General features: G+C 39.3%; 1 protein-coding gene across 3 annotated transcripts; it reads left to right on the top strand.

Annotated features, from left to right (window-relative positions):
* Positions 1–2,234: 2,234 nt before the first annotated feature.
* ITGB8 (integrin subunit beta 8) lies at positions 2,235–50,051 on the top strand. 3 transcript variants are annotated; one of them, XM_035562518.1, is made up of 15 exons: positions 2,235–2,433; positions 15,971–16,056; positions 18,739–18,913; positions 21,572–21,818; positions 23,625–23,790; positions 26,534–26,692; positions 31,630–31,725; positions 31,819–31,908; positions 34,538–34,672; positions 37,596–38,001; positions 39,607–39,832; positions 40,846–40,949; positions 42,005–42,168; positions 49,536–49,661; positions 49,931–50,051. In XM_035562518.1, the coding sequence occupies exons 1-15, from the start codon at positions 2,307–2,309 to the stop codon at positions 49,982–49,984; spliced, it is 2,361 nt and encodes a 786-aa protein (XP_035418411.1). In that variant the 5' UTR covers positions 2,235–2,306; the 3' UTR covers positions 49,985–50,051. The 3 variants fall into 3 exon arrangements, with proteins under 3 accessions (XP_035418411.1, XP_035418414.1, XP_035418413.1); XM_035562521.2 differs by lacking the exon at positions 34,538–34,672 and having other exon boundaries at positions 2,293–2,433; XM_035562520.2 differs by lacking the exons at positions 49,536–49,661; positions 49,931–50,051 and adding an exon at positions 42,261–43,814 and having other exon boundaries at positions 2,293–2,433.
* Positions 50,052–72,089: the final 22,038 nt, after the last annotated feature.

A 72,089-nucleotide genomic window follows, 5' to 3' on the forward strand; every position in this document is an offset into this window, starting at 1 on the left:
TACATCATATGGAGTATTAGGTGTATTCTTCCTCCCTTCAACACTATTTAGACTCCGCAGGCAAAAATCCCAAAGTTTTCTTTCTGCAACTTTTGCTTCTGCTTGGATTTTTGTTTATTAAGACATTTCCTTGAACTTATTTGTCTTATTCTGGACCCTTTTCAAGATAAATTTGAATCATCATGAATCTGCAACATCATGAGATGGGATTTAGACATCATGGTGAACATGAACAGGAGTCAGTTGAGGTTAGCTTGCCTGCCACAAATGTGTCTCATTTCAAAGAACTACACCAATCTGAGTCCTCATGGGACAAATTGCTCATCATTGCATAGTGTTAAATTGTGATCTCTGAAACCATAGAGCGATTAGATCAAGAATGCCACCACATCTAAAGTCATGTGGATGCTACCCTTTTATATGACCATCCCTGTGTATGGTTTTGTCACACACCATATCCCCATTCGAGCTGTGGCAGCTTTAAGAATGACACTCAAGGTCTGAAACAGGGGATTTTTTCCAAAATGAAGCAGAACAATGATACAGCATTTAAAAATCCCGGGAGTGGGAGTATAGGACTGCTCCTTTGCCATCTCCTCCTCAGTGACCTTGCACAAACCCAGTGAATCTTCAATTTCTGACCTTTGACATGCAGTCGATAAGCCATCCTGATTTCAGTGCCGCAAGGCTTGGCACAGGGTCCGAAAACGCTTTGACAGCCTTTTATTTGTAAGGACTGTAAGAGAGCACAGCGTTAGAATCATAGAATCATTAAGGTTGGAAGAGACCTTCGAGATTATCTGGTCCAACCATCACACTACTGCCAATGTCACCCACTAAACCATGTCCCTAAGCACCACGTCCAACCTTTCCTGAACACCCTCTGGGACAGTGATGCCACCACATCCCTGGGCAACCTATTCAGTGCGTGACTACTCTTTCTGAGAAGAAATGTCTCCTAAAAACCTCCCCTGGCACAACTTGAGGCCATTCCCTCTAGTCCTATTGCTAGTTATCTGTGAGAAGAGGACGACCCCCAGCTCCCCACACCTTCCTTTCAGGTAGCTGTAGAGAGCAATAAGGTCTCCCCTGAGCCTCCTCTTCCCCAGACTAAACAACCACAGTTCCCTCAGCCGCTCCTCACAGGACTTGTGTTCCAGGCCCTTCACCAGCTTCGTAGCCCTTCTCTGGACACGCTCCAGTGCCTTGATGTCCTTCTTGTAGTGAGGGGCCCAAAACTGGACACAGTTCATTTAACACCGTTTGCACGTGAACGACTTACTAATGTTGTGCCCTGTGCTGACAGACTGGCACATTGCGTTGACGCATTATTTGGGGATACGGCTTGCCGTGCCACCTGCTCGGTAGTACCACAAACGAGGCGGTGACACGGTGATGGCCACAGGCCCCGGGCCCGTCAGGCAGGCACAGGTGCGTGTCACCTGCCTGGGGGACACCACGGCAGCTCCGGGAGTAGCGCCCTGGGGGGAGGCGGTGACAGGAGCCTGCGAGGCCGCGCACCTAGCCCGGGCCGGGGGTTTCCGTGCCCGCACGGCGAGGTACTTTCCGCGCCGCGCAGGGCACGGCTATAACCTTTGCGTTACTCCCACTTCGCCCGGAGGGGCGGAAACTCCGGGCACACACAGATCGCGAGGGGAGGGCGGCGGGGTGATTGCGGTCTGTGTATGATGGGGGGGGGGTCCCGAGGCGGCGGCGAGGGGCGCCCCCCATGGTCTCCGCCATCCGCCGCCGAACAAAGCGGGGCGGGCGGGCGCCGTGACTTCACCGCCCGCCGCCGCCCCGCCTCCGCCCGCCCCCGCCCGCCGGCCCTGCCCCGCTGCCGCCTCCCGGCAACCGTAGGGGGGGGACACCCGCGGGCCCGAGGCGCACCGGCGGCGGGGCGGGGGCGCGCGGGGGTAGCGGCGGCGGTCGTTTCGTTGAGGGAGCCGCGGGGCCGGGCAGGGCAGGGCAGGGCAGGGCAGGGCAGGGCGGCCGGGCTGGAGGCGGATGGAGGCAGCCGCCCTCCGCGCCCGCCCGGGGCCGCCCCGCCGCCGCTGCCGCCGCCGCCGGGGGGGGCAGCCCCTCGCGGGGAGCGGCGGGCGCTGCCCTTGAGGTGCCGCCGCCCCGCGCCCTACCTGTGCCGGGCCCGCCGCCGCCGCCGCCGCCGCTCCTCCCCCGGCCCCGCCGCCGCCGCCGCCGCCCCCGCGGGGGCCGGGACTGAGCGCGCCGCGCCGCCGAGCCGCGGCCCCGAGGAGAGGCAGCGGCAGCGGGAACGGGAGCGGGAGCGGGGCCGGCCGCGCCGCACGATGTGGGTGCCGCTACTGGCGTGCCTCACCGCGGGGATCGTCTCCGTGCCCAAGTGCCAGCGCGGCCCCGGGGCCCTCCTCGGGGCGGCCCGGCTGCTGGCGGCCGTGCCGGGACTCTGCCAGCGCCGTAAGTCGCCGAACGGCTCGGCTCACCTAGCGGGGTGCCTCCCGGGGATCGCCGCGGCCCGGGGGGCGACGGCGGGCGGCCGGGCGGCGGCGGTGTCGGGGGGACACTGCCGGGGCTCCCGGCGGACGGGGTGGAGGTGCGGGCAGAGCTCCTGCCCCTGCCCGGGGTGCTGCTGAGGGCGGAGAGGGCGCTGGCCGAGGCGGGCAGCACCTCGGGTTGCGGCAGGGTTTCCCAAAAATAACCCTGGTATCAGGTTCGTCGCGGGCAGGGCGAGGAGGCTGTGCAAGTGTCCCTCAGGTCATGCCGTTTGTCAGACGGAGCCATCAGGTTAGTCCGGTAGTCCACAAAGGGTCTCTCCCATTCAGCTGGTCGTGATCAGAAACGCAGAGCAAGTTGTCAGTCACTTTCCTTTCCTTCCCTCTTTCCTTCCCTCTTTCCTTCCCTCTTTCTTTCTTTCTTTTTTTTTTTTTCCTTTTCCCCTTCTGGAATAAATGCTTATTCCATGTTTAAGCCTGGAGCAAGTTTAGAATATTAACTTCTAACCTCTAAAAATAAGATTTGCAATGGGAACAATGTATTAGTCTTAAGTTTCTTGCTGCATATGTGACAAATTCATGCCTAATTCAGTGGGATTTGCCCAGTGCTGTTAAAAACAATGGAATAATTTGTTAACTTTCACAGGATAATTTATTTTGCTCTTTTGGCTTCATATTTTGAGTTCAAAACCAAACTATATGTCAATAGGAAAAAATAAAATATAATATTATTAAATGGCTTATGAAACATGACAGCTTGCATCCAGCATTCCAGATTCTTTTCTCTGCAGTGTAATTGAGTTTAAAGGCTAATTGAAACTTTATGGAGAGGAGAGTGCTGTGCCTTAGTGCAGTGGTGTGCCTGCTTATGAGTGTAGCTCCTGGGTGCAATAGTGCAAAGAATACTTGAGAACAGCAGGACATAGGTGAAGATTGTACTTGGGGCTTTGGCTGCAAAGGTGCTTGCTTTCTTTGTTGTGCTTGGTAGTGAAAATATACATGGATGGTAAGTCATGGGTTACGTGTTTATTGTGACAACAGCTACCAGATCGGGCAGTCTGTAACTCAGATAGATCTTGTTTTTTTTTCCTCTTTATTTGAAACCTCTGCTAATTCATGAAAGCTGAAAGTCACACTGAATTCTTTCCTTCATACATAATCACTTCACAGGCTAGAGCCACAGTGGAAGCAAGAAGAGTGTTTTGGTTTGTTTTTCCTTGAGTGAGCACATAAATGGTAGGGGTTTGGATGCTGATTATGATTGTAATTATTTACTTCTCATTGCTTTTTACCTTTGGTTGTGTTAGCTCTCTCAGCCAGCACAGCACCACCTGAGTTCCTTGAACTTCTGCAGGCTGCTGCTGGAGAAATGCAGAGCAGCAGCTCCATGTACAGCTACTTGGCAGCGCAGCAGCTTTGTTGAAGCAGCCACTCCTCTTTGCTTCTGCCTTGACAGTGCTGGGCATGGAGAAGAGCATCATGCTGTTCCCGTGCCATCAGCAAGTTGAGTTTATTTATGTGTGGATTTGGCAGAAACCACGCATCTGTTGCAGTGAGTCTCCAGTTCTGAAAGAAGCTGGAATGAATATAAAATGTACATGGGACTGAAGTTTATTCATTCTTGTTGGAGCATTTGCTGCTCTTCTAACTGAAAAACGTGCAGTTTGATGCTACCTGACGTGTTTGTTCCGCAAACTACAATTTGGGATGTGAGTTTATTGCCTGGGTGTAAGTAAAGGTAGAACTTGACCCCGAGTTTGCAGTTAAGAGGAGTGCAGAAGGAAATCTCACAACACTGTAAAGCCACAAGTCCCAAATTAAAGGTTCTATAAGCTCAGATAAAAGGTTAGTGTTGCTCTCTTCTACAAAGGGTCCCTTGTTCAGTAAGTCTTACCAAGGGAAGTTTGCAGTTCACTAAGCCAACTAAAACAAATACCTGATGTAAGAATGGAACTAATTCAAAATGAAATTCGTGTTGTAGTGATTTACACAGATCCTGAATTTATTATGGAACACTGAAAACTGACAAACTCCTAAAGACGTAAAGCAGTGAAGTGAATAAAAGCTGAATTCTACAGCAAGAGAACACGCGTGCATTGTGTTAATCAGTTGTGTAACTTCTGCACGTAGGTGCAGAGAGAGTCAGTTCACTTGGCTCACTCAGAAACTAAACTCATAAAAGTCTTTAGTTTGTATCTGCTGTATAAGCACATGGAATACACAGGGATAAAATACTGTAGGATGACTGACTGGTCAGGGTTAACAGAGAACATTGGTTCAAATCCCAGCATTATCTCAAAAATCAGTTTTTAAGTATATTAAAATTTGAATGCTGAGGTGTTGGTGCTTTCAAAATACCTACAGAGTATGTATGAAACTTGTATGAAACTCAAGTAAGCAGAGCTTACATGTGATGCGCATACAGGGGTTGGATGGCATGAAAGTCTTTATCCCCAGTTTCAGAATTAAAGAACAGTCATATGACAATTCTAGTATATAGCCATGGTTGACAAATCTCTTGACATTTTTAAAGTTGGTATTTCCAGTCTTCTTTAGAGCACCATTTGGGAATACCAGCTAGGGGGTTGGGGAAAGGAGAGGATCTGTGATGATAGCAGGGACAACTGCTCATTGATTTATCCCAACAGCAGGACTTCTGATGCCAAACATAATTCACTAATGTTCTCTCATCTGGTTTGTTGGTGGTTTGCCAGTTTTGTCACATTATATTCTCATGTGTGTTCCCTCTAGTTAGAAAGTTTCATAAATCACTACTGTGTCACTTCTCAAAGGACTAGGAAAAGCTATTCAAACCACCCATGCGAAGTGGTCAGAAAATGTCCCTGCATAAACAAAACAAAACAAAACCAACAAAAACCTGAAATAAATGGTACATCTTCATAGCTTTAACCATGAGTATGTCTCTTGATTTCTCTTCTGTGCCAGCCCATTTCTGTCTAGGGTGCAGTGGAAGTATCATGGGATACTGAGCATTGAGGCTGTTCTGCCTTTCCTAAGTCTTGAAGCAATCCAAGGAGAAGAGAAAGCCCATTTATAATTTCCTGAGCCTGTGTGGGTGATCTGCTCCCTAAGGGTGTTAGATCATCCTTGGGAAAGCCAACCTGAGTGTTTGAGAGGGAATATAGCAGTGGGTTGCACTTCTGAGGAATGGCCGTGGGGAGGTTTGTTTATCTGTCTGTTGCCTGTGGAGCTATTATGCCAAAGGTATGCATACATTTACTTTGCAGATCGCACACTTCTCATAATCTGTTGCAATTTCATACGTTTCTTTGGGGGGGGTTGTTCAGTAGTTCTTTATTTTATGGTTTTTTGCAAGTTGAATGAAATAGGTGGTTGCAGGTATAGCATTTGCAATGTTTCCATACTACAGATGTTTAAGGTGGGGTGCTTGTGGGAAAAGAGATGGTCAATTCACAAACCAGAGGAGCAATAAACATACTCTTGGTGCACCAGGAAGGTTGGCTGTATGTCATTATGGACATGTCGCTGCAGCTTGAAGACTACATGCAGCAGGAATGCTCTTCAGAGCAGTTTGAAGAGGCAGTAGCTTCTTCTCTGGTCCTTTAGCTTTCAAGGGCTGGAGCTGCAATAACAACTGAGCAAGCAGGAATTATACTCCACTAGTCAAGATGCCTGAATGAATAAATTTGATTTTCCTTTAAGGTACAGTCTAAGTTTGATTTACCTTCCCAGAGCTTCAGTAAGATGTTAGAATGTGAGCTTTATGGAAGCTTAAGGAAATCTTCATCAAATAAACCCTCATCTGGTTGTATGTTCAACATACATAAACAGGACATTAAAACATCAGTGAGTCTTATAACCTCCCATATGCTTCACAAAGTGCCAGCAATATTTTTCAAGTTCCTAAAAAGAACTCAGTCACAAAATAAGATCAAGGAACTTTTCACATGAATGACTCCTGAAGACAAAACCACATCAGTTCCAGGTATTAGTGTAGTACAACAGAGAGCTACCAAACTAAGACAGTTTTAAAATGGAAATAATAAAAACAAAGAGATGTGCGTGTTAATTCGGTCTTGGATTTGGATCCGTTGGTATTGCTAATCTACAGTAGGAGCTGTGAGAAGAGAAACATGTCATTTACAAATTGCGTAAGTTGACATTGGCTGCTGCTGTTTATCAAGACTCTTTCAGAAAGTAAGATTTATCATTAGTATACTTGAGAGTAAGTTCTTAGTATAAGAGATCTCACACCTTTGAAACAGATGTGAGGTAAGAAACATTAATCTCATTTTACAAATAAAATCTATGCTATATACATGAGTTATTTTGTTTATGACCAATATGCATCTAAAAACTACCTGTGGCAAAAACGTGCTTTTTTCAGTATTGGGACAGGTGTTTCTTAGGCACTGGTTTAATGAGGTCTGCCAAGAAGGACAAGCAGAATGGCTTTGTCTTGAGATTGAAAAGTTGCTTAGTGATCTTAAAATACATTCATGATACTAAAATCATATATTTTCAAGAAGTGTATACATGAACTCTCCTCTGCTTTTACGGTAGCTGGTAGTGCAGACATTTTGGTGTAAAAAATAGCTTCTCAAATTGAATGTATTGAAAACAAAAATCTGGAAAAGAACATCAATTCCTTTCTGTTAATAATCTCTTTAAAGTCAAATTCTTAAGGCCTCAGTGTTTCTACTTACGTCTCCTTTCCAACAAAATCTGTCTTCAACTGTATGTGTCCATTACTAATTGTTGACTTCTGTCTAACCAGTGAAATAGATGTAGTACTTCTTTTTAATCTGCTTAAATAGGCATAATTTTTGATGGACAAAATAGATTATGGTCTGTTATTCTTCTCTAGGCACTTGAACTTTATTAACAAATAAAAACATTTTTTTCTTTGGCAGCTTGCATAAATGGATTTGGGCTATTTAGTTTTTGGGAAGGATGTAGGGCTCTAATGAATTAGTTCACTGTCCACTGTAATGGAACCTTTCTTCAAGAAGAGGAGTAAGCCTCTTGCCAGCCATTCAGGATTCCCTGTTGTTCTGGTGGCAGAACAAGCATAACCCCTTAAGCGAAATGTAAGTGCTTCAGGATGATAGGAATTTACAGCATTAGAAAGCTGCCAAAAAGGCAACTTCTAGCTGAGTCTATGTTTGCCTAAATTCAGAAATTCACAAAGTTCATAATTGTCTTTTTTCTTCATATGTTTCTATGCTTCCCATGGCATCGTTCTCATATGTCTGCAGTAATTTCTGCCTGCTGTTACCCGTGGTGACAGTAATGAGTCTGAAGTATTTGTAATTATCAAAAGACATATGAGAGAGATTTTAACTGTAATTATTGGAGGAGGGAAATTCTTTAGCTTCAGGCAGGTGGGATAATGCTCCTGGATGCTGGATTTCTATTTTTCTTAGGGCCCCTTCTTTGGCCACTGGCTTGGGAATTGTTAGCGACACAGTGTTTTTGAGTTCAAATCTTAAAAACTTCAGTATTTTTGGTATTTTGCTGTTGTTGTAGCTGTGTTATGAATAGAGCCGCATGATGTATGGTGGCATCACAAAAGTCGTCCAAATCTGATTAAACCAGTACCTCCCCTCTCCAAAATAAATTCTCTTCCTTTTTGGTGTTCAAGTGAGTTGGGCTAAGTGAATTCCACTTGCTGTACTGTAATTAAGTATGATTTATTTCCACTTCACCTCCGCAGGGTGACAGGAGTTAGTACTGTGCTGAGGACAACTTATTTCTTTGAGATGGGAGCTTCTTGCTGGAAAGCAAGAGATTAAACATGGCAAGATCCCATCTTCTTGTACAAACAGGACTCCCAGGAAATAAGAAAACTTGAGACAACTTACACTTTGGCATGAATGATGCCAAATGACCTAAATAAAACTAATGACATAAGCAAGCATGCTCTTCCAATCTAAGCAAAGCTGTTGAACTGCATTTTTCTGTCAAAAATGCTGTGGCATGACTTCAGAATGTTATATAAATCACTACCTGTTTAAAGTCTTGAAGCTGCATATTTGAAGGCTGTCCCCTACAGAGCATTTAAACTGCACCTGCAAAACATGCACATATGTGAGTACTTACTTGCAGAAGCACAAGCAGAAGTTTGCATTCAAATAGCGTATGTGCACCAGTAGTTGGAGTTAGTATATGAGTCTGCATATTTTACAGTCTGCAGTCATGCTTTATGTAGTCTTCGCCCCCATGTTACAAAAACCTGACAGGCTTATATGGAGCTTAGGCAGTGCCTGTTCCTAGGCAGCTATGATTGCTATTTTTTTTCAATTTTTCTGAATGTTTTTGATGAACGCATATGTCTCCTATGTTAGAAACTCCATGTCTCATTATTCTTGTAGAAGATCTTTGTGTTCATCCAGTTTTGATGTGTATATTCAGAAAAGCACTGCAGTTGAACTCAAATTTGAAGCATGCTTCAGCTGTTAATGGTCAAATTTTATCTTAAAAGTCTTGTGCTATCACACATTTATTAAAATACAACATCTTATAACTGTTTCTGCATTCAAATAGAATAAAAGTAACAACAACAATAAAATAAAAGAAAATCCCAGAAAGTTTTTACCACATTCTGTTGTTCTCGTGGCCAATGACTGTGTTGGAATACGCAAAACTCTATTGAAAAGCAAATTACTGAAATAACAAATAGCTAACATTTGGTAGTCCAGAAGGCATTAACATTTTTAAAATAGCCCTGCTGAATATATCTCCCTCCAGAACTTGTGCACTCCACACTACAAGTCCATAAAGAGTGGTGGTTACCCTCTTTGATATCAGTCTTACTTTTAACTTGGTACTCTTGAGGTTTTCTAATTGTGAATATAATTTCTGTATTATGAGTTCAGCGTTTTCTTTTAACCCTAACATTTCATCCTTTTGTACCCATACACACAGCTTTTCATGTTTATATGTAAGCATGCAGTGGTTTGGGGCTTTTGTTTTGCGTCAGGAAAAACTTCCGTAAAGCAAAATTTAGTTATATTGTGTTCAGAATTGAGGGACTGGTTCCTCTAGATATTCAGCTTTAAGAATTGCAGTCTGGAACAGAGAATAAACTTGATCCAATCCACAATGTATACAGATAAAAGTAAGTCAAGCGAGTTGTTTGCATTGCTATGGAGGAAGAACCTGTGGAGCAGGTAGTCCGTGATGATTCCCCTTGTGAAGAAACAGCTCTGGGCTGTTGCCAGTCCTCTGCACTGTTCTTAGGTTTGTGAATGCAAGTGCAGAAGCAGGAAGAGGTAGTGTTTTTATGGGGTGGAAAGCAAGAATTTGGTGAATACTAGATATACAATAGAAAGGCATATTAGGGAGGTGATTTGGGGTCGAAGGATCTGAAGATCTAGAAGACGCTTGGGAAAAAAAACAAAAAACAAAAAAAAACAGTAGGTTGGGTCTACTTTTATATTCCTGTATAGTATACACAGGAATGTACTAAGCGTTCTGGGTTGCACTTGTGTTACTTGCTGGTCGTGCTTACTAACAAAAGAAATGAAATCAGCCATGAGGTATGGCAGTAGCCTTTCAGGGCTTCACTATAGCAGCGTGACTGTAGCCAAGCTGGCCAACTCCTAGGGAGATCCTAGCAGCTGGAAATGACTGGAGTATAATGATTCCCATGCCCATGTTCCCGCTTAGGAAACAAGGGAATTAACACAGCTCCATGCATCCGAAGTTCCCTTTAAATCAAGAGATTTAATAAAACAAGATTTAAACCCTTTGGTTCCATATGCTTTGCATTTTTACTGGTGCAAGGCTGTGCAAACAGGGCCATCAAACCTGTGCCATAAAAGCTAATGGCTGTGGGAAATGAGTCCCTTCTAATGATATAATCAGAGTAAATTGTCCTGTGTGTTTTTATTTGCAAGAGACAGAATAGGTTGGCTTCAGAAACCAAATAATCTTTGACTCATTGTTTGCAGGCAATGGATTGCGGCAACAAAATTTAACCATCTCCTGTAGAAGCAGGAAGCTTCGTGGAAAGGAGAGGCTACAAGTAGAGTTGGACAAGAAACAAAAATTGCGTGTTGTGAAAACTTCCAAGGTCACATTGCTTGTTTTCATTCTATATTGTGACTTGGGAACAAAGTCAGTCTGGAGTAGTCAATAGCTATGTCTCCCACATTCAAGGTCATGTTTGAAGCTGCAGTGTGAATGTTGTGTTTGTGAGTCCTAACTGCTGCACCAGCAGCTAGTTTGGGCAGTACCTTCTCCAAAATGCTATGTGCAACTTTCTGATAGAAGAAAAAGAAATCTCATAATTGATACTTTACCCTTAAAAACTGGAGTTATTTGAATCTGAGGCTTCTGATCTCCAGTTTTTCCTTTAGAATGAAGTGCAATATTCATATAATTGAACTTTCCAGAGAGATGAAGCTAAGAAAGATATACACGTGGGTTCAGGGAGGTGTCAGGAGTGCCTCCCTGAAGCCTTGCATCATTCCTTGGTTATGGAAGTGTGCACACTCCTAACACTGCTGGGGATCTCCATTCCATGTGCCATTGCACTGCATCCAGCATCAGCGTTACAAATCCCAGCATCAGCAATAACGTACTTTTCTGTCCAAACTGTCCTAATGCTGTGTGGCCCAAGGTCTCCTCCTTTTCCTCTTCCCTCTTTGCCTTGTTCAGCAGACATCCAGCATCAGTTCTCTCAAGTGTTGTAGCTCAGAGCTCACACAATGTGCAAAAAAAAAAAAAAAATGTCACTGCATAGTCAAAGACATGAACTCTGCTGTACTGAGGCAGACTGCTGCATCACTTGACATTTTGATGACTTTTAAAATCATTTGTGTGGTTTTCAGTAATGCCCTTCAGGCTCATAGAGCAATGTGATCATATGGCAATGCAGAGTGATTGAGGAAACCAAGAACTATCAGTAGGATACTGGCGGAGTTAGGAATGGGAGCCCATACTGGTCATCAGGACTTGGTCATCAGTAGTGCTCTTCAGTGCATTTATCCGGACATATATGTATACATCTTATTTATGTCTCATTTATCTCTCTCCTTTGTAACCACATCATGTATTTATCTTTTAGTATATTCTGCTTTCCTTTTAAGGAATACTGTAACTCTTGGTTATTATTTTTTTTGAATGGCCTGTAGGAAAAGGATGCCTGGGGTGGGGTGTTTTTCTATTTGTCTGATTGATTGACTGACTAATGGAAAGGTGTTTTTACTGACTTGTTTACATGTTTACAGAATTTTTTTCCAGGGCTCAGGATTTAATGGTGCCAATCGTCTTTCTCACCTTTCTTTTAAACACCTTCTTTTTCTTAGAGAATATACATCTCTTACATGCTCAGTTTTCGAATACTGCTGCTTCTCTTGCTTGTAAAAAATATTTTCAAATCAGTGTACAGTTTAGCTCCTATTTGAGTAGTGAACCTAATGTGGACAACCACTAATACAGAAGTGAAATTAACAAGTCTGTACTGTAAGAAATGGGAGAGGGAGGAAAGCAGAGAAGTTGTCTGGTAATTTTGTTCAAGTAATCTTAGGAATTTGTTCTGAGGCATAATAGATGCACAATTTTCAAATTGAAATCTCCTTTTTTGGACAAGGGAGAGGACCTGGAAGAGCTTATTCAGAGGTATACCTTGTAACCCTCTTGGAAAAACAGGTGGTGACAAAGCATGTTTTTGAAGTATGCCGTTGTGCACAAGGGGTAAAGAGACTTTGCTTATTGCTTGCTTGGAAAAAGGGGGGAGAAAGCCCTAATTCCAGGATTAGGTTTTAGGATTGGCAGTGAAAGCACAGGCTCTCATTTTTTCCTTGTAATCTGAGCAAGTAAGTGTCAGACACAATAATCATGGAAAAAATTCCCCTTCTGTAACATTTTTACAATGCTTTTCATTGTATCTGCACATTCAGCCAAAGTGAATGGAGAAGCTGTGCGTTTGCTGGGACAGATTCTGGCTGTCCCCTCTGCAGGGATCGTGTTGTGCAGCCTCTGAAGGAAAGCAGAAAGGTGATGGCAGCTGCAGAATACTGCATGAGAGCTGCAGCTTTCTTCAGAAGCAATGCTACATGCACTTTGTCGAAGGCCACATTATCGGTGGAGATGGACAGCCTGGCTAACTGCTGCTGCAGGACAAGATTGGGTGCAGAATTTATGGGGAAAAAAACAACAAACCACTGTCAAGGCTACGTAATGTTGTATCTTGCCTTAAGTAGTGCACAGCAGTCTGAGGACTGTGATCAGGGAGTATAAGCTTCTAGTTAGGTTTTGGCTTTTTGCTTTAAGATAGCAAAGGATGCACCCTCCAAAAACAGCACAAACATGTACCAACAGTGAAGTCAATGTAAGTCCAAATTCCTGGCTGTACTTGAACAACGTGCTGTCTGTTTAAAAAAAAGCTGTTTAACATCCACTCTCCAACACTAGCATGCATTATTATTATTCCATCTCTCAGATAAATACTCTGATCATGATAAAGTTATTTTCATAATAGGAAGGCAGGATATGATTATAACATACAGGATCTTCATCTAGCCTGGATCCCTCTTGTTACTGAACGTTTAGGCTTGCCACACCTGTGCTCAGTAGTTGGAGCCCAGTTGTATTTTGTGGGGGAGGCTAGAAAAGTGCAGTTTAACCTGCAGCACTCATTTTTTATTACATGCATATGCCTGCGCAGTTCCCAGCACAAAATTTGGCCCTTGTTGAAAATACCTTTTGGCATACATCAGTTATAACGAAGCCAGTAGAAACTTGCCCTTAGCTTTGGCTGAACAGTAATGCAGCCTTGTCTGGACTCTGTTTTTGGTGAAGTGGCAGGAAAAATCTCAGTTCTTTGTTGAGCCAACTCATAAAAAATGTTTCTTGCTCTAACATATGATTTTTAAAAGAAACTGAGAAGTTTATACTAAATCAGTTAAGGTTTTAGAGAACATTTATAACTAAATAATAAATATTTGGTGAATGAAAGCATGTCCGTAAATGTTACTGCTATAAGGGACTGTGTACTTAGGAACTACAGTAGTGATGTAGCCAGAATGTGTCTTGGGCATTAATAAACCTTCTTCAAGTTTCTCTCTATTCCAAAAAAATCAAATTTTTGAGCCAATGGTACCAAGCTTGTCAATTGCCAATGCATGACTTCATGTTGCGAAAATGGAGCTCATGAGACCAGAGAGTTATCAGCAGAGAGATTTGCATCCAGCAATACTGTGTGTCTCGTTTGGTAAAGCATTTTGTCTGCCATGATCACACTGAAAACCCAAACTGGATTTTAAGATCTCTTCTTATGCCGTAGCAGTTTAGAGAGACACAAAGGAAACCTTATATTTTACCAGCATGTATTAATAAACTAAATCAGACCTCAAGTAGATTTGGTACCTAAGCTAACCATACCAAAACAAATCTGGGACAATTATTTTTCAACCAGTTTTCTGATGCATTTGGAAATACCATACTGTTGTTCCAGTCATAGACACTTTTTATTCTTTTTAGCATGTGTACATTATAGTAGGACATGAATGACTTTTACATGTTCAATAGCATTTAAATTTTGGAAATGTGAGAATTTGGGAGAGGACAATGCCTGTGTTATGTGGATGAGACTATATGTTTTAAGCAAGGAGAGGCTCAGAAACTATTGTAGGAAATTAATTAGGCCAAACTCATTATTTGGTTTACTTTGGTTTACCCGTGTTGATGACCAGGAATTAATTTATCTTATTCCATATCTTTTTTAGCTAGATCCAGAAGCCTCTCATTTTGTCCTGCCAACTATTTATTCTTATCAGAATATCTCTGTCTTCTAAGGTGGATCATTGCTTGATTAGTAACCTCAAAGTTCGTGTCATCTCCTCACTGTTTTGTCTCATGGTGGTCTTTAGCCACCACTGTGCTGCAAATCAGCATTTCCAGTCTTTCCTTGTCACTTCTACTGCATCCATCATGTTACTTTCTCCTGTGTTGTTTTTCATCTCTACTGTCTGTGGTATCCAGCTGAAGGTGGAAGGGATGTCTCGAAGCCAAGAACAGTTACATTCCTTTTAGTTGTACTCCGTCAACAGCTTTTCATTCTGCGTATTTGTGCTTTCCCAGTTCTGGCCAGAAGTGGATCTGTGTTAAGCTCTGCAGCCCCATGCCTTCCTGTACCTACCTGGAATCCTCACTGTTCCTCCTCTCCCATGGTTTCTGGTAGCTCTTTCTGTGGCCCCCAGCTCTGCTCTTTCTGACTCCAGCACATCAAGTGCAGTTGTCTTCTTCGTATACATGCAGAGAAGTTTTCCTGTGTCAGTGTCGAATGAGCTTGCTCTCATTTCCCATCCAAGCCAAAGGTGCTGTGTTTGTTTTTATAACAAAGAAACAAAAACCTTTGGGATTTTGCCTTGCTCTTTTCTCTCTCCTCAGCAACTCCTCCTTTATCTGTCCCTGCCCATATCTTCCTTTAATCACTTTTTCCTCTCTTCCACCACCTTCTCGGGCTGCTTTTCAGCTTGTTGTTCTGATCACATCTGTAACAACTTTCCTCCCTTTCATATACATTTCTTTTCTTGCATTGACTACGTTGCAAAAATTGTAAACAGCAGTTTATGTGAAATATAGGTCTGACCTTTGAAATCAATGCTAACCTGTTATCAGTATAATGCTGCAATTGTGCTGTATTAAGCTTTTCTGTCTTGCAAATACTGATAATGGTATATATGCTGCTGACGCTAATAACTTGCAAGCTGTGATTAGTTCCTCGGATCACCTGTTATTCAGAGGGATCTACTAGCACTAGCTGTCCATGTGACAGAGGATCTCATCTTTGAATACATAGCTAAAATCGATCAAAGAAAGATCGAAAGATATTTTGGTAAATATATTCCTAATGATGCTTTTCTCTGTGAGAAGTTGCTCTCATTACTCCAAAAAGAGAGGTGGTTTTCCTGTTAGTAGGCACAGCTTTCTGCAGTTGTTAGTGCAGAATTATTTCTTCAATCTGTGACACACTTAATATTGGATAAATTCGTATTAGCTTCTGAAAAAAAAAAAAATCTGCCTCTTCTGGGAAACTATTCACTCCAGAAAATGCAGAGAGGGAATATTTATAGAAGGTGAGAAAATATTTTGGGTTCCATGCAGAGTGAATAATGAATAACTCAGTCAAGTGTAAATGACTTAAGAGGAAAATGTCTATGAAGAGATAAGCTACCTGGTAAATGTTTTCTGTTAGACAGTAAATCAGCAAGGTACGTGCCAAAGATATACTTTCACTTCAAAATTATTCTAAATTGGGGTTTTAAAAATATGGCCTTGAGAATGGATTTTATTCCATCCATACATATAGTTCTAGACTGTAGATACCAAAAATGATCCAAGTATTCCCTCACCGGGCTGCCTTTGTTCTGTTTTACTTCTGTTTGGATACGTTGTCATCATGCTAATCTGGTGAAGTAATTTTTGAAATCTTGGTTTAAAATTAGGTATTTTACAATTCCCACATACCTTCATAAATCATGAATGTTTGGTTTTGTATTTCATTGCAGCGGAAAACAGATGTGCCACTTCAAATGCAGTAACATGTACAAAGTGTCTTGCTTTGGGTCCAGAGTGTGGATGGTGTGCTCAAGAGGTATGGCATTTTTCTTATTTATTTTTGACTTTAAATTTTTGCTGCCTCTGATCTTTATAAAGATAAAAGACTTTTAAACTGTTAAAATTACAGTGAGAAATAGCAGGAAAATCTTTAAATGACCTCTGGAGACAGCACCTGAGAAATCATGTGAAATATATTTAGTTTCCAAAGGAGAAAATGCAATCTTTTATTTGGAAAATGGCAGTAATTTTAAATAAAGTGAGAACTTTCTAATGTGTTCCATCTGCTTTGTAGATGGGTTTGGCAGATTTATAGTAACTTTGAGAGTTCAACAGTTTTTGGCTTCAAAAGTAAATTACTTATCAGTAATTTGTATTAAGTCCTTATTATATATCAGAGTTAGTCTATATATATGCCTATTGCATTTAGCAATAGCTAGCAATAGTGGAGTTAACTTTGACTTTACCGTATTTTATGTCCCCTGTCACAAATGGAAAAAATGATACTTGTCTGTTTTGACACTTGAAACGATCAGTTCTGAGACTCATCACAGAAGACAGATCTCAGATAGGAAGAGTTGTTCTGAAATTATTATTTCCTTGACAACTGTAAAAATATGTTTTTTTTCTGGATTTGTTTAAGAGAGAAAAACAGATGATTGTGTGATTTCAAGTAAGGATGGACCATTTTAATTACTTCAGAGGAGCAAGGTTTTTAAGAATATCATTGGCACTTGCAAGTTTATATGGTCTTGAAGGTCACATGCAAATTCTGTCAGGTAGCTTTCCAATCAGCATAGAAGGTAGATAAATTCCTAGGGCATACACAGAAGAGATAAGGAGCATAAGGCACTGGCATTAGTTTATCAGAAATACTGTGTCTTGGAATGATTAACTTTGGCTGATGCAAGTGTAAGTAATGTGAGGATGAATGGAGGCAAGGAGAACTTGTTGTCCAAGAGCTGTTTCAGGCATGTGCCATATACATGGCACCATGGATTACAATGTGGAGTGGTCCATTACTGTGACCTGATATCCTCTCTTAGCAGAGGACACAGTTTTACCTTGCAACATCTGTGTTTGTCACAGAACAGTGCTTCTTAGCATTCCAGTGCTATGGAGCTGTAGGAGGGTTCCTTCTAACCAGATGCCCAGATTTGGCGTTGTCTGACTTCTGATGTGCTTCTTTTGCCTTGTTTCCCATGTCAATCCTGAGAGCCGTTTGTCAAAGGCAGGGGTTTGTCAAACCCTCTTGTACCATGCTTTGATAGCCCACTCACCTACACGCTGTCCGTGTTTGTGGAGTGGTAAAACTCATATTATTTCAGATAGAAATTTCCCAGAGTAAAGTTACAGGACCAATTTTCAGCTTAGTGTGGCTGCTTCACCTAACTATGTTTTTAATAATAAAAGCAGCCATGAAAAACACTTGAAATGCTTTGATTTTATACCCCCACATGGTGAACTTCAGAACATATCTGTCAATCGCCAGTGATAACAGTGAGAGTAGATAAATTCCTTGTATATTTAAAAATCTACCTCTCTGAAACCTATATAAATCAAAAAGATTGCATAAATAGCAGTAACCTAAAAAAAAATATATTCTCTGTTGTCTAAATAAGATTATGAAAAAACAGTACCTGAGGTAAACTATAAAAATGAGTAAGAACTTAGAAAACAAGATACATGAGAGAGACTTACAAAGAGACTTACAAGTCTCAGTCTTCAGGGGCTTTCTCTGGTCTTTTCAGGATCTGGATGATGATTTATTCTCTAATACACAGTTGGCTCTGTGCACTTTTTGATTGTTTATTTTCCCCATCTGCCTCTGAAATATCAAAGATTGTCCATTGTTTGGTCTCCAGCTGTGGCTGAGAAAGATCAATGCTTTGAAAGAGTACAAAGGATCTTGTCAAGCCTTTTTTGTCACTTGCATGATCAGGATCATGCTAATCATAGATTTGTTGTCAGGAATTTTGCACTGTATCATGTTGCCACAGTCTTGGCAACTTTGCCCTTTCACTACAAGAAAGGACATGCTGCTTCTGACACCGTTCTACTACTAACCATTTTTCTGTTGTTACTGAGGCTTTTTTCATGTTGGTGGCATCTTAAACTCTCCAGTCCGGTAGAATTTAGCTTTCTTTTTCTGAGGATTGAAATGATGTAGTCCAGCTGGTCTTCGGCTTTTGTGCAGGCTATGGGTTAAAGCTTAAGCATCCGTGACAGACAAATGCAGGTTAGGTAAACCTAAATCTGACTTTTGCTTCTACTTTTTAATACTAGCCTAAGATTACTGTTGGATTACTCTGAAAACCGACATGTCTAGAAATTATGTGAATGACATTTTCTTGGTAGAACTAATTCATAGCATAGCACAGAACATTTTTAGTGACATAGTGACAGTACATAGTTTCCTTTTTCTCCAAAGTCATCTTGTTCTCGTTGTGCAAGATCCTCTTTCTCACACACAGAAGTTTTGTTCTTTGTAGAAAAATAGTCAATGTAGCAATTAGGTTAATATCTAAGTTAAATATTTTGCCATTGCACTTACTTAAAGCATATGGCTTTCATGAACTAGTTCTACAATTTATGCAATTATAGTAGCATATTTTATTGTTTCAAATACTATTATTTTGTTTTTCTCTTTCCTTTGAAGATACTGCTGTTATTTTTTTCAGTTCAGGTTGCTATGTTGTTTTGGTCTTTTATAAAACAGGATTTCATGGCCGATGCAACACAGAAGGGACGCTGTGACACTGTTTCCAACTTAATGAAAAGAGGCTGCCAATCAGATTTTGTAGAAAATCCCACAGTTCGTGTAACAATACCCAGCGATCAAGAAACAAATACACAAGTGACACCAGGAAAAGTTTCAGTCCAACTGCGTCCAGGTTGGGTTATCTCTAACATATGGATATTATAATACAATAATATTTAAGTACAGATATTTTGTTAAGAAACAGCTGGAATCATTATTTTGAAGAATGATGCTGTAACATTGCATTGTAGGACTGTGATGGTGTTGCTCCCATATTCAAGTATGGTCTTAAGCAAGAAGTCTTTCTGTCAAACATAGCTGAAGGTCAGAATAATGCAAGTAGCAAGTGGAAAAGGGGGGTTAGGTAGTCTTTTCTGTTTTCTCTTGTGATTTCTTGATTATTTTTCCTTTCAAAATAATTTTCCCTTATATGTGTATAAAATGTATTCCTTACTGTAAGTATATCGGGCTAAAATTTCTAATTCCTATATTTATCATTTGATCATTTGATAAGCTTCTTAATAATTTGGTTACTTTTAAGTGCAATGACTAGACAACTGTGAAGGCACCACAGCCAATATGAAAGAAAGGGCTGGATTCATAAAGAAGACTTAGGTATTCAGTGCCTAACATGAGACACCTGGCCCTAACAGAATCTACATCTCTTTGTCAATTTGAGGGATTTTTAATATACCTCAATTTGCCCTCTACTGAAGTGATCAATTGCTGGTAGAAAAACATTAAGTGAATAAGAAATGTTTGAAGTACTGTAATATCTCACTGATCTTCACTGTATCTCTCTTTGTATAAAAGTAATTTTCTGTCAATTATGAGGAAGAAGAAAGGAACTGCAGGAGTGTGAAGTGCAAAGGAAATCTGGTTTACCATCTTTACAATAAAACTGAAAAAGCAGCATCACCCTTCCTCTCCTTTCCCTACTCTCCTTTCAAAGAAGTGACTGATGGTCTGCTTTATACTGAGAAATGGTCTCGGGAACTGAGATAGCTTTAGAAAAGTCTGTAATTGCATTTATTTATGAAGGCTTTTACACTTACTGGATTCATAGAAAACACTTCACTTTCTAAACGTTGGCTTAATGAACCATTTTCCCAGTACTGAAATTAAGTTTGGGGTTCCATATTCTTTGCTGAAGCTTTTGCTTGAAGATGGAAGACTGAAATTCCTAGAACTACAGAAGGGTAACTTCTATTATATAGACATTCTGCCTGTATTTTGATCCACAAGGAAATACACAGATATACAGCTATAGTGGGGCAAGCATAAATTTGACACAGTGCCATCATGCAGACTAAAGATGTTTTTGTTTTGATTCCATTTTTTTCATCACTCTACATGAATCCCAGCTGTCATGATTTACTTGGGAGTAAATACAGGTTCCACTCTCTGTATGCAAAATAGATACCTGTAAGGTTATTTACTACTCCTCCTCCTCCTCCTCCTACTACTACTACTACTAATAATAATAAATTTACATTGGCAAAGAGGAAACATAAGTTATAGCATGCTGAAATTCTATTTTCTTAAAGTGAGACCTGATGCAGACAAATCCAGAAAAATTCAGGTGGATTATGTTCAAAGAACATTGGAAGCAAAAATATTTTTAGTTAGCCTATTTGAAAAGTACTTTGCACGTTTAACATTTTTGAGTCAGATCTGTGATATAATTTGACACAGTTCACTTACATGTACTTTCATTACGCTATCTAGCAATGTCATATGCACTAGTTAATGGCATAAACAAGTCACATTTCAGTTGTTTTTTTTTTTAGTAAATCTATTTCAGAATGTGTTAAGATAGCTTTTATTGAACAGCTGCATAATTTTTCTGTAGTGTATCATTTCCTCCTGTCCTTTGCTGTATCTTCATTGCGTCACTCATCATGCAAAGGTCCTACTCTTTTATTTCTTCTTGAAGATAGCTGACACTTCTGTTGTCATTAAATAATGAATATTTTGAAGTCATTGCATTGAAGTCATACCTCCACTGCCTGTACTCCAGTCCCATTACTCTCTGCTGGCATTGCAGAATCACAGAATAGTCACACAAAATCACAGAAAATAGATGAGGAACAATGTAGGAACTATTTTTTAGGGGCTTCCAAGGTCTCAACATTTTTATTACATCTGTGATCAGTTCTGCAGGAAAGACAGACATTTATAATCTTGAGATAAAAAGAGAGGTCAGTTTTTAGTATTTTTTAACATTAAAAACTTTTTGTTTATTTTTATTTTGATTCTACTGAGTATTCTTTTCAAATCCTTGGAACTGAATTGGTATAAGCTTGATGCCTAACTTACCTGAGTTTTTCAGGCTGTGCTCACTTTATGAAACGTGTAGTTTCAGATACACGTGACAGACTGTTTGCAGGATATGCTAATATACTTCCAAGTATCAGCCTTGAAGTGACTGGCCACAATTTGTATGCAAATCTGTGTCCTTTTTGAGTCGTAACTGCTTTTTGGTACCGTGCCAAAGGGATTGCATAACCCAGAGTTTAAAAGAAAATGGGGAGAAGTCACATTTTCATAAAATACTCCTGTGAGAAAAGAAATGCAAGATGTTCTACAAAGAACTCCTTTATGGCTTGTTTTTGAGCTATACTTCAAGGTTTGATTTACTCTTGGGAGGTTTTCTTGTTTGTTTGTTCATTTTTCTGTTTGCTGACACAAAGAACTTTGTGCTGAGGTTGCTGCAAAAATGATACATTTTTAAGAGTGTACATTCAAAAATAAGCAAAGTAAGTAAACTTATTATTTTCCTTTGAATCAGGAAGTGAAGCAAACTTTATATTAAAAGTTCATCCTCTGGAGAAGTATCCTGTGGACCTTTACTATTTAGTTGATGTCTCAGCTTCTATGCACAACAATATAGAGAAACTAAATTCTGTTGGATTTGCTTTATCTAAAAAGATGGCGAATATTTCTCTTGATTTTCGACTTGGATTTGGATCCTATGTGGATAAAACTGTGTCACCCTATATTAGCATTCACCCAGGTAGAATCCATAACCAATGCAGGTATGTAATCTTTCTATATTTACTGTAGAACTGATAAATGATTAAATTACACAAATATGCAGTATGAATATGTATTTTAAAAGCTCTTTAGAATCTGTCTCTATTCCATTTTGCCTTGGTTCTCCAGTAAAGTTCCTAAGAAAATGCTGAGAATCATTATACAATGATTACTTCTGAAATATCTGGTAAGTGATTTTTTAAAAGTTTGTTGTATCAAAAAAAAAAGTGCAATTTTTTTTGTTTGTAAAAAGGAGCCAAACAACATCTTTTTAGTCTATTTGAATATGTTTTGTGTTTAATTTTATAGCCAACTGTTGTTTTCTTGGTGAGTTTGGATGTATGTTGCCTAGATTCATTACAGAGGTTTGTACTTTCTGACCTAGGACTTCTCTTCTCCTGTATGGTCCTTCATTCATTAGCTCTCTTTTGAAAATGTCTACTTTAGTCAATGTGATGCAGTTTCTTTCTTTTAGCTCATTTAATGAACAAAACCAATCCTGTTATCCAATTCCACAGTAGTAATGTGAACTAATTCCCATTATAAATGAGAAAGGTGTTCTGGCTTGAATTTCTTTTCTCAGGCATTCAACCTTTTATACCTGCCATTCAACACTCAACAAAGTGAGGGCTCACTTTGGAGACACTCTAGAGGCCAAGATTATTCACACCAAATTAAAATCTGTATAAACCATAATACTTGGAAAAGTACATATTAACTGCTGACATCTTTTTGCTTGTTTTATCTTTCCCGGGAAGATGTGATTCACGGTTCTATGAAGTCTATGAGCTTCTTCTTTTTTTATTTTGATGATTTTTGTATTGGGCATTAGTAGTGGAAATTCTTGGAGAGATATAAATGTCTGTGTCTTAAAGTAGTCCTCTAGACTGTCTATTATGGTCAGCGGAAATCAATTATTGCTTCTAGGACATGATTCATTTCCCCTAAAAGTAGACATCTGCAGATGTATTACACCTTACAGTGCCAGTTTCTCTTCATTGACTGTAAACTGAATCAGAGTAGGGTATGTTGTAGTCTGGATGACCACATTGTATGCAACAGAACGTAAGTGAGATGAAACCTGCTCAGCATCTCAGAATCAGATAAGCACTTCTGTTTGTGCTGTAAATTCCATTGCCATACATGGGTCCCAGAGCAATGACCTGTAAAAATGCTATGGCATTAGCTTATTGATGTCAAACTTAAACCTTTCTCACCTTATATATCATTTCAAAAAGTATCATTTAGAACTGAGATGATACTGAAAATGGAATTTCCTCATCCAAGCAGTGAGATAACTGTCACAAGCATTAGGTAACTGTCACTCAACATTAGTTTTATGCACATTTACTCACTAATAGTGGATATAGAAACTTAAATTTAATTTCAGTTTTCATCCTCTAGCCTTTGTATCAAGCTGTTAAAGAATCTTAACATTGTGGTGTAGTAGTCCTTTCATCCACAGATGTTCCACGAGATGATACCATCTCTCACATTGTGTTTCTTCTCATTATGTAGAGAAATACCACATAGGTACTATATTAATTACATTGTATTGTATACATTTACATAAAATACTAAAAAAAAACTGTTGTTCATTTTAAATTAGAGCAAGTTTGAACTGAACTTAATCTCATGTGGAGTTATTTTTCTTTAATCATTTCTTTTACCATCCATATATACATTTTCACGAGTAACAAGATTTTATGTGGATTGATAGGGAATATTTACATTTCTTTCAAATGGAAAATGTGGAGGACTGTGTTAGACTTTTTTCTAAATCTTGTTTTGTTTTTGTTTTTGTACAGTGATTATAATTTAGATTGTATGCCACCTCATGGTTATATTCACGTTCTATCCCTGACTGACAATATAGCAGAATTCAGAAATGCAGTGAATAAACAAAAAATTTCTGGGAATATTGATACACCTGAAGGGGGGTTTGATGCGATGCTCCAAGCAGCTGTGTGCCAGGTAAGGAGCGTATCAACAAAAGACCAAATGGCAGTTCAGAGAAGTGTGTGTATATATATATAATATATATATATATATATACAGGTACAACTATGCTCAGTGTTCCTGAATTCAGACTGTCAATTCTAGGCTTGAAAATAGTAAGACTCTTCCTCCTTCTTCATTATTTCCCTTTTTTCCAGTTGAAACTGAAAAAGGATAACATAAGGAAATGTTTTTCAGTATTACCTAATGATGTTCTTTAAGTATGGCTTTAACTAGTCTAGCCAGCATAGGATGGACAGTGAAAGCAACTGCTGCTTGCTTGAACAGATGCATGAATTACTTTCAGTCAATTACAAAATCAGTGTCAAAAATCATTGAAGACCTCCTTTAGTTCCCAGTTAAAGACGTACCATTTGGCATTTCTTCTTAAGAATGTATCTGAAAACTGAAGAACCTGTTATACATCTTGTATAGATACAAAGAACAAATGCACTTCAGTATTATCTCAGCTTTTGATGAGTTAATACTTGACAAAATGCAAATCAACTAAAAATTAATTAAAATTTTCTATATTAACAGAATTGCATCACCATCTCTTACATGCAGAAAGGGATCAAAAAGATCTGCATTAGTGGTTTCCAAGATTTAAGACTATAAATAACAGTAATTTTTTTGCACTTAAAGGCTTTTTTGCTTGTTATCTTCCTTGTATGCCTAGTAATACAATAGAAATTTTGAAAGTTGACTGATTTGGGGGTTTACTAGTGCTCTATAACTCTTTCTGGTCCTCTTACAGAAAGTAATTCAACTCCTGTCCAAATCACAGGCTTTTGGTGTGGTTCTTGTCTCTTCAGGAGATGTCAGAGTAATTCTTTTATTTTATTCATTTTCACATTCTCTTTTGGAACAGTAGAAGGAGTCAAGGCCAAAAAGGAATGCAAACTGTGCTAAAAATGAATAGTTTGGCTCCAATGTTATTTTCAGATTTTGATGAGATGTAACACAGGTAAATAAAAGCCACTCTTCATGGAAACTGTGATCACAGCTGTTAAAAAATTATTCTGAAGCTGTGGAAAAAAATATTTAAAATTCAGTGTTTCTCACTGGATACATTCCACATTTAGGACGTGTGAGTTTTAGAATAATCTATGCTTCCAAAAACAATAGAACAAAAACGTTCATGAGAATGGAGAGGCTTTCGTGCTGATTAAATTGTGAACAAAATGGATGAGAACAATGTACAATTCATAACTACCATAATGAACTGTAATTTATATTAATGCATGCTCCTTTTGCCCAAAAAGGAACTTTATAACTTGCTCCAACTTGCTGTAACCCACACATCCCTGTTGCATGCAGTATCAGGTTAGTACATGGAGCAACTTTGAAATTTTGGTTGCTGTGATATATGAATGTAGGAGTCTTGAACTGACAAAGTGAAGTGATGGAGTCTTAGGAGCAAGGAGGTTCTATGCTGCTGGAGGAAAAATTGGGATTTTTTAAGATATAATTTATTTATAAAAACAATTTAATACCTTTGTTTAGGGGAATTCTGTCTAGGATTGTCTGAGTGAGGCTGGTGCCTGCGTGTAAGCTGTAAGCTTAATAATAGTAAGTGTAATAATAATAAGTGTAAGCTGCACTTATTATCTCTACTGTAATTAGGTACTCATTCCCTGTTCAGAGCTAGCAAGGAAAAAGTGTGAGAAGGGAGCTAAATCACTCCGTGCAAAGCAAAGAAAGGAAAGAGAGAATAAATCTTGAACCCTGGCTGAATGCACGGTCTGTGTTGCAGATAGGTTTCACAGGAGATGGATGATACCTGGCAGTGTTAAGGGAAGTGGCAGAGACAAGAGAGTCGTAGGAAGGAGGAGCAAGGAAGGAGGAAAAAATTGAATTAGTGAAAAAGGAGACGAAATAATAGAGAGGGAGAATGAAGAAGCATATAAAGTGATTCGTGTCTGCCTCTCCAAAATTTGATTTAAAGCAGACATTATTCCTTGCAGAAAAATAAATGTTCTGGAAAAATAAAAACTGGCACCCAACCCAGATACAAGCTTGCCCTGCTACAACCTTCACATCACTGAATTCCTAAAGCACATTAAATTCACCTTTGCAGATGCTGCTTTGCTAGTAATCCCTTGGGATATTGATATTTGTTGTATTTTGGTGCATAGTGAAGATTTTCTCAGTTTGCAGGTGCATGAAGACACACAAGCTATCTGTTTAGTGATTGGATGATCATATGCAAAAGTCCTTTCTGGAAAGCAGTGTAGGAAAAGGAAATTAGAGAATGACTAGAATATCAAGTAAATAAACAGAAAGTAAAAATAGAAGAGTGCACCAAGTAACGATACCAATTAATGCATATTTGTTGGTTGTAATGCTTTTGGGATCCCAGAGAATTATATGGTTGTTATGCATATGCATTTGTATGTAATAACAATTTGGCAGCTGTTACTGAAGCCCACTATATAATGCATAGCTTGTTTATATTTTGAGGAATCTTCTTTCAAAAAGGAAAGCAGGTGGTAAGTGGATCTCTGACTCCCAGAAATAGTTTTCAGACATAGGATGTGAAGAATCTTTCCACACAAAAGCAGAATGAATGCTTTAAATATCCTGGTTTAAACTCAGCGCTGCTAAGTAGTGTAATACCGGGAAGTAGACTTCTACATTCATTTTTCATTTTGTTATTTATTATTTTAGAAAGTAGGTAAGTATCACTTTCTTATGTTCAATTTTGTTCTCTTTTCAGAGCCACATTGGGTGGCGCAAAGAAGCCAAGCGACTACTTCTTGTGATGACAGATCAAACTTCCCACCTGGCCCTCGATAGTAAATTAGCGGGGATCGTAATTCCCCATGATGGAAACTGTCATTTGAAAGATAACGTGTACGTCAAAGCTACGAGTATGGTAAGGTATATGTCATACATTCTACCTTCAGGGAAGTGGTGTAAATGAGGTTTTTGGATCAGTGCAAAGCATTGCTTTTAATTCAACTATTAGAATAATATTTTCCCAGGTAGGCAAGATGTAAAATAAAGAATACATCACATGGAAATATTGACATGCTTTGTATCTGGGATGAAGTATTTTTCAGTCTGAGTCAACAGTACAGAGCAGAGAAGAATATTTTACTGTTGTTTTAATGTTTTTTGTTTGTTTGTTTTTGTTTTTTATTACCATCTCATTAGAATGGCACACATTTTCTATAAAATATAAATAGGAAGTTTCTGTGATATTTTGCAGGAGAAGAAGCAGGTACAAATTGCATGTTTGTGCTAATAAGACAAAGGTAGTGGTCATGCTTTATGGTCAGAAGGTTCATAGTTGCATTGATTGAGCAAGCTTTGTAAGAGTGAAACTGAAGATGTGCAGCACCAATGAACTAGTCCAACCTTGATGGACTAGAAAATATTTTGGTGACACAAAGCTTTGCTGTGTTAATGTAGCATTAAATACATCTGAATCTCACAGTATAAAACCATGTGTGGTAATACATACCTGTGTAAAACGTTGCTTCAAATTCACTGTAACAAAACAATAAGACTTCAGCAGATATTTTTAGCTTTCAAAAAGATTTCTTCAAGTATAAAATAGCTATAGAGATACAAGAATTTTTTCTCTAAGATTTGTACTATTTAATTGCACTGTTTTATGAATGTAATTCATTCATTTAAGAAATGTGAATCATTTGCATCATTGCTTAATTGTTATGTAAGCATCAGAAAATGGAAATATGAACTGTGGTACAGAGCACATCAGGGTTTTCTTCTCGGTGCTCACTGCACTTAGCTGAAGCATCCAGCCTGCATTCCCAGCCGGGAGATCAGTGAGGGCTCGGTGCAGGCCAGGCTAGCCCTGAATTTAGTCCCAGTGCAGGGTGTTTACCGGGAGGCAGCAGGAGGCGGCGGCCGTATGGTATGCAATCGTGAAATGCGGGAGGTTTCCAGGAATAGGTGGGTGTTTGGGACCTCGCTGAATGGAGGAAGCAACTAAGCGTGTGCTGGCAGGAAGGCTGTCTGGATTTCCGATTATCTGATGTTCTTGCATTAATGCACTCCCTCTGTCACCTTTTGGATATTCCCTCACTGATGTCAGGATTATTTATTTCCCTCTTGCTAGTCTGTTCATTTTCATTATTTTTACAGTGTCCCTGGGATAAAAACAACCCCTTCCCTTATTCTGCTCAAAGCAAAGAATCCAGAAACTTTCCGTCCCAAAAGGAGAGCATACTTATTTGTTATGATGTCCCTATCTCTACTTTTTATTCACTTTATTACACAATTGCTATAGATAAAAATCTTTCCGTGGGATTCAGGATTTCTTTGGTAATAAAGATATTTTCAGTTTAAAAAAAAAAAAAAAAAGAAAGAAAAAAAATCTATCCAACTTGGCAAATTAACTTCTTTGTAGTCTGGAAAACCTCACCAATATAAAATACAGACAAAATTAATTAATCTCTTTCAATGACAGATTGATGGCTGACTGAAGAAAGGGTTTTAAATGATTTTCTGAATTCTGGGCTGAAGAATCATGATTTTATTGTCCCATATAGAGTAAGAAATCTCTATGATTTTTGACGCTATTGATGCTTTTTGTGAAATTAGGTTGTCTTTCTTTTGCCACCCATATGAAATGACCTTGAAAGACACCTAGATTGGCACATTTTGACCCATGGCTTCTGGCTTCTGGCCCATATATTTTTTCAACCGCTGGCTAATTCTTGCATGCCCACGTATAAAGTCTAGTGACAGGAGAGGTCTAGAATGGAAATCTTTCTCAGTGTCAGATATTTTCTGGAATAGATTTGAGATGATAACACACAATAGTGTCTATAAGGGCAGGTAGTTTCTTGCCTTTTTTTTCTTCTCACTAGTATAATAATAGTAGCCTATAATAGTATATATTATTTTAGTCATATTCTCATTAGCCAGAGATCCATAAAGAAACAGGAAGAAACTTCAAATGAACAAGTAAAACCAGAAAAAGAAAATCTCTGTAACTAATATTTAAACGAGATGTCATGAAAGGTTGTCAAAAAAAAATGTAAAGGAGAAACACGGTTTTACTTTTTTTTTTTTCCTTCTCAGTGCAATTATGATATGAAATGTTAATTTTAAGAGTCATCTGTAATAACATTGTGCTCCTGCTTTCATTCTTAGTGCCTGGTAGTCTAGAGGAGACTGAATCCTGGCATACTTTATTTTATTCTTGTTGCAGTTAAGAGGACTTTGCTTTATCTATTTGCAAAAAAATAATCTTTCCAGTTATTAATTTTTCTGCCTCTTTCTAACTTTTGTTAAGTAGTCATGCAGAGGTCAGAAAAAGTATAAGACAAGAAAGAAATCTAGTCCATTTTAATTAGATGTGTGCTTGGTTCACTCTCTTTCTGAAATACTTAATGTCTGTATCAGTTATCTTCTAGACTTAATACAGTAGGTTAAAATAATAAAATGAATGATGGAACTGGAACAAGAAAGAAGATCTAAAATGAGAATACATTCTCCTAAGCAGTAGTGGGAGTAGATAAGATAAAAATGCATAGAGTACACCAAGGTTTTTACAGCAAGCAAAATGAGGCTCCTTGAGTGACCAACAGTCCGTTATGTCATCTCCTTATATGCTAAAAATGAAAAAGATAGTATGGTTCTGCTGATGCTTAAAAACAAAACAAAACAAAACACTCCATTCTAATAAGAAAGAAAATTTTCTTTCTAATCTGAAGTGAGAATATAATATACCGTTAACCAAACTGGACACTGTAATGAGTTAGAGCTAAGAAATAGATGGAAGTCCAGTTTTACTTGTAAGCATGCTGTGTGATTTGGAGATCCAGTCCCTACAACCTTCGCATGTCTATGCATATCATCTCTTGACTTCAGTAAACTCCATCTGAATAAGCTTTTGTTTCATCAGGGGTTGGAAACCCATTTCTGATGCCACTGATCTCAAACTTTTGCCATTAGTTGCAGAGACGTTGAAGGTTCACTTTGCTGGCATTTGGACATGTCTAGTGTCATATGGTAACTAGCAGACTGATTCGTTTGAGCACCCTCTCACGATCCCTCACCACTGCCCCATGGCGCAGGAGATGTTTGTAGAACATCTGGCTTTACTAGGACATGTCCTGGGACCACTTGGTGTGTCTGTGATCTGCCAGCCTGGTGCATGTGGCATGTAGGCTTGTGCAGGACAATGGAGGCCCAACCCCTGTGGTCTGTGGTCATGGAGAGAGGGAAGAGGCCTTAATGCTGTGTTGTGAAATTGGCAACGCGGCCACTGCTGCTGCACTTCACATGTAAGTGTGCTGTGTACCAGTATTTATGCTCCCCGGACCCTCATGTATGACATGCTCCACAGCTGCAGCTGTAAGAAGGCCTGTTTATTGCTGTATTACCTAACAATCGTCACTTATCTTAAAGAATATAATCTCTTATCAAGAATAAGTAAGTTGAGATCCTTGCTAAGAGCAAACTGCAGCAAGGAATTCCTTTGTTCTTTCTATACAAGGCTATTTACAGTAGTGCAATGTGGTGGAAAATGGATTTTACCCCCTTGCATAACTTTGTCTCTGCTGTCCTGGCTTTCAAATTACTGTTAGGATAGCAGTTGACTTGCAGGGTGCCTTGAATAACAAGTGGCACTCCAAGGAGTAATGAATTGTGCATGAAAACAGGGAGAGTGTGTTTGTGTAGGAGAGAGGGAGAGAGAGAGAGAATATGGGACAGATGATGAAAAATGTCAGGAAGAGAAAGACAGCAGAAATATGTGGGGGAAAGACACTGAAAAACCTGACGTATGTCTATTGCTCTCCTGAGGAAAACTCGGGGAGGGTAAACACAGGCAACTTCCCTATGTTTAGTCATGAATTTTAAATGTTGAAATTATTTCTTAGGAAGCATTCACAGACACATATACGGTAAATCAGCAGTGACTTTCAGATACAGTTTTAGAGTACTGGAACTGGAGGAATGCCACACAGCACAGATGTGCAAAGCCCACTGGGACCACACAAACACCTCTGTGCTTCCCCATTTCTTGGATGAAGGGATAGCCACACACTTCTTGTTCCCAAATCCACGTCAGATCTTTCAACAAGAAGTATAGGAGGGCAGGTCACAGCACAGGAAATGCCATAATAGTCACTTCACCAAGTAGAGCAATGTCAACACGGGGGAGAGATGTGAAACTCATGAAACCTTCAAGCACAGGCACGGTTCAAAAACTGTAGCAGGCCATTGCAGTGATGGCTGGAGGCATCACTCCTAAGGCAAGTCTTGGAGAAAGGTGTCAGCTGTAAGATATGTATAGGATATTGATGTTGCTAGAACCTGACCCATTTAGCTGATGTGTCTGATTCCTGGTGCCAAAACACCTTTCTGGGAAACAAACTTAATGACTCACCTTGCAACTCCCAAAAGCACACCTCATCTGATGTAATTCTTCCTCCCTGACTTTTGTGCAAGAACCCGCCTGTTGTTCTCAGGAATCCTGTTGTTCTTCCAGACAGACCATGGACAACACCATATCAAGCTGCTGTTTCATGAGCATCAGACAAACCAGCAAAATGGTGCTGTGTAAAGAGTCCAGTTAGTCCTCCCAGTGTGCAGCACTGCCTAGCTGACAACAGAGAAGCCTGTCACAGCCGACTTGATGTGGTGGTGATTTGTTTTTTTCTGTCACGGTCTGCATTTGGTCAGTCCCACCTTCTTCTGGATGTAGGCCCAGTATTCCTTTGTACATTTAAAAATAAGGATTGGAGTAGCTTTGGAGTCCTGTATTGTGTTATATATAAAATGTAAGGTTTTCCCCTACTAAACCTCATTTTTTTCTGTTGTATTTTTCAGGAGCATCCATCTCTTGGGCAGCTGTCTGAAAAATTGATTGACAATAACATCAATGTTATTTTTGCAGTTCAAGGAAGCCAGTTCCATTGGTATAAAGTAGGTTAGAAATCAAATTATTTTTCCAAATTTGAAAACACAGTATTTATATTAAATATTAAAACTGTGCATAAACTACTGTATTTTTCGCAGGATCTGTTACCTCTGTTGCCTGGTACTGTTGCAAGACAAATAGAATCACAAGCAGCAAATCTCAATGATTTGGTGGTAGAAGCCTATCAGGTATGATCAGAATGACAGTGTTGGATGCTGTATTTGTGCAGGATTTTTTCACATTTTATAGGCTAGAGCCTAAAGTTGGAATTTCCAGGATGTTGGCTCCTATCTGAAGTCCACCAGGATAGGTTTCCTAATTTTCTGAATGTCCAGGTTGGTGGTGGGTGATACTGTCCCACAATAGCCATTCAAATCTCGAAGGCTGTTGGGGTCTCAAAGCCAAGAGCTGGCACTTTTTCTTTACTAAGGATGCTCCTTAATATGATGTTTGATTCTTTGCACCTCTTGCCATGCTACTTCAAAAGAAAAGTTGGTCTCATTTGTATTTTGGAATCTCAGACCTTTAGTTATAAACCTGACGCTACTATCTGGGCATCATATAAATTCAGAACAAAAAGATGCTGCAGTATGTAGAGGGTTTTACAGCATGAATTCTTAGCAAATGGACAACAGGTGGGAATTTACAAGGATGCAGTTTGACAACAGGGTACTGTGGGTATTGTGGAAAGCAGCATTTACTTTGCACAAAGCAGTGTGATGACTCAGGGTTTTAAGGCATTGCAGCGAAGAAGAGTTTTGATAGGGATTTGAGAGAGAACAATGGAAATGGCTTTGTGAACTTCTGGGAGGAGTTCTCAACTGGAAGTAATAGTATGGGAAAGAGCATAAAGTTATTTTTCATAAATGATTGGCAAGGAATGGCAGCGTGAAAGTGGAGACTGTCATCTTGGTAGTGAGTGGGAAGGGGGATAAACAGGTTTGAAAAAAAAAACATATAGTATATATTTGATGTAACAGAGTAAAGGGAGCCTGTACAGCAGCAGCAAAATAAAAGTCATGGGTTAGACAGTTGAATGCTGTCAAGGTGTGCAAGTTACATAAACATGCAAGATTCAAAAGCTGAAAGATCATATACAAGCCTGTATGCAAGGTATTAATGTGCATCGCATTAATTATTTGGAGATGGAATAAAATCATCCATTGTACTAGGTTAACAATGTAAATTAGGCTGTTTGGTTGCTTTCAGCAGCCATTGGCTTTAGTGAAGAGCCAAGTCCCATGTCTATTACTAGCAATAGAGTGGGTTTGTGCTCATTTTTCACAGTCGCATGTTGGAAATGTTGTGTAGAAGTCAAAGACAGCCAAAAGCAGAGGAAGTATAATCAAATTGCATTAAAGTTCTCTCTGGTATTATACTTTCTCTTATGAAATCAAGAAATTTCATTTTGAATATAGAGGCTTGCAGGAAACTGTAAAATACTGCTGGAAAGAAAAAAAAAAAAAACAAAAAAACCCTGAAACTCATGGTTCTTTTACCCCTTTTAGACTGTCCATCCTAAAGTGAATCAGAGTTTTTACAGTATAATACAGGGCAAACATTCAAGGAGAGGAAATACAAATTTACAAAATAATACTTTTATTTAAATAGAAGATTCTGTGGGACTTTCCTGCTCCAGCCACCCCCAGTTTGTTCTTGCCTTATTTTCATTTTTTTGACAGTATTTTCCTTCCCATTCTAACTCCATTGGATTTGATACTTCTGAGGTTTTTTATCATGTTTTTAGTGGCTTGTAATATACAAACACACAGCGAACAGGGCTTGAATGTTTTGCTTTCTTGATAGCAAAAGTACTTACATAAGAAAATAAATTTAGTGTTGATGTTTGATGGCAGTGAGCCTCTTGCACTCTTCTTCTAAGCAGGGAAGCCTTAGGCTTAGTTGTGGAAAACCCTGGGTGAAAATCCCTGTCTAAAAAGCCAAAGATGAGTCACTAATTTTCAAAAAGTCACTAAGATAAACATATGTTCAGATTCATGTAATTAAATTTCCATTTGTAACAATAAAATATCCCATTTTAAAAATAGTAAAATGCAAGGAATTTTAGTAATCTTTTTGTGCAATTTTCATCTCATAGAATTGTACAGGGTCTTAATATATTTGTAGAAGGAAAAGAAGTAATATTCCTTCTATAATTACTAAGTAGGATTTTAGAGGTTGCAGTAAGTACTAGTTACAGAGTAGTTGGCTTTTTCATTATTTTATATTGTAAAAAGCTCTAATGGGAATCAACCAGTTGTTGACTTACATAGACCTAGCTGACCCAAATAAATCAGTAAGGGTAATCCCAGTAGCCTTTATATCACCCTAAAGTTTGCTCAGAGGAAACTTTGCCAAGACAAATGCAAAATATCAGAAGTTTAAAGCATCAATTCCATTAGTAACTTTTTCTGCTGAATAATAATGGCTGTATGTATGTCTACTGTTTTATTTTGAATGTGTAGCTAAAATACAGAATAGTCTCTCAAAAAATAAGTGTTTTTTGTTACACATGGTTGCTGGAATAGATTTTCAAATTGCCAAAAATACAGCCTCAAAACCATTTTAGAAAAGCTTAAAACATTTTTTATCTGGAAAACGTAATCCTCTTTATCAGAATTACGAGTTCACTGGTTGTGTATATTTGGAATGTAATCAAGTCTTTATATGGGAAACAATGCTTTAATTCATTCCTTTATTCATGCAGACAAGCTTTCTTCATTTTTAGTTAGTCATAGTAGCAGTACTTGGTATTAGTCACTAGTACACATTATATATTGAGATGCAATGCAACTAAAAGTTGTTTTCTGGTTACAGAAACTAATCTCTGAAGTGAAAATCCAAGTGGATAACCAGATCCAGGATCTTAATTTCAATATCACTGCAATCTGTCCTGATGGAAGTAAAAAAACTGGCATGGAAGGATGTAAAAATGTGGGATATAATGAAGAAGTATGTTTATAGTTCTCTTTCTTCAAGGAGCTGGAATACTTACTTTTCTGTTTGGTTGGGTTTCAATGGTGTGAAATCTTCTAGGGATTTACTCAAACTGAAACTGGATTTTAGTGATTAATTATCACAGACTCTCTATTATTCTTGGGTTTTATTTTTCCTGAATCTTATTTTAATTCTCACTAATCTCATGAGACTAAGGCTGAAAGCTTTTCCTGAAAGCTAACGTCCATTAAAACTATCCTTCTTTGTCCTTTGCTGGACACAATGGCCGTGTTCATTGTGATAAAATTTGTACTTAAAGAGGTTGAAAGATAATCACCCAATGGAAAAGAATCATTGGAATTTGTGCTACTTGGATCTGTAGGAGACGCCACCTTTCCCTCTCCTTGCTCTGCTAGCCTTCTTGCACACTCAGAGTCATGGGTAATTAGTTTATTTTATAAATCAAATTAATAAAATGATTTATCCCCGTTTGGATTGGTGCCACCTACTGAATGAAATGGATTTTAAAACTGGAGCGTCGTGCACCGTGAAAATGCAGGGGAAGATGTCTGGCTTATATAAAGAACATAATTTTCTTCCGAGAACGACTTCTCTGTGCCTTGATATATTTATTTGATTGCTTGGACCAGTAGAGTAATTCCTTTAGCTTGCCAGGAAGAGGTCTGTGTTTCTGGAGAGCGAGGTCAAGGAGTTCTTTCCTTCTTGCAATGTACACACAGCTCAGCTGATGGGATTTGATTGTGTCTGTGTGTAGAAATAGCAAAGCAAAACAGTAGGTTAAACACGTGAATTTTAAATATGTTCATTTAAATGTGTTTTATACTATTCTGTATTTTGTCTGAATAATTTGCTGCTGATTAGCTGCTACTCTTTAAAGGAGATATGATATGTTTTTCTTCTTAACTCATCTCTTCTACAGTGTTGTTCCCTGTGTATGTCATAAGAAATAGGATTGGAATTTGTTCTGTTTAATGAAAAGAAAAATATTTATATCTGGTTCTTTTTAATAAAAAGCTGAGCCAGTTGATTGTAAAAGATTGCATGTGGTCCTAAAGCTTACTGCGGTTGAAAATGAACCATCCTCAAGAGATTAATTTATTTTTAACCGTAAATCCTCCTTTCAGTATTTGTTTACAGGCTAAATGCTTTTCCTTAATTCTCACATTCCTTTCATTGTCTAATCCTTCTTCCTTCCTTTTCTTACCAAAACACAAAAGTGTATTATATTTGGGAAGAATCCTATGGCCTCTTCAGGGTGCAAAACTAACTTTGGCAATTAGTGAGCATCAGTGTTCACGGTGCCATAATTATTTAATTGTAATAAGTTTAATCTTTCTGCTGCTGTGTTCAGACCCATCACATTTCATGACTCACAGGCAAGACATGGTTTGTGCTTCTCTCCCATCTCCCTGCCGATCCTCCTGCAGTGTTGTATGTGAAGATCATGTTTTCTAGCAGGGTTCTGTGTCGAACACAAAGCACATTCTCTAGCTGCAGCCTTTCCTCCCCACACGATCTGCACCTGCCGTGTGAATCCTTGGGGCATATCCACGCTTTCTAATGGAAGAAGCCTCAAGCACAGAGGCTGCAGGCAGCTGAGGGGTTACGCACGCAATAGCGCACTTGAAAAAAAAAAGAAGAGGAAAAGCAAAAAGAGAGAGACAAAGCCTTTATGCACCCTGGATGGGACAGTTAAGAAGTGCATGCTCTGCACTGCATTCTTCTCCTGTTCTTGTAGGCAGCCGCAGCCGGGCTGGCCACAAAGCTGCCATTGTCGAGCAGGGTGGGGGCGCAGCGGGAGGGGGGGACCGCCAAGAAATGAATGCTCGCAGTCTCTGTGGATGCTTTCAGCCTCCGGTGTAATCAGTTTCTTACGTTTTCAGTTCTTTTGAGTTGGAAATCTTTGTTCTTTGGCGGTAAAAAGTAAAGGTACTTGCGTCTGTCGGGCTCTTTTCTCACCTTGTCTTCTTGGTGGTGCTTTCTCTGCAAGGAGGCTGGGAAGAGTTGTTCACAGTCAACAGGCTATACAGCCTTAGTGAGAATACCCTGTCAGGAGCCCACCAGCCAAAAAAATAAAAATAAAGGTAACTGTGAAATACAAAGACTCCTATGGTGAAAATACCACAGATATCAAAGCTGTCAGAGATTTGGTAGTCACTAATGCCAGCTCTGTGGCAGTCACCAGCCACCAAAATGAGCCAGGGCCCTGTGCCAAGGCTCTGGAAAGCCACAGGGACTGATGGTGCAGTGAGCTCTGCCAGCAGCAAGGACCCAGGGCATGGTGGCGAGGGCATGCCATGGGCAGCACATGGGTGCCGGCTCCATCCTGAAGCAGCGCTTGGTCTGCCTAGGGCCACAGCAAGAGCAGCAATACTCTCTTGGTTCATCCCCATCACTGGACAGGGAAACGTAAGCTGCTGCTAAGGTGTGAGCCATTTCTGTGTTTTAGCAGGAGTAGGTAGGGCCTCCCAAACAAAAAGTCTGTGTATTTTCTGTTTCCACAGAAGACTCTTTCTGCAACAAGAACATTTATTATAGGTTGTTTATATGATGAGTATCTCTGTTTCTGTTTGTGTTTGTCTTGCTCAAGCTGATCTTGAGTGTTTCTATAATTTACACAGAATGAACACTTTAAATAAAAGGAGGACTATGGTACTTCTATGGGTATTTAGCTTGTATTAAACTTGTCTTCTGCAACAGGAGAAGTAGACTGCTGCTAATCTTCTGTTGCTATGGTTTAACTGTATTTGTGATGCCTATCTTTGCTAATATATTACACAAGTGGGCACTGTATCTTTTCTTATTACCAGCTAGTGCATACACATAATGTGAGATTCTGCTTTATTTGTTTGTTAAAAAATGTAAGCAATTTATAGGAAATTGTAACAATGTAAAATATATCTTTATATCTTCTTAGGTACTTTTCAATGTATCAGTTACAATGAAAGGATGTGACACAACTGGAGGAAGAAAATATGTGATACTTAAGCCTATCGGTTTCAATGAAACCACCATCATTAATGTACAGAAAAGCTGTGCCTGTCAGAGTGGAGATGGTGCAAGGCAGAAAAGAGTGTGGGCTGATGAAACTTTTCCTGATAGCAAACAGCCCCATTGCAGTGACAACGACTGTAGCTCTCATGGAGATACGGTTCCTTCTGAGAGGTGCAGGCGACACCCGGACCAGCCCATCTGCAGTGGTCAAGGAAATTGCATAGATGGAAAATGTTTCTGCTACAAAAACAAGCTAGGCAAGGTGTATGGCAAGTACTGCGAAATGGATGACTTTTCCTGCCCGTATCACCAAGGAAACTTATGTTCTGGTAAGCTGCTGAATTTAAGTCTGTGCTTTGTTTCTCTTTTGTTTTGTTTTCTGAGACTTTTAAGTTAACGTTATTATGGAAAAATGTGATTTAATCGGTATCACTGTCTCTACCAGAATATATTTTTCCCCTCAAAAGTAATTTTTGAAGTATTTTTAAATCTGTTCCGCTGTCCTGCCTCCTTTCATTTCACTCTATGCTGACCAATTTGTGAACTGAGGGACCAATTTTTTTCTGCTACAGTAGGATAAATTGAGAGTAATACTGGGGGCTTTGGCAGAGTTACTCTGGTTTTGCTCTGTTGGCGACTGTGAACTTTACATAAAATGGAGAGAAATAATGTTACCAAATTCTTTAAATACTTCATTCCAACACAATGAATTATGGTTCATGTTCTCAATCTTCTTCCGTAACCCCAACAAACTTTGTGAATTTATTATTTCTTAACCTAAGCAGACCTCTCAAATTTGTGAGCTCACAAAGCCTGAGATGCGGTGGAAGAGGAAACAGGGAGATTTTTATCTAAGAGGTGTTGGGGTCTCTCATCTGTGATGGAGTCTCCTGCCCAAGGAGAACTTGCAGCACGAGGCCATGGCGGAGCAATGTGCCCCTTACTGGGATGTTTTACCGTGCAGAACCTTGCACTGAGATGCCTTGTGATCCCTTTACCTGCCTTTTGCCCAGCCCAGGCAGATGAAGGGGCAGTCTATCCTCTATCCTCACCCCCTCTTGGGGGATCCCATGCAATCATCTCCCTGCAGCTTGTCTGTGGGTCCCTGGATCACGAGAAAGGCTATCGCAGTGCATGTGAAACACACACCGCCGAGGCATAGCTGGGGAGATCTCAAGAGATTTGCTAGACCTGCAAGTGCTTTATGTGCTCTCTGTTTCTGTATTTCCTAAAGGTGTTTTCCCATGCTGTAAAACTGTGGCTAAACATTACCAGCGTGTCAATTGTACACCTGCCTAAGTGTACCGCAACATGGAAAACATATGGATTTTGCCCTAAAGCTCCCACTGCTTTGCCTGGAAAATTATAAAGGCCACCAGAGGTTCTTTGTAGCCTTTGAGTCCTTGACGGTGTGCGTTTTAAGTTCTTATTACACAACCCACGGTTCATAAATACAGCAAAGCCACCTCTCCTGCTCAGTCATCTGTCCTCTAGAAAGGCAAAAAAGCATTGTTGTAATGCATGCTTCTGAAAAGAAAAAGTAAAAAAAAAAAATGACGTGCACATGAACTTGATATTCCTTCCTCCCAAAATCTTGCCATTTATTTGAATTGAATGCTTTATTGCTACAGAGAAGTTTGTTTAGTTTGCTTGAAGACTACGTTCCTGAAAGTTGTGTAATTTTTAATTGCTGCTGCTTTCACCCAGGGCAACAGGGAAAATCCTAGTAAAACATTTTAGGATGAGATGAAGGTAGCAGCTTTTGCTCAAATAAGCAACAAACAGCAGCCATAAATATGTATCATGGTAACAATTTCAGCCTGATTTGTTAACTTAACTTATCAGCAAGGCATCAGCAATATAAACGTATGCATGTAAAAACTGACTTTCTGTTTTCATAAAAGCATATGACTCAAAATTATCTGATGTTGTAGGTAATGGTGAATGTGAAGCTGGTAAATGTAAATGCTTTGCTGGCTGGGAAGGGGATCGTTGCCAGTGTTCATTACAATCAGCAAAACAGTGCCTGAATTCAAAGGGCCAGATTTGTAGTGGAAGAGGAAATTGTGTATGTGGAAAGTGTGAGTGCACTGACCCAAGAAGCTTTGGCCGTTTGTGTGAATATTGCCCTGCTTGTAACAAAGCCTGCGAAGAAAACTGGTACGTCTCTTGTGCTAGACTTGATGTTTAACTGTAGTGTTGAAACCAGAAGGAATATTTCTGCTTGGCTAGATGTGTGCTGTTTTTTTAGATGCTAGGCTATAGGAAACTCAGAATTCTTTGTGCTTCCCCAATGAAGGAAGGAGGTGCGGAAGAAGAGCGGTGCCTGTGCACTGTCACCACCATCGCTCAGCAGAGCAGGGCTGGTCTTACCCAGAGAACAGCATTTCCCCACTACACTTGGGCTTTGCTGTGCTAATTCTAAGCCATGTCATTTTTCCTTATCCATGTAAGGAAAGGACAGAGGACAAAATCATCAGCTAAAGGAGGAGAGAAGTCAGACCAGCCTGTTGGTGACACACACTGGGACTGACTTAGAGAGTAAATGAAACCCTGTCCTTGGGCACGGTTCTTCTGCACTCTCCTGTTAGCACATGTAACTTCCTGCATCCCAAAGTGGATAAGAAGGTGACAGATAGGCCTCTGTTGGAAGGGGAAATGCAGTAGAAACAATTGTTTATGTACGTTCATTTGAATGATAGCTCAGCTGGAGGGACAAGCTGGGCCATGTGTGAAAAGGTGACTGCTAGATAAAATGCAGTTAGCCCTGCTGGCTGAAACTTGTCCAAAGTCAAGCATGTATCCCGATGAGACTGGTAGGTAAGAAAGACTAAGACTGAACTAGAGTCTGTAAGGGGAAGAGATGGTGCTAGACCCTCAGCTACCCCCCTGAAGAACACACATCACAAAGTGCAGAGGAGGGGCCGGATGGAAGTGGCTTGAGGCCAGCCAGATGCTTTACTTTATTACGTCTGTCTGGTCAGTTCTGAGAAGTATCACAGGGATAAAATGCTGAGGAAGGCATCGCATTTCAAAAAAATAATAAATGTCGCAATGTTTTTACTAACAACAGGAAAACATTATGTGCAAGTGATACATCAGCTTGTTGATACAATCTCTGTAAGGGGAGTGCAGAGAAAGACATAGGTTTTAATGACATTTCTCTTCCATAGGAATTGTGTTCAGTGCCATCATTCTAACAATGCATCTCAAGCTAAACTTGACCAGTGTAAAACCTCATGTGCTTACCTGTTACATTACATTGACCAAACTTCAGGTATGTGGTATTTTCTAGGTAATTTTGGTAAGAGATGAGAATCTGTCAGGATTAATAACTGAATTCACCACTGTTACAATGTCTTTCAAAAGTGTGTCAGTATTATTGTAATAACAAAGCAGGAAAAAAGGAGCAATCACTCCTAGCTTCAGGGAAAATTAAAGATAAATAATAACAGGAAGTGTAACTGGCAAGCATTGCTAAATAGACTTCCCAACGCCTTGAGAAGTTACATCTAATAATAATGAATCCTGCCTGAGTAATACTTAAAGAAATATTTATAAATATCCATTATGGCGTTTGGGTGTTTTATTACTTCAGATATGTATACATAATTTGACATTACCAGAAATTAAGAATAATTAAATATAATGCCTACCTCACTTTCAGCAATGTTTAAATACCTCTTTCAAGTACCAAAAAATATATATAGTTTTGAGGACTTTGAAAGACTAAAATATTATTTGATAAAATATTGTAAAGCTTAACCGCTCCACACTGCAACAAAAAAGGACATAAATGGCTATTTTGTCACTTCACATTTTTCTCTTTTAAGGTTCGTAAATGAGAAAACTAATTGAGAATACTTTTCTCTTGAGCTTCATATTAATTAGAAGAAAGCCAACTGCGTGAGAGAAGTTGGCCAGTGAAAAGAGTAATGGGCAAGGAATCGAGAAACCATGTTTTCTTTCATATTTTGCCAATGATATGTGCTCTAATCTTGTGAAAATTAAACTGTTTTGGCCCCACACACCTCCACAAATTCATCTTCTCTGTTTCAGCTGTAAACTCATCAGTTTGCAGAGAATTTATGGTGGCCAACACAGTGAAGCCTTACTCTTACTTTTGTAGATTAAAAAGATAATATTTGACCATTTGGTCTTGATGTGCTTTGTTTTAAAAGCTTGTGTATGGCAACTTATTTTCCCTTAACTTTTATCAGCCTTGTGTTACATCTATGCCCCTTTAATATGCAGCAGTAAATATAAATCTGCTTGAGGGATGTGCCAATTCCGTGTGCTAGGCTTTTCACTTGTGTTTTCCTTTCATTGCAGAATGTTTCTCTGGACGAAGCTACTTCAGAGTGTTTTCCATAATCTTTATAGTTACATTTCTGATTGGGTTGCTTGTTGTACTTATCATCAGGCAGATAATTCTGCAGGGGAATAGCAATAAAGTTAAATCTTCAGCTGATTACAGAGTGTCTGCAACAAAGAAGGTAATTGATTTCCGAGCCATCCTATTCAGTAATATTTTCTTGCACATAAAAGTTAGCTAATTGTTGATAAAAATTGTATCTTCTCCTTCAAGGATAAGATGTTTTTGCCTACTGTTTGTACAAGAACAGTAACATACAGACGAGACAAACCAGAGGAAATAAATATCGACATCAGCAAGTTACGATTAAACGAAACTTTCAAGTGTGAATTCTGAAGACTGTGTGTTTTCTGCAAATTTCTATTTTCATCATTCTCTACTTTTTAAAAGTTACCACTCTGTCAGAGTCTTGACTGTTGCTGTTTGTTTTCGTGTCATGCATTTTGTTGGATACTGTAACAAAGTGACATGTAAGCATATTCACATAATGTGACTATGTCTGAACTATAGCTGCTGTATTTTTTTTTTTTTGAAAGAGGAATGTGCGTTACTACTGTTCAGGAACGTTAGTGTTGATGTAGCACTTTAATGTATTCTAATTTATTTAGTTCTGGCATAGAATGTAGATATGAACAGGTCTGACAAAGCACTGATCTCGCTGTACATGTAGCTAGTACTGATATGCTCTGTGGGAATGGACAAAGCTGTGACTGAAATATTAACATTGCTGTATATTATAGCAATAGGTGAAACTATTCAAATGCTCTTAAATAGAGTAAATGGTACTTTTATAGTTCTCTCAGTTGACTAAATTCCACTGATTTGTCTGCTTTAGCCTCTTAGCTTTTCCTCGTTACTTAATAAAAATGACTGGATTAAATGAGTGCTTAGTTACTGGTGTGTGTGCATAGTTGTGTGTGTATACACACACGTACACACAGATAAATATATATATATATATAGTTTTTTATGCATTATTTCACTTAAAGATAATTTATATCTGATAGAGAGAATTTTTTAGCTTTTTTACTTGTTTCAACGTAAAAACTTTTATATGAATTTTAAGATATTTGAAAAACTGAGTGGATACAGAAAATGAGAGTTCCTCTGTCCACCAGCGTCACCTACATGGCATCACTGCCAGCCTCACTTCGCCTTTGGAGTCAGCAGCATCAACTCCACTGCAATCAGATAAACTGCACCAGAGATGTGTTTGGTTTGCTAGCTACATGTCAGTGTTTTGCCAAATGAGGGCTTTGTTCTTTTTGTATGTCAGACATAAGTCTGATTTTACACACGTCCTCTTTTTTCTAAGTAAATTAGTTGGCGGGATTAGTTTTCTTGAATTCTTACTTAACCACTTCAATTTTTGTGACTGTGCATTGAGAAATGTGTCCAGTGTGATGTGAAAAATAATCTACAATTTGAAAGAAGGTGAGGAAGACAGAAGTCATTTTCTCAAGAGAACACATTAATTGACTTCATAAATGTACGATCAGATTCTGCCTTCAGAGATGGGCAAAACTCTTCTAAACACAGTGGGACCAATGTAAGCTTATCTGAGAGCAGAATTTGAGCTACAAGGTTGAACTGAAGCATTTTCTTACCCTTGAAACTGGCTGTAGCAGTAGAAGACGTGTTATGGCTGTATGCTAATTGGAGGAGTCAAATAACCTTTACTTACCTTGTTACTTACCTTATTTACTTTCCAAGACCCTAAGCAATTCTGGTCAATGTCTGTGAAATGTGCAGTAAAATCTTGCTGGCAAAAAAAAAAAAAAAATCATCACATAAGATATTATGCAGTCATTTTAGCAATATTAATTACTGAAATATTAATCTGTAATTGCCATACATCATAATAACACAAACAAAACAGGACCACTTTCTATGCGGTTTGGTAGAAATTAGTATGTATTAATATTTCATATTCAATATTTCTTCTTAAATTCCCACTGAAATCTGAGTAATATAGAGGTGACAGGAAGGTAGGATGCAAAACAAATGAATATTATGTGAGTGTTCACAATGAATTTCTTGCGTCATGCGTCAAGTGAGGAATTGAGAATAATAAAAACAGAGGCAGTGGTCTTTCAATTAAACTGTCATAAAAGCTTTAGATTTTAGGGCTTATTTTTGTTTAAAAAAAAAAAAAGTTGTGAACTAGCCTATGAAATGTTTCTGAAGCAATCCTCAGAGTAGTCCCCGAGCTTTCCACCGTTCAGTTAAAAGTAAAGGTGGTGTCCTTACACTGACCCTGGTTTTACTGATCGCTTCATTGTAATATCTTAGTTATAAATTAATTCTGTCTGAAGATTTGCTCTGTAATGTATTAACTATACCTTGAACTTTCCTTTTCTTTTTAAAATGCATAGAACCATTTTCCTCCCATGTAAATTAACAGACTCTGAGCCATTGGTATCAGTGGAATTAAGATAAAAGATCTGCAGAGGTTTGCTTACTATTGTCCTTGTCACAATTCAGTAGTATTTTTGGGCGAGTAAGAAACAAAATCTCTGATTTTCTGTTTCACTTAGCAAAACAAAGCAAAGAAATACAACCTCACTCGGGAATATCTGGGTGTTTAACAAAAGGCTAACATGATTATGTTCTTTAAACAATATGATACAATTTTTTGAACAGAAAAGGTTCCTCAGCATACGTTTCTCGTAACAGCTCTTAAGCCACTTACTGAAGTGTTAGCTATTGTTTTTTTCTCTAGAAATTATTTTTCTCTGTTAGAGGGAGTTAATTGTGTGGGTAGGGGACAATGAAACTGGGGTCTTTGTGGGGAGAAAGATCTTATCTATATCGCCCATCATCCAGACACGTCACATTGCTGCCAGTCTTCTCCTGTAGCGCTTTGTTGGCATTGCAGTGCTGCCTGTGAAGGGGCATGGCCAGTATTTCCTTATCACACACCTGCCTGCATGTTTCATGTGCACTGGTCACATTGAGCAGGCTTGCAAGACAAAATTGCAATGTAAGCTGCTTGCTGTCCTAAGGCAAAAAATATATATATTGAATATATATAATTTTTTAAGGCCTTTTCTTGCATCTCACTCACTGCTTTGCTGTATTGTGGAGGGGACTAGTGAAAAAGAATAAGCTGCTGCTAATGTGACAGGTCAAGGCTTTTATAAGGCCCATGGGGAGCCTATATAGAGCAGGATCCTTGGGAGGAGGCTTTGTTTCTGGGGATGGAATCTATCCATGAGAAACTCTGGCTTTACTTGGTACTTGTTTCGCTCTGCCTTTGACCATGTTTTTCAGAAGAGCTGCTGCAGGAGATGAATAGCCCAACAAAAGCCTCACTATTTAGGGAGCTGTGTTCCCTCAGCACATGACCTTAAATGAGAAAGCAGCCTGTAATTCACAAAGAATTTCCTCAGCAATTGCAGAAGGACTGTGCTTCCTATAGTGCTTAGTATGGGAGATATTACAGACAAATTAATTCAGATTAGTTTTCAATGTATTGTGCGTCAAAGATACTTGTAAAAATAGGGGGAAAAATATCTATCCTCAGAATAGTACATTTCAAACTTTTTAAATAAAACTTCTTATACTAGGCTGCTTTAAAAAATGAAAAAAAAAGGTCAAATGATTTGACCGCATGCCTATACCCAAAAATATACAGACAGATACTGTGGCACCTCATCACTGGTTAGCAGGATTGTTCTTAGATTTCCTCTGAGATGGAGCATCTGCATGACTCTTCACAGCAGATTTGTTAATGCTAAAAATCTGTGTGTATAATTTTTAATTCTAATCCCACATTATTTTTACCATTTATCAATTGTGTAACATTTTAGAAATGACACTTTTGTGCAATTAAAACACACATCTTCAGATTTTTTTTTTTAGACTCTAAAATGAAGAAATACTATGAATTGATTATTTCCAAGCATCATGAGCATGTTAGTAACATCACTGTAGATGTGTGTGGGAAAATAGCTGTTTCATCCAGAAAACGTGCATATGGTATGTGAGGAATTTTCATTGTGCCCAGCTGAAATTCCCTTACGTTCACAAGCAGTGTTTCAAGTGGACCTTAAAAAGGAAGGACATTTGTATAGGCATAGTTTACATTTTATCTGTTATAATCTACTGGATTTATTTTTTCCTCTCTATGGTGTCATGAAAACCTGCTATGTAAAGTATTCTTCAGACTGCAGTGGAAAAAATTATTTTCCCAGTCTGATCATATATATTTGTTTCCTGCTTAGTGTGCATACTTAAGTTGCACACGTGTTGCAAACTGGGGGAGTGAACATGTGAAGCAGCTTCAAGCAACCCTTAGTCCATAAGGAATAGTGAAGCCCAGGACAGAGAGGTCCTACTGCTTTTACAGTGGGCATCCCAAGCAGACACAAGGCGCCCTACAGTTCCCTGTAGCATCCCTACAGAGATGGTGCTCTGAGACCATACTGCTCTACATGTCAGGGCGGGAAGCCTTTTCAAAGCAGGCTGGCTGGGCTGGGGTGGCACTGTTTCTGTCCTGTATTTCCAACACTTGTCCACGCATTGGAAATACATAGTGTGCAGTCTTCAGTCCTTGGCTCTTTTTGCATCTTTACTCATCAAAAAAATACTTGCTTGTAATCTAGAAAGAGACAACTGGTGCCAGTAAGTACTGTAAACATGGATGCTTCAGACCTCCTTGAGAGCTTCTGAGAATGCTTTGGGCATCTGCCCATTCACTACAGCCCAGCCCCAAGATTTGCACTTGCCAGCCTTAAGTCAGGTTTTCTGTAGCTGGAAAAAGGCACTGCTCATAGAGACATTAATGCTGAACGAGTGCTGGGTGATGTTTACTTTGCTCTATGTGGGAAATGTAGTGCCAGTGTTCTTGCTGTCCGCTTGAAACAGAAGAGCAAGATTTATTTAAGCAGGAATGGAGCAATAGTTAAGAGTGACACTACTTTTCAGTGATGATCTTGACACTGCTCGATGCACAGACATCTCATGGATAGTACAGAGTTGAAATTCATGGAGAGGAAAAAATGGTTAAAAGTAGCCAATGTGAATGTATTTTATAGTGAACCAAATCAGTGGGATTCTTCTGAGTGCAAACCAGCTCAGAATGATTGGTCTTTCTGAAAACAAATATGTAAATAAAAGTTGAAACAAAATAAATACATAGAAGTAGTACATTCTTCAGTTTAAGAAATGCTGCTCTGGAAGGCATTTTCTCTTTTTTCCTTTTCTGCACATACTGTTTAAAAAAAAAAAAAGGTATACCTCCTTTAAAAAAAAAAAAGTTTTGAAATCTGTCATTTGTTAAAACAATAGCTCTATCCAAATGCTAACTTTTCATCCTGATACCTATATTGTGTTTGAGCTGTTCCAGTTATATTTTGAAGGGAGACGTTGAAAGATGAGAGATTTGTTTGGAAAGTCATTTGTGTTGGAAGAATTCACTGTGCTAACATCTTCACTTTTACCTACTACTGCTTCAGAACCTAAAGATATGTTAAAGTGTCTTATTTAGCAATGGTGTGACAACTATTAATAATACTACAGTTTTAAACTTTCTATTTAACATATGCTACCTTTTGTAAAAAGTATATACAGATAAATAATGTTCCTCTAGATTTTATGCATAGAGAATGTTAGTAAGGGAAAAGGTTTCAAATAAATTTGTAACTTCTTACTGTCCATTTTCCATTTTAAATGATACTTTAAATCACTACTTTTGTTTGTCTGGAAATATACTGAATATTTTATTATTTAAAATAGTATACTTTTATAGCTGTTTATTAATTTCAGTTGACTACTAACTTCTATTTTGATATTTATTAATGAGTTGACACTGTAGTATATTGAGATGTTTATTTTTCTATCAGAGCTGTAACAACTATGACATAGCATTATTTTAATGCAACATCATTGTACTTGCTCTCTAAAAAATAAAATCAATATTTAATCCATATGGAATTTTCATATTTTTAACACCTAGGATATCTGTGATAAGAAAGAGATGCTCACCTCTTTTTTAAGAAGTAAAGCATTTAAGTGTATGTACATGTCCAGAAGAGGAATTATATGATTACAGTGTTTTTAAATGGAATAACACTGGGTCAGGAGAGATCAGTCTAAATACAAGGAATACCAATTTATCAGTTGCAGACAAACAGATGAATGCACATTTGGGATGGGCTTTGAGAATCTGGGGAGTCAGCAGTTTGGGGGTACAGCTGGTTTGCCTTGCCCCACTCAATTGAAATATGAATGTACCAGGAGGTGTTGTGAGTATATGAAAATACTCCGTGGAGAAATGCAATTTATATGTTATTAGTAGGCAGTTACAGCATCCTTCTGCTTTGCACTGCGTTGGTGGTAGAGGAGTTACTGCCGTAGAAATGGCAGTTTCTTGTAGATGCCTCATCTATGCCACTCACGACAGACCTAAGTTGCTTTACAGGTACTGGTGAAAACGCTTAAGTTTTGGAAGGGTTACACACCTTCTGTCCTCCTGCAGAATTGGTAATAGCGTATGCTTTATACAACACCATGAAATTTCTCATAAAAAGGACTTCAGACATGCTGACATTCAAAATTTGTGCTGCAAGATAACGATGCATCAGAGACAGCTGTGGCACTAGGCTACCTGACAACACCAGTGGTGAAAACAGCTGTAGGACTTCTCTTATGTGGAGGAAAGCTCATGCTTCTAAGAAGACCCAGGTTTTGCTCTGGAGAATAAGAGAGAAGTAGAATCAAGAGATGACTGATATATTCCCAGTCATTAAACCACTTAGTGGTCATGCCCTAACAATATACAATAGAGCAGAAAATATTGGGAAAAGGTGTACAGTAAACCTAGAAAGAAAAATAGATAGATATGTATATATTATATATATATATCATATATATGTCTATCTATATGATAGATGGCAATCTGTGCATTTTAGTTACTTTTTCTGTCAAAGCAATGAACATAATCCCAATATAAACCTGATGAGATGAAGGCTAAGGAATTTCCTTTCACAGAGGAAGGAGATACATAAGCATTTACTAACACAAAGAGCAAGCAGTCCCACAGAGAAATACACATTTTCCACATCAGCTCTTTATGGAGGGAACGAATATTGTCAGCAACTTGCAGTAAGCATCAGCCTATGTCAGACATAGAGTTTAAGCACGTATCTTGAGCTACAGACATGGTTCTCCTTTTTTCCATTTGATATGTAAGCTCAAAGTCAGTGTTAACACTAACCTTAAGTCTCTGACAGACTGGCACCAAACAGTGCTGCACACCCTATGTGTTGTGGGATGATAGTAGTGATCTGTATGAAGTCTTCCTTCCTGTGAAATCTGGTAATCAAAACATACCTGTATACTTTAAAACGTCCAGGTAACGGTACGTTTTTGACACAGGCAGCATCGTATTTATCCAATTTCCATTCACGTCCATGAAGCTGTCAGTGAGGGCACAACAGTGCTCTAGTTTGGCTGTAATGTAATGCAACTGCTATTTTGTTGCAGATACCATTGGCAAGAAAAAGACTTGCTGCTCAAGCTCTTCAAAGAGGAAAGAAACCTAAGTTACAGCCTCTAAAGCCGGAGGAGGAAAGAGATCCTGATTTCAGCCACTTTTTTGACACCAGTCATGTAGGTGCACACTATTACAGAATTTCTCTGCCTGCATGCTTCCCATTGTGGTAGGTGCAGAATTTGATATGATATACAGAGAGGATGGGAGGAGGAAAGTTCTGCGTTAGGGACTGCTGTAAGTTATCTGCTCAGCACAGAGGATTGAGTGAAGATCTGAATATGCGTGACGACAGCCAAAGTTGATTATTAGTATCATGAATAAAAACTTTGTTAACAGAGATTTTAACTAGTGAGGAGTTAATGCGGGTGGTTTGTTCTCCTTCTAGGTCTACAACAAAGACAAGAACCTTGGAAACACACTCCTGCTACCCTGGGTTTAAAATCAAAGAGTTTAAATATATTGTATGAATTAAATAAAAAAAAAAATCTAGTTTTACAGAAACCAAAATTGTCTGGAGCTGTGTTTAGAGCACGGGTATGCTCACTGCAGTGCATGGGTTTCTGACTGCTCATCTTCTGCTTGGGAGTCTTGGGTTGGTCAATTCTGACTGTTCAGAATACACATTACCTAGACATAGGTAAGTCTGATTTATTAGCTCTAGAGGGCTGCAAGTCTGATTTATTAGCTCTAGAGAGGCCCAACATTATCTCCTGGCCCTTCCTCCTGAGGAAGTGGTGGTGGGTGGCAGAAAGCAGCGTTCCTTTCTGCATACCATTCATCATCTGCTCGGCCCAGAGCATAGCGTGGCCTCTGGCTATTTTCTTGGCCTTGAGCTGGATGATTCATGAAGGACAGTTACTGTTTAATAAAGATGATGTGTGTGCAAGCTGATAAAACTAAATGATTAACCACAAAAACACAGTATTGCCAAGTTATGTCACATTATGCTTATTGAAATCAGGGCATGCAATGTATTTCTTTCAGCTGTGCAGCTTGCCAAGTTCTCCTTTTGAGCCCCTAACCAACATTTCATCCCAAACCTCTGTTTATGCCTCCACAATCTGGAGAGTGCAGGACCTGCTCCTGGCTGGGATTTCTGTGCTCCCAAAACTGCTCACTGGAGCAGCCTTTCCCTTAAAATCCTCTTCTGACTCTTTAGCCTTTGACCATGGCCTTAGCACATCCATTCTGAAAGCATCACTGAGGGCGCACGATATGTGGTTTAACAGCTATGAAGACAGGGGACAAGCCAATGGATAAGTTTTCTGTGGAATTTTTAGACACACCTTTGCTTTACTCTCCTTTAGGAGAAACAGGAACTTTAAAGATTTCTCCAACTTAAGCATGGTACTCTCTACCAAGATCATCCTTACCTTCATGTTTAAGGTGTACAGCTTGTGGTTGTCTCCTGTCCTTGAATCATTCCGCATCTGTGCCCAGGCTCCTGTGAAAAAATAATAAAATAAAATAAAATAAAATAAAATAAAATAAAATAAAATAAAAAACCAGCAAAAGTAAATACTTCCCATACTTCTCTCTAAGTTGGGCTGAGAAAATTTTCCTCACCATGACTTCTTTGAAAATTGCAGACACTAAATCATAGGGCTTCATCAGCAAGCAGCTGATTTATCATGAGGAAAGCTTTTTTGGGCAAACAGGAACAAGTTCTAGTCTGTAGAGCAAAACTAAACAGAGCACCTCTCAACCTGATCAGATGCACGCACATTCCTCTGCTCCTTTCCAATGTTAGGAAGTGAGGTCTGTTCCTTGGTGAACTTGCCAGTTCCAAAATGCTCACACATTCTCTAGCTGTAACCTTTAAACCTGACACCTCTCAAGCTACATGCAACACACACACACAAGTCATTTTCTTTTAAGTACCATCATTTTAATTACATTTTTTAACTATTTGTAAATATTTATTCTTGTATACCTTTATATGTCTGCACATTCCATCCAAATCAAATTTCTTCAGTATCAAGTTCATTTCTGATTGCTCAATATCCTGTCAGACCAGACCATATATATATGTGCTATATAAATATATGAACTATATATCCAGATCCAGTCTCACATACTTCTTTATACACATACATTTGAAATGGCGATTTCTCCCCTACTTCCTCATGCATAGCAGGGTCTTCCTTTAAAAATTCCTATACATATCCAAATTTCCCTTGATGACTAGGCTGCTATGATGCTGAAACCATGACTTGAAGTGTTCCCCAGTATTAATTCCCTTGACTCTTTGTGTTTTCCTGTTTATCTTTTGTTGGCTGCTGTCCTACACATTAAAACTACATCATGGAAGACAGACACGGCACCTTACACAGTGGACTCTCGGTTAGTGACTGGGCTCTAGTTGTGATGTTACAAATATCAAGTGAATATTTCTTTAGCCACTTAATTCCTCATGCTTGTGACAGTGAGGTCTTGGCTTTAAACAAGAAAAGAATCATTAGGTCAAAAAAAAAATAATAATGTCAAATAATTTTGCAAAAACAAAAATAGTGACAGTCTCCAAAGAAAGATTCACTGACATATGACATGGAATGCTTCATGCTGTTTAAAATGAAAAGCAATTAGATTAATTTCCAGACAAAAAGATAAAAAATGTTTTTTGTCTGAATTTCAATACTGTGAAATTGTTGGGCTCATGTGCTTCAGCTGAAGAATGTGTTAGAAGTGAACATACTGAGCATCCTTGACTATCAACTCCTTAAGCTCCCCTGTGAGATCAGGTATAACAGATCAAGAAAGTTAACGTTTGTAACACGTTGTCTCCCTTCTTCAAAAATCTGATATCTTACAGGATCATTTGTTAGCCAGAACATAAGAAGCTTTATTTATTGTCTTAGTTGTTGTTCCCTGTTGGATCACAGAGTATTTATGCAAACAGCTTTTGTAGAATATTCTTACTTTTCCTATTACTTTTCACTTACTGAAGTACTTCTTCAGATTTCAACTACATGAAAAGCATGCAATGTAGAATCCGCTGTACTACCCAGGAATTTTGTCTGGATAGCTGGCTTTTTGTCAAATGTGTTAATGAAAAATTTACTGTTATTTCATAAAGAAAAAAAGGAAAAAATAACAAATGGCTGTCAACATCATTTGAAATACCTTGAAGGAAAATGTGTTACTGAATAATTGCTATCATTTAAGCTATTTGATACATTTGGTGACCTAGTTCACGTGGAATCCATGTACTTTTATCTTGCCAGATTTTACTCCCTACTTGGTTAGTGCCCTGTTACTACTGCTCCTCTAGGCCAATGCAGGTGCTTGCCAACAAAATTAAGTCTACAATGTCCTTTGAACTAAACAGATAAGGGAAATGTTATTCTTGAGCAAGCTTTGGCAAAGAGGTTGTAATCATAGCAAAATTATAATACCATCACCTGCATTATTGCAGCTTTATAGGATATAAATTAATAGCAACATTCACATACAGCTACATACCTGAAATCTTGCTAATTAAGGGTTATTATAACAGACATTTTTTTCCCTGAGATTTGAATTCTGTTGAAATATTCTTCACAGCAATCTCTTTTCTTTATAGCTTTTGCTTAGTTTGCAGGTATCCCTATCTGAGTGAATCAGAAGTCTCCTCCAGATATCACCCTCCTACCATTACAACTTTGCCTTTCTTCTGTTTCGAGTTCTGCATAGGATTCAGTGAATGTTTCGGAGAAATTTCAGAGAAAGTTCCCAGAGCCCTGGTCTCTTTTTTTTTTTTTTTCTTCTCAGAGGAAAAAATTCTGTTTGCTGGGTGAGAGCATCTTCCTTTCTTCTTTCTCTACGTTCTACACCCAGAACAGCACCCTCACTAAGAGAGGGCACATGCTTATAATCTAGCTGAGGGAAACCTGATACTGTAGTCGCATCTCCTTTCACTTGTTAGTATTACATCCTTGGATATCTCCTCTGTCAGCCTAGCTCTCAGCACATGTAGGTTGCTTTTTAGAAGACCAAGCTGTTCAGCTATGTAAGGTGTCCCCAGCAAACATCTCCATTAGCCTGTCTTCCTCTGGGTCATGTATGTTACCGTGACATCCGTACGTGCAGCTCCTGGTTTCCTCACGGGGTGGGGTACTCACATAAATCTCCCTCTCTAACCCCAAGAAAATCACTTCTAGAGTTCTTTCCTCCTTTCATCTTTTTGAACAGATCTAAGAGCAATTCCTAAATCAGTCCCTTTTATCAGCTACTCTTTCTCCCATTAGTCTCCCTAAGTGCATACACCCACAAAAACAAATAAATTAAAAAAAAAAAAATAGTCACCAACCCCTTCTATTCCTGCCTGTCTACAAGAGCAAAAAATCTTGCCTAGCTACTTCTGGACTCCTACTCACTCCATGCTAGAGCTGGCCCTAATTGAGAAAGATATGCTTCTCTTGCCCCTGGCTTTACACCTGTGGTTGGGTGGCCTCCTCCCACTCATCCCACTCCAAACTCTTCCCAGATGGGTTGTTGTCCTTGAATGCCCTTGTTTGGTTACTTGATTGGCTAACTAGCATCTTGGCTCTATACAGAGGGTTCTAGAAAAGGGAAAATTCTTGTAAATGGAATATTGAATTATATGAAGGATATGGAAACAAATGTTTGTTTAAGGAGATGATAAAATTTACAACTGAAAAGACTGTAATACTTTTAATTTTCCTATAGTGGAAATTAGTTCTTTAGTTACTAGCTCAGCCTCCTGCTTCATTTTAGCTTTTCTGCCTACCAGCTAGTCCACAACTTCCCACAGTGGGAAAGGTACCTACAGCACCCCAACAGTTTTGCAGCAAATCTGCTACCTCCTCGCTCAATTTTTGTCTGTTCCCCATGTTTCACAGCAGAGTTTCTTCAGTGTCTAAACCTGGATTCCTATGCACAGTCTCTGCTTCATTCAGTTTCTGTACCTACCTCTCTTCAGAGCTTCTGCAAAAGTATTTTTAGGAGGTCAAATAAACAAATAAATAAATAAATAAATCAACAAACATTGTTCTGTGATTGGGTAACTTATAAAGGGCCTAGAAATCTGAAGTGTTTTCAAAGTCTGGGGGCCAGAGTTAAGGGAGTATGCCCAAGTCACACAGAAGATGAAGCTGTTGTATTTGGTCCCTAGGCTGTCCTGCTGCCAAAGATATAATCTGATAACCAGGTCATTTGGTAGATGAAGATCCCAGAATTATAAACTGATTTTTTAATTAGATACAGCTATGAAAAAGGCAAGGATTGTTTCTAAGACAAAATTAAAATGAGACAGAAACAAACGTATATCTGAAAACAGTTATAACAAAGATTATCATGTCCTCATTATCATGTCCTCTGCTATAGTGACACCTTAAAAATGGTCTTTTGGGGTGGGAAATCATGATTTTACTCCTAGGCTTCGTTCAAAGTCTAAAGTTCTGAACTTAAAAATTTTGGCAGAGATTCCTTCTGGCACAGCGAAGGCCCAAATGCACTCCTACATTTGTTGAATCCTAAGAAGTGGAAAATTTAAAAGCTAGAAAAGTCTATAGGGATAGCTCTGAAAGTAAGACTCAGCACGGCAGAAATCTATTAAGATATTTTCCACAGCATGAATCTCTCAGGCTTTTCCACATGGGGTAAGTATTTGGATTAAGGTAGACATCTTGACAGGCTGGAGGAATGGGCCAACAGGAACCTCATGAAATTTATCAAGGACAAATGCCAAGTCCCACACCTGGGGTGGACTAACCCCTTGTACTGATCCAGGCAGGGGTCTTTCCTGTTAGGGAGCAGCTCTGCTGGAAAGGATATGGGAGTCCTGGTGGATACAAGTTGAGAGTGAGCCAGCTGTGAGCCCTGGCACCAAGGAAAGCCAACAGCATTCTGTGCTGTACTAACAGGAGCATAGCTGGGAAAATGATGGAAGTTATTCCACCTCTTTAATTGGCACTCTTTAGACCACATCTAGATACTGCATCCAATCTGGGGGCCTCCTTACAAGAAAGGCTGATAACCTGGAGCAAGTTCAGTGAAGAGCCACCAAGACAGTTGGGGCTGGAGCATTTGCTTAGCAAGGAGGGGCTGAGGGATCAGGGCTTCTTCAGCTTGGAAAAGGCTTCAGGGGGCTGAAAAGCAGCTTGCCAGGGACTATTGGGAGGTTATCAAGAACACAAGCACTCCATAGTGCATGGTGGATAATGGACATAAGTTGAAATGAGAGGTTCAATCTGGATCTAAGTAAAAATATTCATTCTGAGGGTAATTAAGCATTGGAGGAGGTTTCTCAAAGAGGCTGTAGGGTCTCTGTTCTTCAGTGTTTTCAAAATCCAGATGGACAAGGTTCTGAGCAACCCTATCTGATACAGTGTTGACCCTCCTTTGAGCAGGAGGTTGTATTAGACACTTTGCAAGGTCCCTTCCAACCTGAATAGGTCTGTGAGTCTGTTATAAATGTGGAACCTGGTTCTTCTCTTCTTCCATATTACGTGCATTTACTTCAAGAGGCCTGCTGTATGCAAGGGAAAAACTGTACTGCTAGCAACAAATCTGCTTAGAGTCTGACGGGAAGGAAAAGCTGCCATTTTCAAACTCCTATACAAGGCAGATGGATCTTCTTCACTAAACGAATAGCTATATGCAGAAATTCAGTACAGTGAAATTTATCGCAGACCTTGATTTTTGAATGTGTCTTTCTTATATGGCCATGGAAGAGTTTTGCCATCTAAAGCAAGGGACTATGTCCTGCTCTGAGGCATGTACAAATCCCCTTAGCTTTAATGGGAATAATATACACAGCTGAGGGCATGGTTTGGCCCATGGTCAACATTCTCCTAATTTTTTTTTCCTGCATTTTTTTCCTTGTAGTATTCATCTTTTTCCTTTCCAAAGGTTCTGATGTCATTCCTGTTGCTGCAATTATAGACTTCATTTACTTTAGTGGGAACATCTTTGAAGTCTAATTAGATTTCTTGAGAAAGACCATGGTAATCTGAAATAGAAATTCACAAGATCACTTCAGGCCAAAAGTGTCACGCAGCAATAATAGACCAAATATTATGCAATTTTGCTGTAATTCATGCTCTTTCCACTCATGAATTGGATTTGAAAAGCTTGGGCAACATATATAACATATCAGAGAAGTGCCAAATGTTCCTCATATAGTTCATATTCACATTTCCTATGGAAAATGTCCCTTCTCTTCCCCTTCCCATATAAAGCTAAAGTTTGTCCATCACACTAGGGCAATCATTTATGTCCACAAAGTTGTAAAACATAACTTGGTTCACTGTAATTTAGAATACTGTGTAGGCTATTGTTAATTCAGAGCGAATTTAAAGGGGGATTTACTGCACATGTGTGAAAAATATCACAACTCACTATGTCCACCATATAAAGCTGGACATGCCAGCTTTAAAAGCCAAGCAGAGGGCAAGGCACCCCAGCACCAGTGGCAAATGCTTGGTTCATGTCCTCTCTGCACTGTCCCTGCTGCTTAGCCAGGGATGGGACCAGGCTGCACCCACCCCAGGGCCACCTCCTCCCAAATCCTCACTTTCCTTGGAGGTATCACACTGACGCACTGAGCAGGCATGAACCCATTAAGATATTATGAGAAAGTAGCCTGGAGTTGTGTGGCCACAAGCTGTTACTAACACGCACTGAGCAGACCAGGAAAAAAGCAGTTTAGTTTTTCATGCAAAAACCTTGAACCAACACAATAGAAACCATAAACTGGGTATGTGTATTCCTCAAGGTCATGCAAAAATGTTTTTGCTTTTGTTTTCTTTGTTTTTCCCCCTCTGGGTTTCTACAATATCGCCTAAACTATGGTGATGCAGCAGTAACATTTTTCTTATTAAACTGGAATCCTGAGGGGAAAACCCTTCTCATAAATTTTTGAGGTGAAAACAACTGCAAGGATAGCTATAACCAAGGGAGAGGCTTGAACCCTTAACTGGTGACTGATAGTTTATTAAAAAAATAGAGTTTGGCAGGGAAAAGTATTGTTATGAGAAAGCTTAATCCACTGTCAAATATTTTATTACATTTCAGAATCAAATTGCAGGCTTCAAGATATTTTAAATATTAACAAAAGAATATAACAAAGGGATTATATAAACAAGGTTGAATGTAATGCCACTCAGTAACTTTAGGAAGGCAGACTCTTTCTACAGCAGTGAAGGTAGATTGATTTCATAGGAGAAAAAAAAAAAAATGATATATGTATATTTTTATTAATGGTTTTCTTTTCCTGCCCCCCACAAAAAATGGGCCATTTGACAGTCTAAAGTGAGACTGCATTAATTTTGATATATTGAAGAAAAAAGAAGGTTCCTCAATCTGATGTTAGTTTGCCATTTTATGTACCAAAAATATCAAGAATGAGCTGAGTTTAACTTAGCTTTTGCATCTGTGCCTTCTCCGATGGTTTTAGATTGCTTTTTAACTTGCTTAATAAACAAAGAGAAAGGTTGAAATCCAAGATTTAGACAGAAGCTGAATATGTTCCAAATATATTCATTATTAGCTTGATTAGTAAAGGATGTATTTCTATGGCTGTATTGGATGTATTTCTATAAAAAATGTTATTTGAATCTTTAAAAGAAATTCTAAAACATAGCATAAGCATTTAAACTTCCTTGAAATTCCAGGTACAGTACAGTATATACCTGTAGGAATTGAATCAGGCAAAAAATAATAATAATTAAAAAATAGAGTTACAATTAAGTTTACAATGTTTAAAGCTAAAATAAACAGAACTGCTTTCAGTTACTTTATGTGTTATATATTTATAGAAGCATATTATTCACTTACTGTCTTACGTCTTCCCACATTTTCAAGCATGAGTGAAACAGCTGCATCTTAAAGAGCTCAGTCTGTTTGCAACGAGAACTCAGTCTCTTTTGCTCCTGGCTACTGAATCAATGTATGCTTTCTTGGTCAAGGTCCACAGGTATGAGACTTAGAGAGCTAATCAGTGGCCTACATCTTTCCCAGCAGGTCATGAGGATGGCAAGCCACATGTTCACAGTCTATGTTACTTACTTCAATTAATATGGAAATATAAGGAGATGTAAGATTGCAAGAGATACTTGGAGATGGGATGGTATTCTTAAGAAATAAAAGAAAAAAGAATACTTACAACTTAATTCTGTTGTAGGTTATGTACTAACCTGGGAACAACGGATTAAAACTACTCCTGAGGCCAGCATTCTCTGCATTAGCAAGGCCCAGGTTCTGCTATTTGCATTGTTCATTTTGCATCAGAATAATAAAAGTGGTAGGCAAAATCTGGAAGGCCTTAAATCGATAGCAGATTACTTAAGTCAATGGCAGATTGCTTATGTCAATAACACTGTGCTTTCATCATGATTACAGGAAACTTGGTCAATGTTGCAACCCAGGCAGGCAGCCACCTTAAGGACAGCTCAAACTGTTTTCCTTTACTCTGTTTTGTTGTCCATGACAGAAGAGTCCTTTGCCCTTCAGCCCAAGACATGCGGGTCACTGGTGCATAAAACGTGTAGCACAGACCTTTTGGAGCTGCAGGAAGGGCAAAAACAGTGTACAATGAGCAACGCTCTGTCTCCCCTCCTGGGAAGCTCCATGGCTTGTTTTAGGTGGGCATGTGGCCTTTGGATGACCAGAAGAATAAAACTTGAGAGCCAAACATGAGAGACACAAGCTTGCCAGTAGAGATGCACACACAAATTTCCTACGGATGCCATATTTACGTCCCCACAAAGCTATCACACGGTTGAGTTTTCACGTGACAGATTAGCACACCGAGAAGAATATTAATTCCCCCTAAATATGTTGCCCAACAGTGGTATTTTATAACATACTCCAACTCTTAGCCCCCAGTCACAGTCCTTTCTTTAGACAGCTGTAGGGGACCTGCCACACATTACTTCTAGTGGAGTCATGGCAGTGAAAGTTGCATTCAGCTCTTACTTTTCCAACAGGTAATAACGCAGATAGTTAAAGAAAAACAACAAACTATTAAAACATTAAACAGCCAGATTCATCCAAGCATTGTTCTAATGTTACTCTAATGTAAATGCCATTTATAACTTTGGAGTTAGGCCATAATGAATCTGGCCTCAAAACTATGCATTGTGAACAGATGGTTGTAACCGAATATAAGCTTTAATTCACACGAAGGGATCTGTTGCTGTTTGTGGTTTTGTGGCATCAATAAAGCTCTGAGAATAAATTAGAGGCCTACAGTATATTTATTTTATGTGCTCTATTCTCTTGACAATTGCTTTACATTCTTTATGAGAAATAAGCACTAAATGTACAGAATAGAAGGCTTTTATCCTCAAAGCTTCTATTTCAGAGACACCAAGAATCTTCTGATTTTGCCTGTGGATTCAATAGGTCCAAGTAATTCCACATGTATCTGTAACTGGGTTCAAAACAGGGTTATTTGTTACTCTGCAGAAGTAGCCAGCAGTTACTCACCCATTGTGCTTCAAGCAAGGCAAGCCCCAAACAAAACTCCTGTGAGGCCACCATCCCTGGGGGCCAGGGCGAGTTGGGGCCAGCTCAGAACAAGCCCAGATCCTGCTCAGGATTTGGGCATTGTGTGCTGTGCCCCAACATCACAGCCCTCTGTTCTACAGTAGTGGGGCCCACATGGCACAGCTGCAGCCCTCTCTGTCAGTGAATCATACTCCTCTTAGCCTTTTTCAATGCTTAGAGGAGAAAAAAATAAGATACCCTATATGCCTTCTATAGGAAATCCAACTTGTGCACTGCAGTTGCTAGTGTAGTGCCAGGATTTCTCATCTCCTAACAGAAAAGCAAGCTCTTCCTTTGTGCTCATGCCTCGTGTGTGTGTAGGAGTCTTCGGTAACATTAAGTACATGCATTTTTTCAGTTTCATCCAGTGGTTTTAGGTCTCAAGGGTACTACTGTTTTCCCCATCAAGGGGATCCCTCCTCCACACATGAACTGGTCAGCTATTCATACAAATACTGTTTATTCCTCTGTTTTTGAATTATGCCTATTAAAGAATTTTCTTTGCTGGGAGAGCGGCGTATCTGGGTTTTGGTACTGGCCCTGTGCCACTGTTTCCACATCCAAATCCTTGGAGTTACTGCTGTCAGCCTTTCCATCATGGCTCTAGGTTTCTACAGCCTTCATGGGTATCATTATTTATTTAGTTCTTCCTTTTTTTTTTTTTTTTTTGGTGTATGTCTGAAATCTGATTGCGCCTTTCAGACTTTAAAGCAAATTAAAAAAAAAAAAAAAAAAAGAGTTGTGGATCTATTGAAGTCTGGTTGCCTGCAGACTATTGCTCTCCATCCCCCTTAAGCCTCCCAATCTTTCTGTGACGAACCCAGCACGCTCTCTTATGTCCCCAGGTGGCTGGTTGGCAGATCAGAGGCTGAAGCAATGCATGTGCACATCGGCAGGCTAATGCCCCAACCAGCAACAGGCAGTGTTTGGAAAGGACAAGGGGACACCACTCTTTCCATGTCTTGTGAACCCACATACTGTTTTATTCCACCTGATACTGGGAGAAATTTCTTCGTTTAAGAACTGTAGGCTGCTGTCATCTTTCAGAGTTATTAAAGGCAAGTGGCCAACTGTAAAACAATGTGATTGAGCAAATCTCTCTCCCTATTACTGTGTTTTTATTACTATTATTGTTGATGTTGTTTTGTTTGTTTTTTGTTGGTAGGTTGGTTGTTTTTTGTTTGTTTGTTTCTTTTAGGAAATCACAATAAGTTAAATCAGTAGTTCTTAAGCTTTCTTCCTTGTTTGATTTGGGCAAACAATGGTGGCCACCCACTTTGCAGCTGTCACTGGATGTATATCTGTCCCTGAAAAACAAATCAAAATCACAGCTGAAAATTGAGTCCTGAGCAGAGGTCACTAATGAGCAAGCATTAAAGCCTATCAAAAGGATGCTGCTGCTGTTGCTGTGTATTATTATGGTACTACCAAGGTTGTATATAAGCCTTATATGATGGCTCTTTCCTTGAAATACTACTTCCATAACTGGTACCTCATTGGAGGCAAACATTGTATGTCATAGCCTTCCGGGCTGTGACATAGAAATCTTTCCCAGTTTTCCCCCAATGGAAGAGAAAAAGCACAAACCCAAAGAACATCAGAAAAAAAAAAATCAAGTAATTTAAGTACACTTGATGCCATGTGCCATGAACCAGAGGCCTCAAAGCAAATTGGGCAATCAGGTTCTGAAAAACTTGACTAGGAAATCATGGAGATTTCTGACATTTCAATGTTTGGAGCTATTACTTATTTTAAAAACTGAAAGCATTTGGGCAAGAAGCTTAATTTCATTTTTTAGACCTTTATATTTCTAGTTTCTCAGCTGTTTTTCTTTTTTTTTTTTCTTTTTTTTTTAATGAATCTGAAGATAATGGAGCTGCATAAACAGGAATGAAAGCAAAGTTTGGTATTGTGGCAATTTCTCAAATAATTGTTTTGGTTATTTGATCTGTTAAATTAGCAGTGTTTGAGGGATGTCATAAATTGTGTAACAATAAACCATGCTTCCTACTTGCTGTAAGACTTTGCTTACTTGTGTTTATTAGACTGCATATAAGATAACTACTTTTCATCCAGATTGATTTGTTTATTCTCTTGCATCTGAAGAAAAAAGAACCTAGTTTTGCAATAGTTAAATAGAGCAATTCTGCCATCCAGTGGCTAGCTAGGTTAATTTATCTTTTCTCTTTCCATATGATCATTTGGGTATTTTTTGTTTCTTATTTTAAAATATGTAATTATGTAATGTTCAGTGTTTATTCCATTACTGCATCCCATTAATACATGTAATAAAAATGTTAATGCAGTTCACAACTTTTTTTCTGATATTGTATTCAAACAGGAGGCACAAAAAAGAAGAAAGGTGTTCCATAGATTAATCACTATGGATTAATTACAGATAAATTAGAGGTTACTGCACATCCTATCATCATATGTCATGTCATTAATCAGCAGTCCAATCTGTTTGAAACAATGGTCTTAGGCAATTATTTTACAGCAGATGCTGGACTGATTTCTGCTTCCAGCTTTACTTTACCATTTAGTTGGCTTCTGTTACTGTTTCCATGGCACCATTGACAATGGTGGCCCAAGAAAAACATAGCTCTTGATCTCAGTTTGCCTACGTGCCCATGAACCATGGCAGAGGATTTGAAGAAGTGTCCCTTACATAACTTTGTCTAATAACAACTGGAATTAAGTTTATAAATTGGTTTGTGAAACATCTCTGTGACTGAATATATTATATATATATATAATTTATTTTTTTTCAGAGGGAATGGACTGAATGATTTTAAAAAATCATACAGTGTGATTACATTCTTTTATAACTAGTCTCATTAGTTTCACCACCATAATTTCTATAGTAATGCTCTGGAACACAACGTGAGATCTGGTCTTCCTCGCATGAGTCTGTACTGAGCGGAATGGGAAATGAGACCTTCAGAATAAGAAGGTCTCCTCATCTCCAGACCGATATCCAACTGTGATCACTTCTGAGGAAGAAACACCTTCCCAAGAGCAATATTTATTGGTGAATCACAAGTGTGCTTTGGGGAAAGCTTCGTAACACTGATTAAGTTTCTGGAATCCAAGTGAAGTCTCCAGTTTGGACAAAAACAACTCAAATAGAAGGTGCTCAGGGGAGAAGTAATGCAAGGGAAGAGGCCCAGACATGCTTAATACAGTTATTAAAATCCATTTTTGAGGAAAGGAAGCTAATTTTCATGGACTATTCTAGCTCTTTTGCCTATTTCTGTGGTGTGAGAACTGAAATACCATCCAGATGTAGATGAAGTTCATATCCCAGGGACTGTCACCTGGAGATAAAGTGCATTGTTAGACTCAGGGGCTTGTGCTGTGGGTATGGCTCACTGAGTGAAATCTCACAATCCCATTGTACAGTTATGGCCTGGTTATTTATTGTACAAGAGCCCTGCACTCTTATGACCCTGGCAATGAGTGAGAGGGGAATGCCCAACCGCCTCACTCTTAACAGAAAGACCATCTGTTTATTTTCACTTGGGTTTAATTACAGCTTTTCAGCTTCTTAGGTTCTGCACACAGTCCAGCTGCAGAGCCCTTCCAGGAGCATAGCCATACACTGTTATCCCACATAGAGCACTCGCCTGCAGGTAAAGCAGCCAACGCAGCTCCCATCCTGGCATGCCCTCCCCATCTACCTTCTCCCCTGCGTTCCCAACATGGGTGTGACTGACTATATCTCAGTGCTATTACTTGAGGAGAAAGTATTTCCCGGGCAATTTAATAGATATTTTCTTGAACACAGGCAGCAACTTCCCCTATGCCAAGTAGGGCTTCCAGGGAAATCTCGGTGAAATTCTGCTTAGCCTTTCAGGGAGGTGAATCACTGCGCACTGTTGCCTTACATACTCCGTCATGTTGTGATACGAGAGCCTGGTTAGCACACTGATAATCCTTTTGCTACAGAGACACAGGAAGGCTCTCACATAAGGAAACTCTTTGATCTAAATTAAATTGTATCTTGGCCTGAAGTTTAGAAGGTGGCTAAAGATTTAGAGAGTGTCTCAATTCCTAGGGACCAGTCTCAGAGGGACTTAAAACAATATTTCACCTGGCAAAAATCCAACATTTTGCAAGCTTCTTAAAATCAAGGCAGCAAAATCGCTGGTCACATTTGAAAATGTTGGTTAAGATACCTTATCCATGATGTACACAGCTCACATTTACAAAATAATGTTAGTCCACCCTATACCTTCATGCCCAGAAAGAACATTCACACTATTTTTATTTAAGGTACCATCACCTCTTCAAAAATTCTCTATACAGATTATATTATTATATAGCAAATATATCAAATATTATCATGTACTATTATGTATTACGTTATTATATTTATTATATGGATAAATTAGTTATTAGAATAGAGATGAATTGCAGCTAAATGCAGAAAAATTCTGCTAGTTGATTTCTTTTCTTTCTAAATTATTTTATAAAAAACTAACGCATTTCCAAAAGAAGCAAACAAACCCTGGCATCAAGAGATCAAGGATGGAGAAGCAAGGACTTCCCGAGCCAAATTTCTCTCACCTCCACAGCAGCAAAATTCTATCTCAAGGAGCCCAAATGACACTTTTGAAGATTTGTGACAAATAATTCCTCCCCAAGAGCAAGACCCAGATACCCAATACAGATCAAGAATACACTGTCCTGAGGCTCTTTGAAGAAGGAAAGTGCTAACCATCATCTTTATTTCACTCCCACCGAGCATATGTCTGCCCGGAAAATCTCTACCAGCCCTCCTGCACAGGCCGTATTGACTGAATCCAGCTGAAGTTGAGGGCAGGTGTGGATACAAATTTGTGGCTGAGATCAGTGGTGCTGAGATGTCCATGGTTCTGATCAGAGGAGAAAAGTGATCAGTTTGAGCCCTCTTGAAGAAACATTTTTGAATTTTTACTGAAGAATTTTTACTGGATAGATGACCTAATGTGTTCTGGGAAAGCTTAACTCTCTCTTACAGCCTAAATGGATATTTTTGGAGTTTATAGTAAGCTGCAGTCCTCATATTTAACACAAAGAGAAGAAAGCAGTATTCGTATTTTAACATGCAGTACTTAGCAATGTTAATACTCTGGCTTTGTAGTTACTACTGAGCCAAATGAAGAGAGTTGTTGGTAGGGATTTTCTCTTCTCACTATATTGCCAGGGATGTTAACACAGCTTTTTGAATCAAATCTGAGCAGGAAGGAGAGCAGGCCTAGATGAGTTGATAGAGCAGGTCTCCCTCCCAGAGGCTGTTAGAGTAGCTTTCCAATTCATATAAACTCCTGAGCAGTAGATTTGGTGAGGAAGATTTTTTCAAAGGCATATGAGGGGTTTCGGAGTTTGGGAAATTTCCCTATGGTATCTGCTAACCAGAAGAAACTCAAAGCTGGTCCCTCAGTGATAATTGGTGGTTTTCAAAGCCTTACTCCTCCAGGGCAGCTCATTCGATTCAATTCCTTAACACCGGTCGAGGCCTAGTGATTGCAAAGCATCTGTGGTAAGTCTTTTGCTCCATTTCACAGGAACAAGCCACCCACACTCCAGAAACCCAGCACTTTTCATGGCAAGACCATGATACATCCTGGCACATTGCAACATGTGTGTACAGAGCCAGATTTGAGGCAACAGAACCTATGGTAGATGTCAGTTCAGACATAAAATATACAAACCTTCTGCTCCTGGCACCTCCTCTGCTCTCCCCAGGGCACTCTGGGCCATGCAGGCATGAACTCCTGTTAAAGTTAAAGTTAAACTCTGATAGTTTTTGTATGTCCTGGCCATCTTTCAGAATCTGCTCTGTAAAAGCAGAAAGAATGAGTCATGCCTTGCAGGACTGTATGTTTGCCCCACCAATGGCTTATCTATAGCAAAAGAAAATAGCTAAGTCTCACCTTTTCTTAGGACACATTTATTAGCACAGCATTAAATGGTCTTTTTCATTTATTAGAAAAAAACAATCACTGTGATATCAAGTTTGTAAGGAAAACTCAAACGCAATTGTTGGAGAAGATTCTCTGCATTCTGGCTACAAATCCTTCCGCAGCAGTAGTATTTGTGAGCTACTCTGACACTGATTGCTCTCGATAATTAATTCCACTCATAGCCTGAGTGGTTACCACCCAGGGGAGGGTGTCCAGCCTCCTTTTCTGCTGTCTCATTAGTCACACGTAATGAGCATGTGTAGAAATTAGAGCTCCAATTTCTGAAACTTCAGGCACAGTGGCAGCATCAGGAATAAACTACCAGAATCCAGCAACAAGTTTACTTTCAGCTGTGCTGTTTCATGTCCACATCCAGATCTACAGCTACTTGGTAACCTGTGTGCACTCAGCTTTTCTCATCACTTTAGGTTACGGTAAACAGATTTTTTCCTTCTCTGTAGTACTATGGTCCCATGTATCATTTTTCCACTGTGTTTTCCAGTGGACTTTTCATACCTGATTCCCTTGTCATAGGAATTGATGTTCATTTCTAGAAAAAGTTATGGTTTTACTTTAAATGTCTTCAGTAATACGTTGCATCAAAAGCTCAGGAGCCAGTCAGCATTATTACTGACTTTCAGTGCTAGTGCGGACTCTCACAGATGCCACAGCTCCCCAGATTCTTTCCAGTGTTCCTGTTTTCTTAGAATTATTTCTCTCACTTTGATTGCTAATTTATCGTGCATTGTAACCATGAAGAAAAGCAGACTACCTGCAGGATAGTCCTAATTTGTAAGAGGCTACCTGACTGCAATCTTTCATGAATCTGCTTCTGTAACTTAATGTTCACTCACTCTTTGTCTTCATCCACATCTGCAGTATCACTAACATTCTGGTGGGAAAGCAGAATGATTAAGTAGACAATCTGTGAACTATTAAAATATTAAGAGTGTTGAAAGGTATAGGCTTTTGTCTATCACATCTGGCATCATTGGCATTCTTCTGGCATGAGAAGGAGATTTTAAAATGGTTTTCCTCAAAATTCTTCTTCTGTCCCTGATAACCTCTGGTGTGTAAGTGTTGGCTCAGGACGTGTATTTTGTACGTATCTAACCACAGTGTGTCATAAATATACATTTCCTTGTTACAGGTGGTGTTACTAATAAGGCAACCGATTATAAAAGATTGCAAGAGGCATAAACTCTAATTGGAAGAGATCATTCTAAGTCAATGTTAATAACAACCACACATTGTGCAAATTACAGACCAAAGTAGCTTCAGCACTGCTCTAGCTTTCATGGCTTCTGAAAGAATTCCTCCAGCTGAAAGCTCCCAGAGTTCCCTCCAGCCTGAGTTTGGTTGATTCAATGAATAACTACTGATTTAGGTGGGTTTGACTTGTCTTTTGTTCTTAGGGAGTTTCTACAATTTCATATGACTCTTACAGGAGAGCTTTGTGGAAATAGTTTGTCCCACTTGGAGACGACGCTCCACAAGGCCCCTGTGCTCAGACGAGCAAAGTGGAAGCAGGGCTTCTGTGGCCTCCTGGGAGCAGAGTCATGGGCTCAGTGAACTGAGTGTCCAGGGAATGGGCAGCAAAGGTGTCAGCACCAAGGCAACTGGGTGCTCAAAATTGAGGTGAGAAGTGGATATTTTCCCCTGGCTGGTGTCTAGTGAAAAAGAAAGTTGGTGTCACTTTCTCCCTATAAAGTAGCAGTTCTTAGGGCTGCACCCTGTTAAAATGGAAGTGACGACATGCAAATGAGCATGTTTCTTGCAACCCCTTTCCCCTGAGGTTTTGGGAAATAAAATCAAGAATGAGGGAAGGACAAGGCGTATGTCAGTGGCAGTTTGAGAAAGGAAGAGCATGAAAGCACCAAAGAATGGGAAAACCACAGGCAAGTGGTGTGGTTCATGGTGGGCAGCAGAGTGCTGGGACAGAGCCCAGCTGTGGAGCAGATGTGCACTGGCACGAGCCGCTGTGAATGGAGCCAGGTGGTGGCTGGGCAAGCTGGATTACTGGTGTGGAAGAGAGGCCACACTTTCTCTGCAACTCCCTTCTAAATCATTGAGAGCTCCTCCATCCAGATAGACTTTTCACCCTGACCCTGTAAATTAATATTGGTCACAGTCAAATTGCTAGACATGACCTTCTGGCCAGCATTGGGACAGTAAAGCAAAGCTTCAGGGCAGAGCAGCATTATGGGCTCAGTTTACATGTGATTTCTTGGAGCTGTTAGCGTGAACAAAACGCGTATGCATGAGTAGGTTGCACAAAATTTGGCTGAAAGTTTGCTCCCCGCAAAAATCGACTGTGTCAATTCTAAAGGAGTTTTTTATTCCAAATGCCTTTTGTAAAATAAAATAGTCATAAAACCATTGCCAGTTTTTTCCAAGATAAAATCTCATGCTTAGAAACTTGTGGTGACTTTATTGGTCACTCATTTAATTTTTTTATTATTTTTTTAACAGGCTGCCTTAATTTCTTTCCAAAAAACTAGAACAAAGGCTTCTGCTGAGTGTTTGCTGGCAGCCTCTAGAAACTGGCAACACCAGATCAAATGCTGCTGCCTAGCAATCCAGTTGTCTTTTGTTGAGGACAATAGAACTGTGTTACTGTATTTTCTTTATTTCTGTTCATGTGGCACCAAGAGGCCTTAGCTGACATCCAGCCTTTTATGTCAGATGTAATGCATGAAGCTGTATGGCTTAAATAATTCTGTCAACAAAGGGTAGGAAAAGGATGTGCTTAATTTTAGGGAGTGGATATACAGAAATTAGGGCAAGGCAGCAATGAAGTTGTGATTTGAGCAATGGAAATGTACCCAAGAACTAACACTTCTCTAAGCTTAGCTGCATGGATGTGGCTGGCATGTTTGTTGGCAGTGACTAGATGTGTTCCTGCCTGCCTCAAGGTGAGTTAAGATATTTATTTAGATTTACGTTTTCTATAATAATTTACTGAGGGCAGCCCTGAGGAGAAGGACCTGGGGGTGTTGGTTGACAAGCAGCTCGACATGAGCCATCAATGTGCGCTTGCAGCCCAGAAAGCCAACTGCATCCTCAGCTGTATCAAAACAAGTGTGGCCAGCAGGGTGAGGGAGGTGATTCTCCCCCTCTGCTCTTGTGAGACCCCACCTCGAGTGCTGCATTCAGCTCTGGGACCCCCAGCACAAGAAGGACAAGAATGTATTAGAACAAGTCCAGAGGAGAGCCACAAAGATGATCAAAGGGCTGAAGCATCTCTCCTACGAAGACTGGCAGAGGGATCTGGGGTTGTTCAGCCTGGAGAAGAAAAGGCTCCAGGGAGATCTTATAGTGGCCTTCCAGTACCTAAAGTCCTACAGGAAAGATGGGGAGGGACTCTTTGGCAGGCAGTGTAGGGATAGGACAAGGAGTAATGGCTTTAAACTAAAAAAGGGTAGATTTAGATTAAATATTAGGAAGAAATTCTTTACTCAGAGGGTAAAGAATAGGACACTCCCATGAGGCACTGGAACAGGTTGCCCAGAAAAGCGGTGGCTGCCCCATCCCTGGAGGTGCTCAAGGCCAGGTTGGATGGGGCTTTGAGCAATCTGGTCTGGTGGGAGGTGTCCCTGTCCATGGGAGGGGGTTGGAATTAGATAATCTTTAAGGTCCCTTCCAATCCAAACCATTCTATGATTCTATGACTTTATGAAGTGCTGAGTGCAAGTGGACGTGGAGCTTATTCCCACATCACTGCTGCTTCTTATTGCAGACATTGGCAGAGTTGAAGGTGCTTCAGTTTGTAGGAATGGAAGCCCTACCCTGTCCTCCTCCCCCACCAACACTGAATGTATGAACTCTAAAGAAAACTTCAGCCATACATACCAGTACAGTTTATTGTGCATTTTCAGGTACCAATGACAATGTTGATAAATGTGTCTGCTCCTAAATAAAAGGTCAGGTTTTCAAACGTTCATCACCCAGAAGCTAGTAGTCAAAGGGCACTTCAAAATAAATAAACAAATAAATAAGTGCCTTATTCAACAACAAATTGATTCCCAGCCTTGCTCTCCACAACTAGGGAATAAGCTGTTGATAAGTTATTTTAGAACAAACCCACAAAATGGTGGAATTTTTCTTCTTTGTTCCTTCCCCTTCCCCTTCTGGTCTTATTTTTATCTTTCTTTTTCACTTTCTTTTTCTCTTTCTTTTGTCAGAAGTATGCACAGTGTTTGTTAAAAGCTTGCAAACTGGCCAGCAGGAAGCTACATTTTTCCCTGGAAGGGTAAGGTTGTTTTCAATCTGGATGTGATCCCAGCTGAGGGGGCCGCCTGGCCAGCCTTGCTGGTAAGAGGAACATGTGAACTACAGCTTGCAACATGACCATCATCTCCAGCTGTACCACCAGGATATATAAGAAGAGAGTCTTAGAGGCTATCCTCTACTTTCAGCACTGCATTTGTACTTTAAGTTCAATCAATAGATGAAATATAGGAAGAGACTGAAACAGCAAAACTCCAGTGCTTCAGTGCCACCTGGCACCCAGTCCTGACCTACTCAAGGCTTTCTCCTCTCAAGTCTCAGCTGTGCCACTTGCTTTTGAACCAAATTCATCAAAGAGAACAAGTCCTGACATGGACTGGAGGAAATGGCAGGCTTTGGGAAAACTCCAAGCTTCATGCCATGAATATTCACTCCATGCAAAAGTGCAAATGACCACAATGGGTAAAAAGTTGTGTTGCTCCTTTTCAAATGTAGTCCCATTCACATTTTCAAGTCACAGTGACTGGTTATCGCAGTGGGTTTATTCATACAGCACTGGAAATCCTGACTGAAAATATGTTTGCTTTCTGAACTTTCCACAGCAAGTGTGCTGGACAATTTCTCCCAAGATCTTCCTTTTTTTTTCTATCTTATTCATCTAGCACAAGCTACATTAGGCAGCCTGGCTATTTCTGTATATACTCTGTACACTTTTTCAGTGAATTATAGGATAATTTTTTAAAGTCTAAGGTCTTGTCAATGTGACAAACTAGTTAATTCTATATTTTGTACATACTATGTAGTCTGTATTTCTTGAGTTCTTAACTCAACATGAAAAGATAAACCTTTTTTTATGGCAAACCTTATTTTTCCCCTATATTTCTGGGGATCCTCCAGAAACCTTTCAGCAGGTACTAGACAAACTGATTTGATCAAAAGTTAGCTTCTTTCTTTAAATTCATCTATATTTTCATGACTAATTAAAAGTAGCTTGTATTTGTGTTTCCTTGTTAAGTTCTGTATCAGATCAGATAGCATGGACTAAATATTATCTTGGGCTGAGCAAGCTCTGAAAGCCATCAGATCACAGTATTTTGTACATTTTTGGTCAATTTAATGAGGTTTCAAAAATGTAAGGAAAAATTTATGAAGAATGCATTTGGAAAGGCTCAAGCTACACTAAACAAGGTAGAGCACCCAAGCATCTTCTGTCTGTAAAAAAAAATGCATAACTTGACAAGACTATCAAAAGGCTGCCCCAGCACAGCTGCTATACTGACCTTCTGTCACTGTCCTTGAAACTATGTAGTTCTCCTCTCTGCACAGAGGCAGTGCTCCTCTCCTCTCCCCTTCAGCTGCAATGTCCACCTAGTCATGGTACTAGCTCCCTACACATTTGTTGGATTATGTGGTTTCCTTTAAAAAAAATCATTTACAGAAGCAGAAGTCCAGACAACGTACATATGAAATTTTCATAAATGCTCATTGACTAACAAAATATTTTCCAATAGTATTAATAACTTTTTATTAATCATATAGCGCACAGTATCCTTTAATACCCCTATTGCTCTCAGCTGGACCACTGTGCAGGTGCAAGTAGGTTTAACGTTTTTTCTACAGTAACAGAGGCAACACTGACATTTGGCTGAAATGTACTTTGCCATTTTATTTGTTAATTTGATGTAATTAAAAAAAAAAAAAAGTGATTTGGATGCAGTTGTCTCTTCAGGTGCAACTCCCATGGCAGGATTGCTAGACTGAGCTACCTAGGAACTTTTAGCAAGGTGCTTCCTGGGGATATTTGTAGAGCTGGTTTTCTCTTCCTCTCAGAAATATGTAACAAGGAGGCCAGCAGGAACTATAATGGCTTGGATC

Source organism: Cygnus atratus, chromosome 2 (assembly GCF_013377495.2).
Source record: "Cygnus atratus isolate AKBS03 ecotype Queensland, Australia chromosome 2, CAtr_DNAZoo_HiC_assembly, whole genome shotgun sequence".
Taxonomy (NCBI): Eukaryota; Metazoa; Chordata; class Aves; order Anseriformes; family Anatidae; genus Cygnus; species Cygnus atratus.

Excerpts from the sequence above, each read along its gene's own strand:
- ITGB8 (XM_035562518.1), top strand. The coding sequence starts at position 2,307 with ATGTGGGTGCCGCTACTGGCGTGCCTCACCGCGGGGATCGTCTCCGTG. Across the intron at positions 26,693-31,629 it reads ACGTCAAAGCTACGAGTATG|GAGCATCCATCTCTTGGGCA; the intron begins GTAAGGTATATG and ends TGTATTTTTCAG. Across the intron at positions 31,726-31,818 it reads GCCAGTTCCATTGGTATAAA|GATCTGTTACCTCTGTTGCC; the intron begins GTAGGTTAGAAA and ends TATTTTTCGCAG.